Here is a 63,794-nt window from a genome sequence, read left to right on the forward strand (position 1 = left end):
ATCATGCTTTATGTATTCATCTGTAACTTGTTCTTCTTACTCAGTTCATCTGTGTTGATATAAGCAGTTCTGGGTCATAGATTCATGTCATTCCTATTATTGTTAGAGTATTCCCAAAGAATACATGTACCGCGATTTATTTGTCTGTTCTGTTGATGGACACTTAAGTTGCTCTACGTTTTGTTATTCTAAGCATTCTTAGACATATTTCTTGGCAAATGAATTGGAGTTCCTCTAAGCTGACTTAGAAGTGCAATCTCTGAGGTTTAGGGTAAGCTCATTTTCAAATTTACTTAACATTTGAAAAATTATTCCTTTAAGACACTCAGACAAAAATGCACATTATCATGTGCTAATTGCTACTTGAAGTCCTTTAGACAGATTAACTTACTCAACCCTCAGAACAGCGCTGTGAAGGAAGTTCTATTATTTCTCTCGCTTTATAGAAGAGAAGTTCAGTCATTTTCCTCAGAGCCACACCTGGAGACACAGTGGGTCCCAAGTTGTGCCAAATGCAAAACAGGGTATAATAAAAAGCCAAGGTATTCTGGCCAAAAGGTATCATAAGGCAAACAAAAAGGTAAGATCTCACATAATACAGTATCTCTTCATCTTAACTAATTGTATGTGCATAGACCTTATTTCCAAAGGGACTATTCTGAGGTTCCATGTCGACATGAATCTTAGGGGTGGGAGGGACACTCTTCAACCCGGTACAGGATCCCCTTTTACCATCTGTGGCCAAAGAAAGGAGTTGAATCTACTTTCCACGTGACAAGCCTTTGGATATTTGGAAAGAGCTCTACTATTCACAGATCTCCCTCCCTAACCCACCTGACGTGCCCAAGGAGTCTCTTTCCCTGGATACGCATGCCCAATTCAGCCAGGCCACACTGGCAAAGCCCGTAGTTCTCAGTTCCCAAGATATTCCCTCACTGTCCAAGCGGCCCTGCTCTGATTTGCCAGTGTCTTCTGCATCTGAAGGGGCATCCTCAACAGACACTCTTTTCCAGGTGTGGACAGACCAAGACAGAATACAGTGAACCCTCAGAGGTGCCAATAACCCTTATAATATTGTTTGGGCCATGACTGCATGAAGCCATGCATTCTAGGTCATTCAGAAGAGCTGAGTAACAGTTCTAGCTCTGTCCCTAACTCTGTAAAGAGAAAAAAATCAAAGTTTCTGCACTTATATTTCTTAACCTTTAGAAACAGTAATACTTGCCCTAACCTGTTTGACAATAATGTCGTGAGGAAAAAAAATATCAGATTGGTACAAAAGACTCCGATAAAATCTTCAGATAAAAATGGGTAGAAAGAATGTGGCTATACACCCAGAGCGCAATGGAATGTAACCTTGTCTTATGTCGTGGGGTCTTCTGATAATCCAGTGAAACCTAGGGTGCACTGCTTCAGAAACTGCACATAAGCATGGGCGCACACACATATATACGCTTCAAAAGAATCGGGGAGTAGGGTTACTCTGGAGTCCAGACATGGGTTCTCCCTGTTCTCTAGTTAAGATGTGAATTTGAGCCTGAGTATTAAATGACTACAGAAGATAGCATTCCTTCTTGATGCACACATGGCTGTTCTGGTTTACAACAGAGGCTGTTAGGCCAGCCCAGCCCAGCATGTGGCCAAAGTTGACGGAGAGTAGAAAGATTTTTGGATTGAATTCAGTGTCTGTGGACAGTGAGGCAGCTTCTCAGTAGGAGCAATAGAACTCCAAAGGGCAAGAGGTTGGTCTTCAGTCCCCCTTTTCTCAGTTTCTGTCTTTTCTCCCGTTTTAATATCCCCATCTCAGCAGAAATTTACTCATCTTTCTTTGAAAGGATGAAATTGATCCGTTAAAGTGATCCTCACTAACATGTTAGAAAATCAGGGTCCAGGACTATCCCACCGGAGAAGTCAACCTTAAGAAAGTTCCCCACAGCCAGAGGAACATAGCTACCTAACACATGATTTACTAGGCAGAATTTCCATTGGGAGTAGAAAAAATTTGGGACAAGAACAGCTTTCTAGTACTACTGTATTTTTTGCATAATTTTAACATCATTTGCAGTCATCATTTGGTCTCAAATTCTCCAAACTCTTCTCATTGAACATGATTTCCTTTGACTTCCACCAAAACCCAAAACACGAGCGGGAGACAGGGAAGGCCCATTTTATAGATAAGGAAATTGAGCCTTTGAGGAGTTAGGCCGGTTGCCCTAAGTCTTGCAGTCAGTAAAAGACACACCCAGAACTTTAAGCCAGATCTGATCCTAAATCCCACTTTCCTTCGCTGTATCGCAGACGTAAGCATTTACATGACATCCCGTCTCAGTTTTCCAGTGGTCCCTTGGAAGCCAAGATGTAGTATGACTTCAGGGGTAGTAGAGGGTCATCCTAGGAGTTGGAAGTCATCTAATTCTTCTCTCTTTCCGGTAACCTTAAGCTGGGTACAGAGTGGAGTTGACAATTGCCTCACCTGATCAAAGCAGGAAAAAAAATCTGTCCCTGTTCTTCCTGATGACTAAGATCTCTTTAACAATGAGCGGTGCCTTTCATGCCACAGTAAGACACGGGATTGGAAATGCAGTGCAAATGTCTGGGTATAGGTCAGTGTACACGGCTGATAGCAGATCTTTCTCAGAAAACAAGCCTTGACAGGGGAGGAGCAGGGAGAGAGTCACCACCAAAGCCAGGACACTGTCTGAAGCTGTCGAGAGCCAATGGGAGAGAGAAAAGCCAATGTCTAAAGACCAATGGCACCTGCCTCCTCTCATCCTAGCAGTTCTGCCCAATCCACTTAACTCTCATCACTCAGAGAAGGACAGAGTGAGTATGCTCTTGGTTGTGGGAGAGCTCAGTGTTTCTTAAAGTGTGGTACCCAGGACTATAGCATCTGAATCACCCAGAAGTGTGGGTAAGCACTCAGATTCCCAGGCACTTTGTGCCCCCTGCTGACCCACTCACATGCCTTTCCAGTCCAGGTCTCTGGGGCTGGGGCCAGGAATTAGCCCTTGTCGCAAGCTCCCAGAGTGTCTGCTGGGAACATCAATGTTGGAGAACTATTGTTCTCGAGGCCAGATGGGATCATGAGAACGCATGATGAATACTCAACTCACTTTTGAAAGATCTTGAGGAAAACACCTCAGTGAAAGCTATTTTTTTAATGTTTATTTGTTTTTGAGAGAGAGAGAGCAGGGGAATGGCAGAGAGAGAGAGTGGGGCAGAAGAGCCGAAGCGAGCTCCTCACTGATGGCAAGGAGCCCAATGTGGGGCTTGAACTCACGAACCACAAGATTGCTACTTGAGCAGAAGTCAGACTTTTAAATGACTGAGTGACCCAGGCACCCTGAAAGCTATTTTATGGATTTCTTTTATAACTCTTCTCCTTCTTTATCTTAAAATCATTTGGTGTATTTAAAAAAAAAAATTAGGCAAACCTGTGTATATACCATTTCACGTAGATGCACAAATGTGATCTCTATAGATCTGCATATAGGCTATTTTAATTTTTTTCCCTTTTTGCACAACTTATACCTCCTTCCTTCCCCTGTCTATTCTCATCTCCGTCAGGTCCCCAGTGACCTATAATGCAATCCAGTCTCTAGTCTCCCTTATAATCATACACACACACACACACACACACACAGATAGGTGTTGCTTTTTGTATTACTAAAACAGAAACATATTTTACATTTTTCTTTATCTTGTTTTTCTCACTCAACAATACCTAATAGAAATTCTTCCATATTACAAGGCTTAATTCCACAATTTATTCTTTTAAATGATTGCATATGATTTCACAGTGCAGATGAATCAGAACTGACTCAATCATTCCCCTATTGACAGACAAAATTTGTTCCCAGGTTCTTACTATGGACAATGCAGTGATTAACATCTCTGCTTTATTTCTAGGGATAGATTCTTATTCATAGGATGGAGAACTATTTAAGTGTTGGCTACAATAATAATTAATACTGGCATTTTGTAGGATTTTATGCATTTTTATTTTTAACAACTCTTTTCAAATTGCTTTCCAAAGAAGATGTTGTAACTGGTAGTTCATATGCGTATTCTTTTTCCCCTTTACAACTTCTCATTATAAAAGTTTATACTGGTAGTAAAATGTAATTAGTTATATGAATTTATCATATTGAATTTTTAAAGTCCTTCACTTTAAACATCCCAGCTTATCAAGTGCCATTTGAATTTTACTAGTCCTACACATCACAAGCAAATACCAAGCATTGTGTTCTGAGGTGCTATACATGTATAACCAAGAAAATAAATCAAAGCAACCAACCAAACCAAACAAAAACAGGTTGCCTTCAGTAAGACTGCCCTCCAGATATTTTAGATTTTAGTTAGATCAATGGATAGATAGATAGGTAGATAATAGGAAAGCCTCTAATATTTGTCATGCCTTGCCAACAGCCAAATCTGATAGGGTCAATTTTTCTGCATCTGTAAACACGCAGGATAAGTCAAGGTCAAAGAACATTTTCTGGGAACAATAGCTATTTTCTTCATTTTTTTATGACACGAGGAGGAAAAAGAAAAGACGTGACCTCACTAGATCCATAAACTTTAACCAGTCCTCGTTCGATTAGAACATCTGGAAGTGTCCAACAAGGCACCAAGGTGCTCGGACAGTTCACCTAGGATCAAATCCAAAGTGCCATTTCAGTTCATGGGAAATGGAAGGATTCAGAATGGGATGTTTAAGGGAGACAAGAGGAGTAGGGAGGGGGATAGAAGAAGGGAGAGAGAAAGCATTAGGTCTGCGAGCTAAAGGGGGAAAAACCAGCTTAATTATGGAAGAAAAGACACACACATAGGATAGCTTGCACAAGCAGAGTTGCTGTGGAAGCACATTCCAGGAAAATCTTAAGAGATTACTTTAATAATAAACCATGCATTCTTCAGCAAGCCATCACGGGATTAACTACCCCTTTCCTAGGCTGGGAACACAGTCGTCAGGTTTTTTTGTTTTTTTTTTTTTTTTCTTTTTTTTCTCCTCCCTCGAAGACGGGATTTGTGCAAGGGAAAGTCGTGCAAGGACCGTAGTTTTTCAAACATTGCATTAAATTTTCCTTACCTTAATTTTCTAAACATTAAATTTCAGGGGTGATAAGAAAAGACCGTTGAAGCAGGGTTAACATCTGGGTGGTCTTGGGTGTGATTCTCCAGCTGGAAGGGAGTTCATTTTAGACCTACTGAAAAGTGAACAGCTTTGATGGGGCAAGAGACTGTGTTCCATCAGAGATTAAAAGGGTTAAATTTATTTTCATCCTTCTTTTTTTTCTTCTTACTGTGAGCAAGACACTGAATTACTGCCAGAAGCAGTATCAGCACCCTAGAGATATAAAAGTACTCTTCAAATCAGAGTTCTCCACTGTGGACTCAAGATTTCTCTGTAAAATGACAGGGCCGTCTATTTTAAGCTGTATGTGTGAGCCCGCAGTTCATAAACGGACCGTTTTCATCAAAGTCTTCTCTTGAAATTCCAGCTCATTGCGGATGAAATCATTTTCTTCCTCTGGCTCCTTAGACATATCCCTTCCATTTGGTAGAGCAAACATAAGTTAATATTGCTTGATAAGAGTCTTGATTTAAAAAAAAAATAGGTTTGGGGCACCTGGGTGGCTCAGTGGGTTAAGCGTTCGACTTGGGCTCAGGTCATGATCTCACGGTTTGTGAGTTTGAGCCCCGCGTCGGGCTCTATGCTTACAGCTCAGAGCCTGGAGCTTGCTTGGGATTCTGTGTCTCCCTCTCTCTCCCTGCCTCTCCCCCGCTTATGGTCTGTGTCTCTCTCTCTCAAAAATAAACATTAAAAAAATAAAAAAAAAAATAGGTTTGGGTGGTCACTTCTGAGTTGAGAAAGTATTACCTATTGAGTGAAAAGGGAAACCCTTTTTTTCCCCCTGAATTGCTAATGTCTCTATTTGCCTGAAATCAGCCTCATTTTTTCAGCTACTTAGGCCTTGGAGGTGAAACTATCCTTCTGGACTTCTGGGTCTTAGAAATAAAGCACTACATCCTAAAATGTACCAAAATTTAAGTTCTCTGAATAAATGTTGTAAATACTATCCTAAGATTAAAGTCTACATACTTCTTATCATTCACAGGAAGTCCTTTTTTTTTAATAATAGCAAATCATCTCAGCAACATTGAAAACTGTCAGCACCACCTTCCCCACCCCTGCACCCTCAGGTGTGAGGGGATGAGACAGGTGGCAGAAATAGCAGAGGCCAGGAGAGGTGGTGTTCTCCTTGTGGCAGGGTGGCGCCGCTCGGTGCCCCTGGCTCCCTGGCGGTCCCAAGCCTGACCTACTTGAGAGCAGGAAGTGCCCATCACACTGCGGCTTTACAGCTGGGCTAGGCTTGGACCACAAAATACATCCTTGGTGTCCCATGAGCCCGATTTGAACCCTCGGTTTCCAGAGGTAAGATGCAAATCCACTGTGTGTTGCTTACTCGATGAAATCAATAACCCCTTCTCGTCCAACTCATAATTTGGCACTTTCACATTTAGTACACACCGTTTCCAACCTAAAAAACAAAACAAAACAAAACAGGAACACAGACATGCTTTTCACCGGAATAATTTCATATTTCTTAAAAAGTGACAGAGTTTCTGGGGATATTGTACAATTGCTCATGATTTTAAAATATGGAGAAAATGAATTCCCAGCTTGGTAAGTTTCACCAAGATGAGAATGCCTTGTGCTGAGCACCACATTTTCAAATACGTTTCTTACGTTTCATATTTTTCATAGAGGTATAGGGACCACTGGTGGAAATCAGTGCAGGAGAGTGTTCATCTTACGTGTCTGCACACAGATGCACACGCTAACGGAAATATATAATTTTTGTTGGTATCAGATGTTCAGCTTACTTGGGTTACATAGAGGTGAACGTTTTTGTTTATATCAATTTCATAGAGTATTGCTTTTATAGCTGTATATCGGGATGTCATGTCATACCTAAATACAGTATGTTCTACATGTACACACACAGATTCCCCACCAATTTAAGTGCCCCCACGGAGACCACGCCTGTAAAGGGGCTGATCACCCATTTCGCTGTAAACAGCAGATCCGCGCTGGGACCCACTGCCTCTCGCCAGGAAAGTCAGGAGTAAAGGCAGCCCTTTGTTCCAAGGTCCCCAACGGGTTAGGATGACTTCGGGTGCCACATCACTGGAAGTGGCAATCCGGCCAAGGAATTTGTGAAACGAAGGTCCGGTGGATCCCACCCCTTTCCTGCGGAGTTTCCCTTTCCTGTCCTTATTTGCCCCCTCCCCTGTCCCGCGGCCCCAGCTGGGGAGGCCGGGGCTCCGGCTGCACCCTCCCTCCTCTCTGCGGCGCGGGGCTTGGGGAGGGGGGGCGCGATCGCCCCCCGCTGGCGGGGCTCGCGCGCGAGGGGAGCCGGGCGCCGTGCGTGGCCGCGGCTCGAGTTAATAAACAGTTAAGTTTGGAAGACTCAGCAGACACGTTGAGGGGGAGTTACCAAGCCCAGGCAGCAAAAACATCCCGGCGCATTCCTGGGGAGTCCTCGGCTGCCAGCATCTGATTAGAACCATATCTCGCCGGGAGTGGCCGCGCGGCTCCGAGGCTCCCGGGCCGGCGGCTATTTAAGCGCGGCCCGCCGTGTCGGCTGCGCGGCAGCCTGGAGGCTCGGCACCCGGGAGTCATGCTCGCTTCGCGGAGGCGCTAGCTGGCCGTGAGTAGCTTGCCCGGCCTTCTTCCCCGTGGCTCCATTTTTGGCGACCTCCTTCCCCCCCTTTGCTTTTCCCCCTAGGGGTGCAGATCCGGGACAGTGTGTGTGTGTTGGGGGGGGGGGGGGATGAAGTGGAGGGGGGGGGAAGGATGGAGTGGAGATGGGGGGAATCTTAGAAATGAGACCGTACTTGGGGAAACGGCGGTTTTGTGGCCTGACAACCGAGGAATGCTTCCACGGAATGCATTTACCTTTGGGGTCGGGCTCCAGATGTCCAGCTTGTGACATTTAACAAGCACCTCCTTTTGTGTGTGCTTGTGTGTGCTTGTTTAAAAGCTCTGTGGGCAACCCTGGTAGGACGCTGGTGTGGCTGCTGACCGCCTAATTAACTCCTCCAAGGGTGTTTATTTTTGCCCTGTGACAAAGGCTGGGGACCTGGTTTGTACCCCCGAGAGAAGCTTTTTCCTGGTGACTGACAACGTTTGGCATGAAAATGTGAACTTTGTCTTACACCCGCGTTCTTAAGAAAGTATCTGCCCAAGAGACTGAACAAACTTGTTTTAAATCCCTGGAGCGTTTAAAAGGTGTTGGCCTGCTTGCTGTAAACTGGCTGGAAAGATTAAGTAAGAATTCTAGAAAAGGGGGGAAAAATGAATGGGTTAAAACCATGGAGCCCCAGTCAGCATAGCGGTTTTCATAGCATAGAGCTGACTCTGTTATTTGTTTCTGCTTCCTTTCCTCTCGACTCAATTCCTAGCCTGGAATTCAGGTCCACAGTCAGTTTCAGCAGGGAGCTGTTTGAGTCCAAAGGGAAATTTAACTGGATTAAAAGCACTTAAAGAATCTGGATGTTATCTCCACCGCATTCCCCCACCCCACCCCCACCCCACCTTTTCCTCTTTCTTTTTGGTTTGTGTTTGGAAGGAAGAGAGGCACACTTGTAAAGTGAGAAGAGCAGAAATAAGCTTCCAGACACATGGAAAGACTTAAAAATTATGGAGGGGAGACTTCATGAATAGTAAATGTTGTTATTACACTATAAAGTGACCTAATGAAAAAATTTCTGGCTCTAATCAGGCAAAGCAGAGGAGTGGGGGAGAAGGAGGTAAGACAAAAACTAACTCAAACAGAAGTAATGGCTGAAGGAAGAAGGCAGCTACAAAAATGCCTTCAAGATGTCTGATAAGGCTCTTGGAATGGCTTTGATGGGATATATAATTGATCTTCTTTGCGGGCTGGAGGTCGACACAGGAGCATCTAGTGGCTGGTGGGGAGGGAGGAACTAGCTGGGAATGGGGGAGCATTCTAGCTACCAAATGGCTCCTCTCCACGCTCCATGACATCTCCATGCTTGCTTCGGGCCCTGGCAGTCAGGCCACGATTAGGCCGCTTTTCTCTGGGCCTACTGCCCCGCCCACCCCAGGTTCTGTCCCTCACTGAAGGGAGACAGGCCTCGATGACATTGTAGGAAAGTTTATGGCCTTGAGAATTCAGAAGTTTTTGGGATTGAGCTCTCCTTAATCTTTGGGGAAGGACCTTTTTTTGTTGAAGCACTGCACATGTGGAAATAAACAGTACCACACTTAATACAACAAGGAGCGTGCAATGTAGACAGTGTCCTAGAAAAAGCGGGGAGAAGACCTAGTGGCCTTTTCCAACGTGTATTTCTGGGACTGATTACTTCTAAATTCCTAATCAGTTTCCCCCTGAGGCAGACGGGATTCTTTTTCCCATTGGTGAATAAGCTAACTTCCCCTTCCCCTTCCCACTCTCATCTCTATCCCTTCTTATCCAAATGACTGCTCTAGAAACCAGTTCTTCTTAAGCTATACCCTCCCACATTTTATTGGGCGGCTGGGACAAAGTGGTGGTAGTGGAATGTCCTCCAACTTTGAGCCAGGACACAAACGTCATTGCCGTTCTCGCCATCTTGGACACAATCGGATCTTCCCCTGAGGATGTGAGAGAGGGCAGGGAGCCATGTGTGGCCCTTGTTAAAAGCCTTGTCCAACTTGCTGAGGAAGAGTCCACATTTCCCCTCGAGACTTTTTACAGATTTTAGATTCAACTAAAAGTCCAAATGCCTATGGATTAGGTTTATTTGGTGCCTTGTTCCACGAGGTTGAGTGGATCTTTGTCTCCTTGTTTGAGTTGAAGAGAATTGCTCTTAAGACACTTGTTGGCATGAGGTGGTACCGGCACCTCTGGAAGCTTCTGGCCAGGTGGGCTGGGGGCGATATTTATTGGCCTGCTTGGTCATGCCTCAATTATCTGAAGATTAAGAGAGTAGGAAGATATAGGCCAGCAGGGGGCTTTGTGGATACGTGGGCTCTTGGTGGCACAGCAAACATATCCTGCTTTGTTTCTAATTCTACCCTAAGCCTAAGCTTGCTCCCACTGATATTTTTTTACCTGACTGGTTTTGAAGGCTCCATGTGTTTCTCTCCTTCAATCTCTCCTGCCCGGAGGATGTAACTAATGTCAAGGACAAGCGGAGGTGCTGAAATACTGGAGAAGCCTACTGAAGACTGAGCTCTCCAGCGTGCTCAGTTGCCCTAATGGTTATCACAGCACACCTCCCTAGGTGAAAAAGCTTGAAAACTCACTGGTTGGGGAGTTTCGGCTCACAGATCCAACGTATCAGGTTTTCTGTCCTCCAAACGGAATCAGAACGAGAACTACCCTGGAGATCTGAGACACCTGAGTCACAGGATGTGCTCTTTTAAAATTCTCTCTGGTGCTGTGTGTCATTCTCGACTTGAAGCCGTGCCACTGAGTGGCATGGAGGTAGGCCAGAGTCACCTTGTGGTGAACTAGCTGTACCGTTGGTTAGGTGTGGTTGGTGGGAACCTAACTCATGGGAACGGAGCCTGACGGGATTGCATGAATCAGGAGGCAAGCGGGCAGTCAAGTTTCCTCCTCTACAAAAAGCTGCTACTTTCTGATGAGGAGGGCAAGGCAGGCCGAGTATGGACACTGAGGACTAGAAGTCATGCCAATTTCTGCCTCCCACCCAGGACAGTCAGGTAGTGGGTTGAGAGCGTGGGTTCTGGGATCCTGGTGCCTTGGTTCAGATCCCAGCCACACCACTGTTGCTTAAGTGACCTTGGGCAAATTGCGTAACCTCTCTGTACTTAAGCTTTCTTATCTGGAGAGAATAAGAGTACCTACCCCAAGCTTGTTGGGAGGAGCGTGAGTCTAATATGCTCAGAATACTTTTTTTAAATGTTTATTTATTTATTTTTGAGAGAGAGAGAGAGAGAGAGAGCGCGCACGAGCAGGGAAGGGACAGAAAGAGAGGGAGACAGAGAATCCCAAGCAGGCTCCATGCTGTCAGCACAGTGCCTGACTCGGGGCTTGAACTCATGAGCCATGAGATCATGACCTAAGCCGAAATCAAGAGTCAGACGCTTAACCCACAGAGCCACCCAGATGCCCCTATGCATACAGAATACTTTATTCTGTTTGACTTAGAAATGTGTTTTATTTATTTATTTATTTATTTAGCCCACTGAACCACTGAATTATGTGTCTTTGTGAAAACTGAAGGCAGAGGGGAGAAATGTCTCCATCAAAATAGGGCGCTGCTCATCAACCTGGAAAACATGAATCATTCAAGCACTTCATATTAACAAAGCCGTGTGTTTGCTGTGCTCACGCGAGCCTAGAACAGACAGGGAGTTACTCTCCGTTCTTTGCCTGGAAGCCTGCAGTTTGGTTTGGTCAAGCTGACCTCCTCTGGTCTCGCTGAAGTCTCCACCCCCTCTCAGCCTCCCTGCGGAGAAAGAGCAGTTCTTCCCCAAGTCAGCATGAAACTAGAAGGAAGTGGGAAAGGAGGGACCACCCATACTACACTGAGTGACTAGGCTAGAAATAAAGTCTTCCAAGTGCGTGCGGCCCCATCCTATCCTTGCCCACATAGCTGGGCAGGTTGCCATGGTTACTCCCCTTCCTGCATCCTTCTCCTACCCTGGAAGGAAGCATGCCACTCCAGGGCAAGCAAAATCTGAACAAATTGCTTCCTGGTCTAAAAATGGAAGTTGCTTTTTTATTGGTAGCCTCCTGTCTACCTACCTCACCCTTTTCCTCTTCTAAACTTATTTTAATCTTACCACTTAATTGTCTAAGTCTCACTAATTCTTACGTCATCAAGGTGGCCAAACCTTAAGCTTTACGAAATCTCAGGAACATGGGAGCTATTGGCTCAGTATTGAAGAAGCCTGGCAATTTTTCTCTGCTACCATAATTTATACAAGCTAGCTGAGGCAAGTGACCTTTAACTGCCTTACGCCAGCGAGAATTCTGAATGACCTGAGCAAGCAGAGTGGTCGGCTATAAGGAAATTACCAGAAGGCAGAATGAGGAAGCGTGAGGGCTGTCACTTAGATTTTTAGGAAACCACAAAGTAAGGGAGCAGGTGGCATAGGGACTAGGAATCCTGGCAGAGTGAGATTTAAAACACTATTCAACCTGGAAGACTTTTGGGTGAGGGATATGTGCTTTAACAGTTTCTCTGAGTAAACAGCTGTCCTATCTCTCTCTAGCAATGTGATGCAAAGCGTCTGTTACTCTGAAATAGACTTCGGTCTCTGTGTGATAGAGGAAATGCATAAGCTCTCATTTAAAAAATAAAATGCATTCTGTCTTCCAAGATTGGACACTTAGTTGCCTTGGTGTGTATTTCACAGCTAGAGAGAATTCATCTAAGATAGTAGTTCTCAGAGTGTGGTCCCCAGACTGCAACATTGGCATCATCTGGGAACTTGTTAGACATGCAAATTCTTGGTCTCCATCCCAAATCCACTGAGCCAAATTCTAGCGGTAGGTTTCATCCGGTGGTATTTCAACCAGCCCTCTGTGTGAATCTAAGAGTAACTTTCACAATTCATTTGTTTTATAATCCAGTTGTTCAGTGGAAAGCATAACAAAGTATTTGGGTTCCTACAGTCATGGAAATAATAAGCAAAGCACTTAAACATAGCTCAGTTTAACCGAATCTTAGGATGCAAAAAGATGAAAAAGGACAGACCTTGACATTTTTCCTACTGTCTCAATTATTGTTGTCTTGATCCTAGGAAAACCGATATACTCCTTAGTTTTATATATCACCTCACTTCCAAATCCTTTCTCCACTTTTGGGTTTTTTTAAGGTCATAATTAGTCTCCATTTATTAGGAGACTGTCCCAGTTACTTCTTTTAAAAACGATTCTAGTAAACTAGATCATTACCCTTGAACCAGATGGTTTTCTCTAACCTATAAAACTTTTTATTTTGTTTTTTATGCAATGCCGAGAGTGCAGATGAAGGCCTCTCCAAATTGGTAAATGAATCTACTGCACTTAGTTTTTATAGAGCTTTATGGTTTATAAAGTACCATTCCATTCTCCCATTTAACTTTCACTTCAAATAACTTACCATAGAAAAAATGTCTCCATTTCTTAGCTCAGATCTGATCAGTGCAGATCAACTTGTCCTAGGTCCTACCATTAAAGGGGAAAGCCAGGATTCAAGCATGATTTGAATCTTGGTGTTTCTTTAGTAAGTACCTATTATGTTAATTATGTTGCTAGCCTGACAATGAAAGAACTCCTAGGGAGTGGAAATCTAGAAGAAAGTCTGTACCTCCTGAAGCAAAGGCCGCGGACTCTGGATCTGCATTGCGGTGGCAGCTGCACCATTTCTTAGGCACGCTGCTCACGTCTCTGACCCTTGGGTGTTGCCTCACCCACCCTGCAAAACAGTCCTAAGAATGCCTGATGTTAATCAGAGAGTGATGTTGAGCAGAGATCACACCTTAGACTGAAAAATACAAGGGTGTGATCTAAAATTAGAGAATTGGGGCGCCTGGGTGGCGCAGTCGGTTAAGCGTCCGACTTCAGCCAGGTCACGATCTCCCGGTCCGTGAGTTCGAGCCCCGCGTCAGGCTCTGGGCTGATGGCTCAGAGCCTGGAGCCTGTTTCCGATTCTGTGTCTCCCTCTCTCTCTGCCTCTTCCCCGTTCATGCTCTGTCTCTCGCTGTCCCAAAAATAAATAAACGTTGAAAAAAAAAAATTTAAAATTAGAGAATTGGAACCCTGGTTTCGAGAAGGTGGCACATGATTAGTGAGTAAGAGCTCGGATTATGAACGGCAAATGACTGGGACCACCAGTCGCTTTGCCATTGAAGACAAGAGATATCATGTCTGAGCTTTGTTTTCTCCATCAGTAGAATAGGTGGCCCCAAAGTTAAAGGTGAACCCATTAAAAAAAAAAAACAAACTTTCTCAGAGCCGTTGCATCCGCAGCACCCCTACTCTGGAACCAAAATTCTCAGTACAACAACTAAGCTGATATTTGGAAAATGTTCTTGCTTTCATTGTTTGTGAGCTTTAAGCAAGCTAAAATCTAGAGACGAATTTCTGTTGAAAATTAGGAGACCTTCCTTCTTGCACACCTTGAAACTATAAAATGTGAGGGTCAAGCAGGAGAATGTGGCAATGCTTCATAAACCAGTACAGGCACGCAAATATTAACTCTTAAGGTACCACTTAAATCTCATCTGGGCAGGACAATTCAGTCCTCCTAAGGTCTGGAGTTCATCCATACTCAGAGAACTGGACAGTGATGAACAGCTTCACTAAATGTGTCCATATTGGATATAGCTGCCCTCCTTGTTCTAAACATTTCACACAAATGACCTCACTGATTTTTCATATTTTATGTGTCCTATTAGGGGCCCAAGGCCTGTTTTAATCTTCTAGAATATGTCACACAGATGCTAAAGTGCTTTTTATTACCATTTCTTTATTTATCATATGCTTGAGCATTTGTCAGTGGTCTAGGATAGTTGTAGGAAGAATGCTGAGTTATATGAAGAATTGGGCTTCGGGGCGCAATGTTAATCCAGATGGGAAACATATAATTGACCTCTAGATCAGAGGGTCAGAGTGGGAATGGTACACATAGTAGTTGCTCAAATGTCTGTTCTTTAAAAGAAAGTCTCAGATGTGCTTTAATTACATTAACACTGGGCGGTGGTAGTGGTATTTTTGGTTGTGTGTGTGTGTGTGTGTGTGTGTGTGTGTTTTAACCTTTGCTTCTAAAGTTAAACATCTTAATTGCAATCTTATTTTTTAAGTAGAAGACAAATATGTAACTGATAGAATAGGCTCTTCTATCCGCATCTGGTTGATAATGAGATTTCATATCGATTTCTGCTTGGACCAAGGCTCAGCTATAACTGAAGATTTTGGAAAAACTCATAGACTTGAATTGAAAAGGTCATTTTATTCGGTGTCCAGGCTGCCTTCTGAAGGGTATCCTGATGCATGGATGCTTGCTTAACTGCCTGCTAACTTGTTCTTTGGGATTTCTGACTTATCCTGCTCGTCTAAAGTTCTCAGTGACTAAAAGTTGGCTGTAATTGAAAGTTGGATGGTAATATTTACCCGACACCTGCTAGCAGACATATAAGTGCCAACAATTGCTGCCTATAAGAAATTTAGAAAAAAAAAATGGCATCTACTTAACTAACCCATGGTTTTATTATAATTAAGTGACACAGGTAGGGTCCAGAGAAAGAAAAGGCCACCAGTGTGGTAATGGACTTGGCTTTTAAAGGAATGGTGGAAGTCAGAAGAAAAACGCATCTTTGGCAGAAGCACGTAAGCAAATTGTGCAGGTGTATGTCCAAAGATACAGACTGGCCAGTATGACCAAGAGAAAGTACAGATGGCAGAAAGAGATGCGATGGGTTTGGAAAGGAGAGTTGGATTGTGCTGAGACTTGGATGTAAGGACAAGAACTTAAATCTGTATTTGTTATGCAGTAGATCTCTTTGTTAAATCAGGAAAAGAAAATGCTGACTCAGATAAATTAACCTAGCTATATTGGTCGAATGAATTTGAGCAGAGATGGTTTAGCGGTTAAAGAAAAACCTGTATTTCATGAAAAACCAGTAAAGTAGAGAAAACGTCCAGCAAATCGAATATTAAGGAGCAAACGGAAGTTATGTATTACCCCTAATGTTTTAAGTGCCCTGCTCTTTACCACGCTGTGTGGGGCCTCAAAAAGTAGGAGCTGACCTCAAAATTTCATTGAGTTGGAGAAAGAGTTCTACATGAATCAGAGGGCAACAATAGGTCATGGCAAGTGTATAAAAGCGGTCCGCTGGTGAGAGGTCAGGGAAGACTCCCCTAAGGCGACACACCTTGAGTGGACTTTGAATGACAGGCAGAAATTCATGCAGGTGAAGGCAGTAAGTATTACAGATGAGGAAGGCAACACAGGAAGGCACAGTGTGTGTGTGTGTGTGTGTGTGTGTGTGTGTGTGTGTGTGTGTCCAGGGCAAATGGAAAAGATTAGCCTCTCTAGGGAACAGGTCTCTGTCTCTGTCTCTCTAAAGATACATTGATAGATAGATAGATGATAGATAGATAGATAGACAGATAGACGTGATTAGTACAAAAGCAGGAAGGCCATGAGGTCCGATAAAGTATTACCACAAGAATTCAGCCATAAAAGTAGGTCAGTTACAACTAGTGCCTTACAACTTAGATTTTCATGGGACCCTTTTGAGAAGGTGAAGGAAAAATTCATCCCACAAAGAGTTTCTTTATGCATTCTAAATATATTAAAAAGTACCTATGTTATGTGTACAGAAAATAGCAAAATAACACCGTGATATGAGTTGGCTAATTGTGAGGGACAAGATACGTGATAGAAGGAAGTATAGCTCTTTTGGAAACAGGAACTTGGGGGTGGCAATGAGGCAAGATTAGGGAGGAATACTGAAAATAATTTTTTGAAATTTTTTGATGGGGAGGGAGGGGGGTGTGGACATAAAGGGTAGTTATAGAAAATAGAGGGCCAAGAGTTTGCCTGATTTGGTAGACATGTGAACAGTCCAAGATAAATCTTAGCTTTGTTCTAAACTACAGACGGTACTGTGAATAGATCTTTTAGGTAAATCCAAGTACCAGATAAATTCTGTAGCTCTGTTTCCAGAGAGTGTATAGAGATACAAATGTTCAACTTTCTTTATGAAAACCCTTTAAGAGAAACAATGGAGGAAACTGTGTTCTGTTTTAGGATTTGGACCCTTATACTTTATGCAGCCAACACTTGTTTAAGGGCATACTATTTGCAGTGGTTATAAAGTCCAAATTTTTAAAGACTGACATTGACCAGGGGTTATCAGATACTCCCTTTGTAGTGCTCTTGTAACCAGACTATGCCGCTTAAATAACCAAAGCTATTTTGGGGGGTGGCCCTGGTTATATTTTCATAATACTGCTTCATTAAAATCTGTAAGTCAGTAGTGTTGCCTGATCTGAAAGTGACACCATTGAACTCAGAAAATCTGATAATTAGGAGTTTGCTTCTAGAATACAGAGGCTCATGTCATCTCTGAATCGCTTGCTTTTCTGAATGACAAAGCTGAATGCCAAGTGAGCGTAGCATTTCTTTCTGGTGTTTATGAAAATAATGTTGATTCAGAAATTTGGATAACTTTTTAGGAAACATCGCTGACATTCTTTTTTAAGTTTACTTATTTATTGAGAGAGAGAGGCTGCATGCACGAGTGGGGGAGGGGCAGAGAGAGAAGGAGAGAGAACCCCAAGCAGAATCTGCGCTGTCAACCCATGACTCAGGGCTTGAACCCATGAACCGTGAGATCATGACCTAAGCTGAAATCAAGAGTCAGATACTTAACAGACTGAGCCACCCAGGTGCCCCCTGACATTCTTTAATAACCTAGTGTATCACAAGATTCTTTCCTCCCACTGTTTCTGTCACACAGATGCGCTTCCAGATTGTAATATGGTTATAGGAGACTCTCAAACATTGAATGTAAATATCCTCTATCTAATTAGTGGTTTAAGTAAATGTCATAATTTGAAAACTGTGTGTCGAAGATGATAATTAAGCCCTTAAGATGAAATTTGCATCTTTCCATGGTTGATATGAAGAAAGCAGTTTATGTGGGATTCCTTGAAGTAGTATTAATTTTGCTCTTACAAAACATTATTAATGGCAGTGAGACTTTCTACCTTCATCAGAAGCATTTCCTCTAAAAAACTTACCACGAGATAGAGAGCAAACTGAGGACTGATGGGCAGAAGTGGGGATGAGGGTGACCTAAATGGGTGATGGATATTAAGGAGGGCACTTGTCCTATTGAGCACTCGGTGTTATATGTAAGTGATGGATCACTGAATTCTACTCCGGAAACCAATATTACGCTATATGTTCAATAACTAGAATTTAAAGAAAAAATTGAAGAATAAAAATAAATAAATAAATAAACAAATAAATAAAACAAATAAAATAAAAAATAAAAAACTTGGCACTAGTTGTTTACTAACACTTGCTTGTTCTCTGTATCGTAAGGCCCTTGAGAACAGAGACCACATCTGTTTCATCAGAGTCTGTATAGCACAGCACAGCGCTTGGCACCCAGTAGGTGTTCAATAACCAATAACCAGATGGCCAAGTGAATGAATGGCAGGTTACTCTCACTTGCATTACTGATTGTAAATTATTATAGAGTGAGCGAAATGAGAAATTTCAGCTCGCCTTACCATCTACTGGTATAAGTAAAACAGTTCTGAGTCTTTTTTTTTTTTTAACTTTAAGGTTATTTATAATGAGCAACACCCATGTATTCCTGTAGCTTATATCTGCTCAGGGCCTGAGAAAGGCAGACAAGCTGTTACTGAAATTCTCCAGATGGTATGGTCTTTTCAAGTCCTTGGGTTAACTTCTACCAATGGAGTATTCATCATGGCTCATACATGGATCTTACTCGATAGGTATTATCACCTGGCCAATAATTATTGTAGTGGTGAATAGTTTTCAACCTGAAAACTTCTCCCAAGGATGACTTCTTATTCTCCTTCTGTTTCTTCTTTTTAAAGTGGCTAGGAAACTGCTTCCTAAAAAAAACTAATAAAACTTGAGGAAATAGATGAAACCTTTGGCTCAGCGCTGGATAATTAACGTTATCCCTTTGACTTACACAATTTCTGCCAAAATCAAAAGAAGCCTGGTTTTTTAGTTGGCATATGCTGCTGTAATGTAGGTAAAGATGTGATATCCATTAGGCTCTTTAAACTGCTTAAATTGGGTTGCCAATTAATTACTGTTGCACAGACCCCACTGGGTCCAAGGAAAACCAGTCAAAAAACCGACAATAGACCATATACTGATCAAGTTTTAAAAATCCCACCATAAAAGAATTTTTTTAAGCCCTAGTGACTATTTGATTCAAACCTTACTGTTCATTTTTTAATACATCGGGAGTGTTTCTCGATAATTTTATATAACCAAGTATCAATGAATGACGTCTAAGTCAATAATGGCAGGCAGGATTCTATGTTTCAGATGTGCACATGTTCACTTTGTAGTTTCTCTTAGCTTTTGAGTTTAATTTCACATGACTTCTAGCAAGCGCTCACGATTCTGTCTCTAGCCCAAGGTAGACTATAGATTTATCTACATTATAAATATTGCTGTCTGACAAATTAGCTCATCTCTAAGGAATTTAATTTTAAAAATGCAGTAAGGCACTGTCACCCTGATATCACTATTCTAAATGCATAAGAAGCAATCTGTCTCTCATTCTACTTGCCCCTTCTTCACCAGCATTTCCTTAGTATTGACCTTTCTAGTCTTCTCAAGTTATGTGGAACGCATATATAAAATGGGAAAGTGCTGTATATTCTACTTCATACGAGGAGCTATAATGATGTGACTGTTAGTCAGTAGCTGCCTTTTCTAAAGGATGTTCCTTTAGGTGCTCACATTTCAAAGTACCAATTCACTTACATAAGCTTTTAGCAAACTGGCATTATGGGAATTCTATTTTTAGGTTAAAATGGATCTTAGAATGAAGGTTATAAGACAAAATGGCCTTTGATTCTTTTTTTAAAGCCACCTTTGGGACACTTGGTTCATATGAAGTTTGAGGGTCACTGTGCACGATAGCTTGGCAAGATGGGATAACCTTGGATCTGACATTTGAGATTGTTAGACCTTAACCTTTCAATTAAAAGGCTTTGTTTCCAAAAGATTAGCCAAGTATTTAAATGAAAAAAAAATGGCAGCGTTAAATCACTCAAAATGGCAAGTTCACGCAACTATCATACTACAAAGCTGTGTGACCCTTTGAAGCCATGGCTCCATATTCAGACTCGTCACCTCCCCAACCTCCACACCATTGCTCAAAACCTCAAAGCCTGTCCAGTACTGTCTAGACAAAATATACTCCTGAAAATTCATTCTAATCCAGTTTGACCCACCTTTTAACCTTTTTTCCTCCTATCACCCAGCACGGGTCTTGTATTCTAATGAAGCTGACGTAAATATCCTTTGCTCACTGCTATCAATTTCTCTTTCCCGAAAAGTGTTTTCTGGATCGTTCACATTCCTCCAATCTGAAGAACTAGCTTAATTCCTTTTCTTGTATAATTCTAAAACAAAAGAAGTTGAGAGCATACATATTAGACCTGTGTGGTTTTCAGTAGGTTCATGGACTTTTTTCAAGATTTTGTTTTAAATGTCTATTTATTTTTGAGAGAGAAAGAAAGAGAGCGTGCTAGTGGGGACAGGGCAGAGAGGGGCAGATGGAGGGACCCAGAGCAGGCTCTGCATGCTGACAGCAGAGAGCCCCATGCTGGGCTCCAACTCCAGGACCGGTGAGACCATGACCTGAGGTACCCAGGTGCCCTGTTGACTTTTGCACTTCACCTTCTCTTCTGTCAAGTAGGGATGATGATCCTTCCCCCATAGCACTAAACGACAGAGTCTTAGCATCACAGCTGGCGTGTAATATACATCCAATAAACTTAACTTAAAAATATGGCATTATACCTTCTGTGTCTCTAAGAAACCTGTTTAAGCCATCACTGATCCTGCACTTTCTATCCACTCTGCTCTCTCTTTTCCAGGACATTTATCACCTTCTGAAAGACTGTAATCCATTTATGTGTTTCCCTGCTAGAAGGTAAACCCTATAAAGGAATAGATTCTTATTTTGCTCACTGACATATCCCAAGCTGCAGAGGAGTACCTGGCACATAGTAGGGGCATAGATTTATTACATTAATTAGCTTCATTCAGGGGTAAACTTTGTTTTCAGTCTCTAAACTGCAGTGGTTTTGAGCAGAGATTAGTCGCCAAATCCCACATGCTTTGAAAAAAAAAAAAAGAAGAAGAATTAAAATTTTTAAAGCTGCCAGTATTTGAAAGCTTTTTTATTCCTTTTAAGGTAATTTTTTAATCCTTTTAAGGGCATTTCTTAAATGGAGGTGCAAACGTAGAATGAAACTTTGGGTAGGAAATCTCGACACTGGAGAGATCAACCCTCAGAAAGAAATTTTAATCACATCCGCTTCTGATAATTAGCCCTAAGAGTAGAACTTTGCTTATTTTAGTGGGACTAAGAAAACTTAATCCCTTAATGTTGTTTCTCTTACTATATTCTTTGGCAAAACTCATTATCTATGTGCTTCTATAGTTCGTTAAGGAGTACATCCTAGTTTAAAAAAAAACACACATTACAGCTATAAACATTCCTAATTTCAGCTTTTGCCACACTAGAAGGCACCTATGGGGTATAGAAGGGCTTGATCATTAGTTTTTTGAGGATTTGTTTTAACCTTCTTGTCTACAATATTGAGTCTTTTTAATAAAGATTGGATTAGGAACTTAATAGTGGCTTTCAAAGAAGACTTGTCTTTGCATAGGGCTATAGAGTTCAGCTAAGGAAACGAATGATCTAATTACATTCTGTGATGCTAAAAATGCCTACATTATAAGACTAGAAATTAGCAGATTCCACCGTGCATCTGTCTAAACTTCAAGGACCAGATCAAGTTACATTTATTTAATGACCGTAATAGGGACAATAAAGAGAGGGTACACAGGGAACACCTATCTAATCACCTATATCTATCCCATGTTTTCCGTAAGTATTCAAGTATCAGTTACTTAGCAAGCACAGAATTTTCCAGTAGGTCATTACTAGTTCAGGGACTAGACAAGATTGCTCTAAAAGCTATGAAACATGTTGCTTAAATGGTACATTTTTTATGAACCAGGAACACTTCCTTTATAGTGAGTCATTGATGTTGACGTTCCTGTGTAGGCTAACCAGAAGCCTTTTTGTAGTTCAATAAAAATATGAATGTATCATAATGGGCCAGGAGGTCTCAGTGGAAGCTCAGCAAAGTGGCACGTGATAAGCAACAATTGCTACTAGTACATCTTATGCTAAACTATAGACCCACACGGCACCATCATGTTTTATCATCTTCCAAAAACCCAATGGGGATGGTGTGCATTTAAGAGGCCGGGAGAAGAAAAAACTCTCATTCCATCCGCTTATTCTGGGAAAGGCTCCTGTGGTAAGTCAGATTTTGTTTTGTTTTGTTTTGTTTTTACCAATTTCTTATTTTAAAGCAAAGGCTTGCCATTAAAGGATACGTGTGTCCCTGAGTGCTAGGCAGGTTTACAAGTGATAACCTAATGCAAAGGAAGAACACGTGACACAATTTCGAGTCAAAGCTCTGATAAATAGAAAATAGAATATACTTCAAAAAATTGTAGCGCAACTGTTAGACAATTGTAATCTCGCTATTAACTTAAGTCGTATTTATTTAACATGAAATGAGTAAACAGTTACCCAGCATTAGATTCATACGAAAGCTGTCTGCAGCTGGAGATGATTTTGAATAACAGATTTTAAAGGGCACAGACATAGATCCAATAAGTGAGACTTTATAGTCTAGAAAACCAGAAAAACTACATTGTGGAGGTGTATAAATTTATCGTTTTAAGTTAAGCCCTTTTAGGGAAGTAACAGTTCCTTTGGAACCATATGAATTGATGATTTGTTTAGTTAATTCATGTATTTCCTTTTAAAATGTACAAACTGAGTTGCTTCTCAGACTAGCAGTATAGGTTTATAAGAAGCAGCATATTACATTCACTGTTACTTCACAAAAATATACAGTTAAGACACCAATTATTTCTTCAGTCTTATAGAATAATAACTAGATCAAAAGTAAAACAAACAAACAAAATTATATTGTGCTTGGGTTAAAAATAGCATTTTTCTAGGCTCCTCAAAGTCCATGGTTGATGCCACCTCAGGAGCTTATCTTAAAAAGAAAAAAAAAAAAAGTAAATGAAATATTTAAGACTTAAACCTTTGAAAGTGTTGTCTAATGACACAACCAGGATAATTTTCTTCAGTATCTTGCTTTTATGCGGCTGGTACAAATTTGATTTTTTTGTCCTCTCTCCCAGCCCTGGAATGATTTTAATGTCAGAAGAGATGATATAAGAAAACAACCCACTAGAATATGTATGTTAGAAAACCTTCGAAGTCACTTTTGAAATCCTAGAATAAACTTTTTAAAATCTATACAGATTAAGGTGCTACTTAAGGTCTTTCCTTGTGTTCTTTGATTATTTTAATCAAGAAAGATCAGGAGGCTGTATGTTCCTTTCGTAAGAATGCTTAGTTCTCTGAAACCTTACCATCCATTTTAATCTTATTGGTAGAGGTCAATTAAATGACTTACCAATGGTGGTATGGAAATTGACTCTAAAAGCTTCTTTAGATTAGGAACCTTGTTTAGTGTTTGGAATCCCATAGGAGTGGCTTTTTCCTGAAGGCTCTAGTAGATACAAGATTCTTTGAATTACTTTTCCAAACTTGCTGACTGTATTTCATGATTCCTAAGGTAGATGTCTAGATGTGTTTATGGAAGGGGGACCAGTGAATGGTGATGACTCATGATTCCAACAGGCGTAATTATGGTTAACATTTACTTGGATTTATATATATAATTCATGAAACAAAACCTTCCTCACCTGCTTAGACTTTATAAGCAAGAGTCTGATATTAAGTGGTCGGGTTTTTTTTTTTTTTTTTTTTTATTTAAAAAAAATTTTTTTTTCAACGTTTATTTATTTTTGGGACAGAGAGAGACGGAGCATGAACGGGGGAGGGGCAGAGAGAGAGGGAGACACAGAATCGGAAACAGGCTCCAGGCTCCGAGCCATCAGCCCAGAGCCTGATGCAGGGCTCGAACTCACGGACCGCGAGATCGTGACCTGGTTGAAGTCGGACGCTTAACCGACTGCGCCACCCAGGCGCCCCATTGGTCGGGTTTTTTTATTGCAATTGGAACTTATGTGCTCATCGATCTGTGCAGTGAATGGACCCCATACAGATACTTCCAATACATTAGAATCATTTATTGTTTGATGTATTTGTTTCAATTGTGCAGCAATTAAAATCCCAAATCTGTTTCATTTAGCATGACTTAATATGCTACCTAGAATATTTCCATCCTTCAGTTTAATTTTAAAATGCATTTATGTATTGTCACATACTTTTCCTCTTTCACTGAAGGTTTTCATTTCTTTTCATTTTCTTTTTTTTTTTTAAATATAATTTATTGTGAAAGTAGCTAACATACAGTGTATACTGTGTGCTCTTGGCTTCGGGAGTAGATTCCCATGATTCATCGCTTACATACAACACCCAGTGGTCATCCCAACAAGTGCCCTCCTGAATGCTTATTCGGTCTAGTATCATTTCCCAAAAGATGAGAGAGCAAGGAGAGTGTGAACTTTGGCTCAAGGATACTTGTGAATTTTTGTCATCTTTACTCACTCTGCAGCAGCTTCTTAGAGTTTTTGTATATAAACACACAGTTTCGAAGTCTAACTATTTCAGAACCTTTTTTTGGATCCTGCCTCCTAAATTTTCAGCACTTGAGTAGTACTCGTATATCACCTCAAGAAGCAAGAAAAACAGGGCGCCTGGGTGGCGCAGTCGGTTAAGCGTCCGACTTCAGCTCAGGTCACGATCTCGTGGTCCGTGAGTTCGAGCCCCGCGTCGGGCTCTGGGCTGATGGCTCAGAGCCTGTAGCCTGTTTCCGATTCTGTGTCTCCCTCTCTCTCTGCCCCTCCCCCGTTCATGCTGTCTCTCTCTGTCCCAAAAATAAATAAACGTTGGAAAAAAAAAATAATAAAAAAAAAAGAAGCAAGAAGAACAGTTGGTAGATTCCCCCTTCTCCCTGTATAACCTGAAATAACCTAGGCAATTCTTATCTGTTAACCTATCTGACTTGGTCAGCAACCAAAAAGTAGGAGAGTTCCCCTGGCTTTTTAGATAGCCTTCTGGAACTTTGTAACCTTTGGTGTGTAGAGCAATGGTATCAGGAGGGGAGAGGGCTAGTTATCAGGTTGCTAGTTCTATGTAAACCTGAGATTTGACAAATAAATAGAAAATCTCTTTATTTTTTTTTTTAATTTTTTTTTTCAATGTTTTTATTTATTTTTGGGACAGAGAGAGACAGAGCATGAACGGGGGAGGTGCAGAGAGAGAGGGAGACACAGAATCAGAAACAGGCTCCAGGCTCCGAGCCATCAGCCCCGAGCCTGACGCGGGGCTCGAACTCACGGACCGCGAGATCGTGACCTGGCTGAAGTCAGACGCTTAACCGACTGCGCCACCCAGGCGCCCCAAAAATCTCTTTATTTTTTAAGCGATTCTTTCTTCCTTCCTATTTAAAAGCAAACCAAGTCTTTTTCTTTTTTTTTTTTCAACGTTTATTTATTTTTGGGACAGAGAGAGACAGAGCATGAACGGGGGAGGGGCAGAGAGAGAGTGGGAGACACAGAATCGGAAACAGGCTCCAGGCTCTGAGCCATCAGCCCAGAGCCTGACGCGGGGCTCGAACTCACGGACCGTGAGATCGTGACCTGGCTGAAGTCGGACGCTTAACCGACTGCGCCACCCAGGCGCCCCCCAAGTCTTTTTTCTAAGAGAAATCAGCTAAGTTGTGAAGAACCATCCATAAAGTGATAATTGATACATCAAGCACACGGATAACAGTAAACAAAAAGTGGTTTCAAAATATATATACACATACATATATATATATGTATGTGTACATATATATATATGTATGTATATATATATATATATTCATTCTAGGGACGTCTGGGTGACTCAGTTAAGTATCCAACGTTGGCTCTAGGTCACGATCTCATGGTTTGTGGGTTCGAGCCCCACAACGGGCTCTGCACTGACAGCTCAGAGCCTGGAGCCTGCTTCAGATTCTGCGTCTCCTTCTCTCTCTCTCTGCTACTCCCCAGCTTGTGCTTTGTCTCTCTCTCTCTCTCAAAAAAATAACTAAACATTAAAAAAATTAAAAATATAAAAATATATATTCTTAACCATGAGGGTTAGCAGGGCCACCATCATTCTTAGAAATGAAGCTCAGCTGCCCTGTTGACTGTGGATATCTTGCCCAACTGGAGGAGATCATATCAGATGTGGAAATGTGAGCCATTCGCAAGTGTCTCATGGAAGGTTAATGCCAACTCTATGGGGAGACTGGACACTAAAACAAAGGACACATTCTACTGAAAAGACCACCTAGAACCCAGAGATAACATATTAGGTTAAGATAACTTAAACTGATCTTGTGTTGTGTCTACATAACTAGAAGGACTTTTTGTCATGGTTTTGGTCTCTGTGTAGACACAGAAAAAGAAGTTCTGCCTGTCCATATTCAATTCCTACACACACGGCAGTTTTACTCTTCTGTGCTGATGTTATAAGGCAGCTGGAGTCTCTCTCTTTTAAACTCTTCAAAACACAGCTTGTCTCTGAAACATGAGTTGCGGAAAGGTACAGAAACACTCAAGCAATGGCTTTGAGGATTATATAAATGTGGGCCTCTGCCTGGAAAGGAAAACCACATTGGGATTTAATATAATTCAGCCAGGCTATTAAAGAAGAAACCAAATATCAGGCAATGTTTCTTGCACTGGTTTTTGGAAGAGGAAAAGTTTAAGATTACCTGCTTGCTTTTAAAGTGCTCTGCTGTCATACAGCATAAAATAATTCTACTAGTGTATGTGGCTTTTCGTTCGTACTTGTGTTGAAAATGCAGATGGCTCTAAATAACATGCTTTCTTTAACTCTTCTAACAGCCACGTAGACTTTCAAGATGACTATTGCAATGGACTGGAGTAGAAAGTGGACTGTGTGTCACAATTAAGATTTATATGTACACGTATCATAGGGGAAGGGCCCAAATGAATACACTATTGTGGCCTAAAGTCCACATGCTAGATATATTGCACACCAACTTTGACTTAATTCAGGATTATTTCATATGGGAACAAGAAAGCACTACTTGATATTGTGTGTTCAAAGACGCAAACTAAGATTCTTTTATATGATTTAGTTTAAAACGAGTGTGGAGCTAGAAAGAGGAGTTCGTTTGGGGAGCTACCCTAGCCTGGGAAGAATAGGCATGAAAAGAGTGAAATATTTGCTGGTCAGTTTGGGTGAGTATATATATCTGAGGAGAGACTGTTGGAGAAAGTATGAATAGTGTCAGTGTATTGGCTTAGGAATCAAATGGTGCAATGACAGTCCTTTTCCCTCGCCCTGATTCATTAGCTTTTTGACTACCTTTTCCTGCAAGGGTCAAGCATAATATCCGTTATACATTTAAATGCCAAGTTCAAAGTAAAATCCATAGGTTTGCTGTGCTTTTGTACCAGTTCCATAATGCTTCTCCTCAAATCACCAGCCCAAAGGCCCTGCAATAGAAAATCTAGAGGCTTCCATGTTAGTAGTGCTATTTTTTTTTAATTGAAAACCCTAAAATTGTTCACGTAAATTGCTCATTCTTTAGAACACTCTCTTACCTTGGATTTAGGATGAGAGGAAAACAGAATGAAATACTGTATCCTACTTTACTATTTAATAGTACACAGTAGAATTCTCCTAAATTCAAATTTTAAAACTGACTTACTCTATTCGCCCATTCCAGTCATCTATCAACACTTCAGCTTTTAAAAACCTTATTCCTTCCACATGCTTTTTTTTTTTTGGCATACTTTCTGGTTACCGTCACTTCTTAACTAGAAAAGGCAAGCTGTGCAAAGCCCCTTTCTGTCACTGTCACTGTCACTGCAGCATGGCGCCCCCTACCTTACGACAGCGCCTTGGTGCAGGCTCCTGTGCCACCACTAAAAAATGCTGGGTTTTCTCCACTAAGGCAAGCGCTTGGTGACTGAAGCAGGTGCTGCCATCACTGGTCCTGCAGTAGTGTCTCAGCACGAGTGGGTGGGGGGAGTGCTCGCGAGAATCCCATCACGTGACACAAAGCTCTTTCTGCATTCCCACCAGCCACTGTACCAGTGAGGCTGCCCAAAGTACGAAAGTATCTTCTTGACTGGGTTAGATGGGAACCCGTACATTTCAGCCCAGGTCTTTAGTGTAGACCTCTTACTGAATACCCACTCCTCGGCCATAAAGAATTATCCCTTAATTCCTACCCCCTACCCTCCCCACACATACACATCTGCCCCGTGTTGACTACTTCAGTCCATTGGCCATTTCCCGGAAATGTCTTGGCTTGCCATACAAATTTACCCACCAGATTGCCAGTTACCTTCAAGCCTAAAGCACAGGTGTATGGCCCTCCCACCCCACAAAGAGCCATATTGTTCTCTCTCCCAAAACAATGAATTCCTAATAACCTTTCCTCAGAATTATTGGGAATCACTCATAGCTTATTCCATAGTGACTTGCTATCTTTCTAATAGAGCAGCAGCTAGTAAAGCAGTCCATGACGGTACTTAGTATTATAAACTGACTCAAGGATGCAGTCATCACCTTGCCAGTCTCTCTTCCCCACATGGCTCTTGAGGTATAAATACAAATGGAACAATAGAAGATAAGAAAACAAAAAGGGGGATCAGGTCCTAGTAACCTCCATATGCAGAGCTCTGATAAATCTGGGTTGAAGTACACTGTTGACTAGACTAGAAACCCCCCATTCTCTTTTCCATGTCAAGGTGCGTCTGCTGCATTGCACTGCCCAGCTCACCCGAGATATACAGAGCACACGTACCATGGCTGGTTGAGCCACATCCAGATAGTCACTGGTGTCAGGGGTACCATGGCAGAGCATACCCTAAATGATCCAATGCCACCAATGTAAACTAATTACAGAAATATGATCTTCAAACCTCCAAAGTTTCAATGTCACTTCGTCCCTTTGTAAAGTGAATTAAAGGATAAAATCGGATTCCCGTTTCTCTTCTCTGTTCGGTCTAAGCTAGAGGAGGTCATGTTCAAGAACTAGTGTGGAATGATCAGCTGGGATGTTAAAGTTGAGATGGGTATGCACTCTAATGTCAATTAATCCATCTCCAAGCTTCATTTGTCCAAGGGCACAAGAATTCCACATGGTCAAAAGGCCGCAAGGATATTCAACACCACATTCTTTCTTAGAGTCTGAACAAATGTAAAGAGAAGTTCTAGACTCAGTGGTCTGTGCGTGTCTTTGTTCATGCAAACATACTAACTTATGCCCAGCTTTTCCAAAGGCAAGAGTATCTTGATTATGAATTTACATTTTCTTCTTTTTCTAACTCTAGAGCGTTAAGCATTCAAACTGAATAGCCATTATGCTGAAATAACTGAGTAATATGATTGTAAAGTTGAGCATAAACTTAATACTTCAGTTCAGCCTGTGAACAATTTCAGACATTCCTAGTGAACTGTTTGCATTGCCCAGTCTAGAGAATGGGCCCTCATCTGGATAGCATTAAGCTGTGTCTTAAGCTTAAACTCTCCTAAACACTATTATAATGACTATTTTTTAGGCTCTAGTAGAAGATATTCCTAATAAAAACTTACTTTAAAAACAAAAAAGGGTGTGGTGGGTACAAAACTTAGGAGAGGTTATAATGAGTCAAAAGTCTTGAAAGTTGCCAACTTAAGAAATCAAACTTCCTATCATGCTTAAAAAAAAGAAAAACATGAAAAGGCCACACACTGAATAGTAGACAATGTACTGAAATAAATCTGAATCCTTTGATCTGTGAGTTGCATCTCAAACCTAGCCAAATACTTTCTTCTAAGCAGCCAAATCAACATTAATAAGCCAGTTTGACCAATTAGGACTCCAGCTACCTAGGTAAAAAAAAAAAAAAAAGAATCCAGTGATAATATATGGTTAGATCACATAGAATCCTTTTTTGGTTTTGGTTCAGAAAATGTATGTGAAAACTTATGTTCAAACTATTCTGCTAAGCTATCTTCCTGTTCTTTGCTTGATAAATCTAAGTGGAAGGTACTCTTGGTTCAATCTGTATGTAATGGGCTTTGCACAGTCTTCAAAAACAGTTGAAAAAAAAAACAAAAAAACAAAAAAACCTGACACGTATAATCTCTAGGAATAGGACAGTAGAGCCTCATACTAGGATCTAGATTTCTCCTGGTACCAGCTCTACCCCGACCAGCTGCTTAACAATAGACAAGTTATACATTCTTTCTTGACCTCAGTTCCCTAATTTTTAATAATGAAAGGGTATGACCAAATTATTCCCTAGGTTTCTTCCAGCTGAAAATCTAACCACCTGGTATTTCTTTAAGGAGACATAGGATCATGGAAGTAGATGATGGGACCTCAAGCTTGTCAGTACATTAGAATTATCTGGAAACCTTTAAAATTTATGGGTGCCTGTGTCCCCTTCCCCAGAGATTTGGATTTAATCAATCCGGGAACAGCATGGACGTCTTTTTAAGAGGTCCCCAGTAAACGTTCCCCAGGTGATGTGAGGGAGACCTTCTAAACTACTAATGGTAATGATGTAGGCTTGGATTTGACTCAGCACCTCTGGTGATATGGAGTAGATTCAAAAGCCAGAGTTGAACGGGGGTGGCCCTCCCACTGACAAACTCTCTCACCTTTTCACCTAAGCCTTGCTAGTGAAAGTACTGCATCCCTCTATGGGTGTCCTTGCTGGCTGTTTACTTGTCGATCCTAGTTGTCCCAAAATTGTTTAAACACTTGCTGTGGAAAATCAATGCTGGATACAACCGAAGACTCTGCAGGACATAGTATGTAAGATGTAGCTTTGATTTAAGCATGGCTACCATTTGCTGAGTGTGCTTTCTATACGGTAGGCACTGAGGTTTCTACATAAGTTCTTACTGATTTCTTGTAACAACTCTGCAAACAATATTCCCCTCATACCTAAGTGAGTATTATTAGATAAGTTGCCTCAAACCACAGAGCTAGAAATGGTGAAAGTGTATATAAAACCCCCAAGCTGAAAGCAGCTATGCCATCACACCTCCGCCCAAAGTTAACTGCATGGGGAACTCTTGGCCTGACTTGGTTCCAAAGAGAGGGAAAAGCTTCTCGTTTCAGTATTCTTAAGTCCTACAGCGTCCTTTCCAACGGTTAAAAGCAATGAAAAAATGGTCTCGGTAAATGCATACCTCGTGTATACTTCCTCGTGTTTGGTTACTGAGGCCTCTACAGCAGTGTCAGCACTTACAAGAAAATCTAAGGACTCCTTTTCACTGTGCATCGACATACTCTCATTTCCCCAATTACACAAGCTGCAAAAACCTTAGCGTCTATTATACTGGGCCTTTGCAGAGCAGTGTAAGCCTTCCTGAAAGCATAGGAATCCAAGCAGTTAAAGGAGAAAGGCTTTACATCAAGGATCAGAAACAGCCTGACTTTGCTGTGTGTTTCTGGCAACATACCTTATTCTCAAAAGGCTACTTTGAAAATAATGGTGAAGGCAGCCTGCTGCCCTCTTGGACCCCGAGATCTGCCTTAGAGGTTAATATTTCACATGTGCTGATTCAGTACCTCAGCTGAGACAGGCATAAAGTTCCAAAGGACACAGGAGCATATTTTCTGACAAGTACAAAGTACTGGATGGACACTCTAGCAAAGATGTTTATGTTTTTTTGCTCTTGACTCTTCTTAACTCTCTTTCCTGTGTCTATTTTATGTTACTGTTTCTGAAAATTTAACTGGCATGTGAAAGTCAGTGGGATTATGACTTTAAAAGCAGCTTAGGAAATACACATTAAAATCAGTATGATTTGTTTAAAAAAAAAACAAAAGATAAGAGCAACCAGCATCTATAGTAGAAAAGGGAACATAGATCATGGTTCATTTTGAGCCTAGCAACTTATTAGGGATTGATTTTGTTTTAATGAGTCCATTAACTTACCCATAAAATAGACACATTTTATTTCACAGAGCTGTCAGGCTAAATGTTTCAAGTGCTTGGTAGGTTAAATGTCCCATCCTCCTTATCACTAAAAACAGATTCTCAAACATTTGTGGAATGGGGCCATCATTAAGTAAGTCCTTAAATTACTCCTTTTACCAGCGTTTTGAGACTGACCCAAGCAAATTTCTCCCTGTCCTATATAATTAGGATAAGGTCACCCGGTGGGGGGCGGGGGGGAAGAGGCGGGGGGGAGGGGGGGGACACACTTGTGTCAGGATATTTGTGCGAACCCTGGAATCATTAAGTAGTGTCATTGCTGATACCCATGCAACCCTGCTGATGGAAAGGGTAAACAAGAATAAGGAGGCACCAGCCAGACTCCTCCCTACACAAATGTATCCCTGTACCGGGCATCCCAGGGTTCTAAATACTTGCCGTCTTGCATGAATCACTTGAAACGCTAAACAAACTAGCAGATTTTTTCTTGTGCAAGGGATATACTTGCCGTAAGATGACTCAGGCAGTCTTCTGGTATACATTTCTCAGAGCCTTCTCAGAAACTGAAAAAGATGTTGCAAGCTCCAAAAATCTCTCCTAGTCATGTGATTCTTGTGCCGTGGAAAGGGGAAGTTCTCGCATTCTCTCAGGGGGGTTTGTTTGTGTTAAGTCCAGAATCCAAGTTATGTATCTTTGCTCAAATGGAAGCTAGCACAGTTTCTTTTACGACTTTCTGTTGTATTTTAGGCCTTAACAAGGACTGAAGAATACATAATAGCTTTAGATCCTCCTCTCTTCCCAGCTGTATCTTTATTCCTCTCCTCCAGCTCCTAATAAAGGAAGCAGCCCCTCCCTGAGAATGAGAACCAGCTAGGTTTAGATGGAGAGCTGTTCATGTGGCTTTTTGTATATGTTTTTGAGCTTTAATTTTTAATCCTTGCTTTATGATAACACCCCTTGTGTGTGTTTCCTGATTAGTTTTGTGCTTTTTGGTCAGAAGACTTTCTGGGACTAAACCCAGTGAATCAGAAGACTATGGGCTTTCTCCGTGTCCTGTATCTGCTTGTTCCCCTTTATGAAAACCTTTTACTTTGCTAGAGCTCAAAACAGAACACACAGATTAATGCAATCTAGACAATTCTGTTTTAAACAATGCCCTAGCTTGGGAAAGTAATCAAAGAAAATACTAGGGCACCTTTTGGCCCTCAGATCCCTTTTCCAGCCCCAATCCTTTTCCAAAACCAATTCATTATAAAACCTGCTGGAGGTTTTATGAGAACAATGGGCAATTCTGTAACAACGTTAGAAGGATTATTATGCATTTGAGTTGAAAATGTTTAAGTTGCTTATTCTCTCCAGGGGGACCTGAGTCTAGAAGCAAGACTTCTTCCATCTACTGCTTGTCGAATGGTAGATTGGACATTCAGAAAGCCTGTAATGGGGGGTTTGCTCTTTAGACCTTGGGAGAAAGGTAAATGCTTATCACTCTGGTATATGTGATACTGGATGGATGCTTTTATGAAAATATTTTTAAAAACCTCTCACATTTCTTCATGAAGGAGTTTATCTGTGAATCTTGGGGCATTGGGGCAGAGTCTACTCGCTGATCATTTCAGGGAACATGGATACATTTTATTAATTTTTTTTTAAGTCTATTTATTTATTTTGAGAAAGAGAGAGAGCAAGCACACGTGAGTGGCGGAGAGGCAGAGAGAGAGAGGAACAGAGAGAATCCTGAGAAGACTCCGTGCTGACACGGGGCTCGATCTCACAAACCATGAAGTCATGACCTGAGCTTGTATCAAGAATCCAATGTTTAACCTATGGAACCACCCAGGCACCCAAACATGGATACATTTCAAAAATTGTTTTATGTTTATTTTTGAGAGAAAGAGAGAGACAGGGTGTGAATGGGGGAGGGGCAGAAAGGGAGGGAGACACAGAATCCGAAGCAGGCTCCAGCCTCCTGGAGCTGTCAGCACAGAGCCCCACATGGGATTCAAACCCACAAACCTCAAGATCATGACCTGAGGGGAAGTCAGATGCTTAACCGACTGAGCCACCCAGGCGCCCCCAAACATGGATACATTTTAAATGGCATGGCCTGCAATGCAGACCTATGTTTGCATTGCTATTGTAACATTATATACCTTTTCTTCAGGGAATTTATGCTAAAAAATTTTTTCCTCCCTATTATGTTTTTCTAACTTGCCCCTTGCTCATTCCTAAACAGTGGAAGGATATAATTAAAAGATACCAACTGCCTTTAAAACAATTCCAGTGCTGTGAGAAGTTGTATTTAAATGTCTGAAAAGAGAAGTTTTTGCTGTAAAACCAGGGTAGTACCATTCACTTTAGAACCCTCCCAGGGATATCCGGGTGGCTCAGTCGGTTAAGCATCTGACTTTGGCTCAGGACGTGATCTCGGTTTGTGGGTTCGAGCCCATCATCAGGCTCTGTGCAGACAGTTCAAAGCCTGGAGCCTGCTTCAGATTCTGTGTCTCCCTCTCTCTCTGCCCCTCCCCTGCTCACCCCTTGTCTCTCTCTCTCTCTCTCTTTCAAAATTAAATAAATATTAAAAAAAAATTTTTAGAACCCTTCCATTTTGGCCCAGTCTGCCAACACTAGATTGGCCCGTTCTTGAGCTGTGAGGTTGTGGCACAATCACCTTTGTGACTAAACTGCACACCACCATTCCCTCTCCCAAGCCCCTCAAAGTGTTTTGTCGCACTTCTCAAATTCCTTTAAAATATTCTCATTTTAGGGGCGCCTGGGTGGCTCAGTCGGTTGGGCGTCCGACTTCGGCTCCGGTCATGATCTCGCAGCTTGTGAGTTCAAGCCCCGCGTCGGGCTCTGTGCTGACAGCTCAGAGCCTGGAGCTTGTTTCAGAGGCTGTGTCTCCCTCTGTCTGCCCCTCCCAGCTCACTCTCTCTTTCTGTCTCCAAAGTAAATAAACATTAAAAATTTAAATATTCTCACTTTAGAATAAAATTTGCCAAATTTAATAACCTAAATGTTTTATTATCAGAAATAATATCTTACAGAAAAGTACAATATTGGGCTCCAAAGATGGCCAACGAACTCTTTTACCCAGATTATTTTAAGCTGAACTGGAGGGAAAGTGGGGAGGCTTCAGGAAGAGGTCTTACCTACTGTCTTCAGGGACAAATAGGTAACTGGGATGGGCTGGATGTGGGGGAGAGGGGCGTTTGGCATATTTGAAAAGGTAAGGGATCCAAAAGCAAATAATACTCTAAAAGAAATGAGACATATGGACTGCTATACAAAAATGAAAATAAAGGAGATTGAAGATAAGAAGGGGCAGAATATTTAAGAGTCTCACAAACAAAATAAAAGCATCTAAGTCTTTGTCCTAAATGCAAGGGGAACCACAAGACCAAGCAGGAAAGCTTCCAATGTTATTCTAAAATTTAGAACTTCATTACTTAAAAAAAAAAAACCAAATCCAGATCACCCCAATAGCCATGGGATGGAGCACCCCATGGTGCTAGCCATGGGCTGGAGCCATGGACTAGCCAAACACTAGCCATGGACTGGAGCACCAAGGTTGTCATGGGAGCGAAAAGTAGGGAGAGAAAAGGCTCAGAAAAAGGTAGAGGTATCTGATATATGCAATCAGATACCCCCAAAGGCTGAACAGCAAAGTGATTGGATTTGGTCAGGAGACCCATCAGCAGCTGAAGTTGAGTTTCTGAGAGTAGAGTTGAGATGAACAGTCCTTTGAGAGAAAGGGAAGAAAAAGAAGAGGGTAGGAGACTATCAAGTTGAAATGTTTAATCATGAAAGGGTCACGAGATGATGACTGGAGGACTTACAGGGTCCTTATTTCTAAGATAAGATCTGAGCAACTTATAAAGGAAAGGGCCTGTCCCTGTATCTCCTTAGGTCAGAGTGTAGTCTCACCTCCTGATGTAAATATCGGCAAATATCCTCTTGAATTGGAATAAATTCTCTGAAGTTAAGGAAATAACTATCAGTTTCCTGGAATTGGAAGAGTGTGTATATGACTAGGAGATTTATCGTGTCACCAGGAGACAAATCTTGGGAACCACTGAAACCAGTCAAGGCACACAAAATAGAGGTGTATTCATTTCGTAGGGCTGCCATAGCAAAACACCAAAAATGAGGTGGCTTCAAACCACGGAAACCCATTTCCTTACAGTCCTGAGACCAGAAGCCCCAAATCAAGATGTCAGCAGGGTTTGCTTGTTCTGGAAGCTCTGAGGGAGAACGCATTCCGTGTTTCTCTCCCGGCTTCTGGTGGACATTGGCAATCCTTGGCATTCCTGCTTTGTAGATGTGTCAATCCACTCTTTACCTCCGTACTCACATTACCTTCTCTTTTGTGTGTCTCTTTGTTTCAAATATCCCTTTGCCTTTCTCTTATAAGGACATCTGTTATGGGGTTTAGGGCCCTCCCTAAGTCCCGGATGATCCCAACTCAACTGCAAATACCTTTTCCCCGAATAAGGACAAACTCAAAGGTTCGAGGGTTAGAATTTGGAAATGTCTTTTTAGGGGTCACTACATGTATGTAACAGCGCATCTCAGTAGCTAGTAGGAGGCTTCTCAGAGGAAATCCATTAGTGTAACATGAGAGGAACTTGGGGCCAGACATCCTGGGTTAGACCCAGGTTCTACCTCTTAGCAGTCTATAGTTGTTTTATTTTTTAATGTTTTTATTTATTTTTGAGAGAGAGAGACAGAGTGTGAGTGGGGGAGGAGCAGAGAGAGAGAGAGAAGGAGACCCAGAATCTGAAACAGGCTCCAGGCTCCAAGCTGTCAGCACAGAGCCCGACCTGGGGCTAGAACTTGGGACCAGCGGGATCACGACGTAGGCCGAAGTCAGACGCCCAGTCGACTGAGCCACCCAGGCGCCCCAGCAGCTGTATAGTTTAAAAACCCCGTGCCTTGGCTTTTCCTATCAAAATACTCATAGGGTTACTCTGAGTAACCTACTAATACCTGGCCCCCGACTAAGTCTTGAGTAAACAGGGCTTTGGGTCCTCTGCTATGTAAGACTTTAACCTGTAAAGAGATTGTCTCCCTGACTGCTTACCAGTCAGGTACCTTGGAGCAAAATTAACAATGAAATCTCCAGTTTAAATCATTCAGGTAACATTAGTCATACATAGATTTCTGTATATATATGTTTTTAAAGACTATTAAGACTATAAAGACCATTTAAAGACTCATGGAGGGAGAGATGAAGAACTGACCTTGGGGAAAACATGTTGACATTTATGAAGCAAGCAAAGTGCAATTTAGGCTGATAGAGCCTCAAAAATGTTATCCTTTAGTTATCTATAAAATAGCACGTATTTCTTTGGGTGGACTTGGTCCTTGAATTTAAAAAGCTCAAATAAATGGATGCTTTAACAACAGAATTAAGCTTTTTTTTGGGTGGGAGGAATGTACTAGTCAGTGAATGGTCTTTTTCTTTTTTAATTTTTTTTTCTTTTATTTGTTTTTGAGAAAGAGCGTACAAGCAGGGAAGGGGCAGAGAGGGAGGGGGACAGAGGATCTGAAGAAGGCTCTGGGGCTAAAACTCACAAATCCCGAGATCATGACCTGAGTCGAAGTTGGATGCTCAACCAACTGAGCCACCCAGGCATCACAGTCCATGGGTGGTCTTAACACGATTACAAAACTATGAATGGCTCGGCTGTGCCTCTGGTCTTCAGTCCATGTAGAAGGTTAAACTTTCTCTAGCTCAGAAGCTGTGTAGAAACTTTGACTCCTGGGACGTGAAAAAACCTTTAGAAACATTAGTTCACTTCCGTGTGTTTACAGTGACTCTGAGTTTTTCTGTTTTACCTACCATGATACATAGAGAAGTTTTATAAGAGCACATACCACAACTTCCTTGAGGATAATAAGGCTAAATAGTAGCATAAAGTATTTATGCTCAATGAATTGCACAATAGACATCCCATAAATTCATTCATCCCCTGATACGTTTAAGTGTTAATGTCAAAAATGCTTGTCTTTTAAAGTATAGCAGTTAGATAGCCCTGGAAGCCATCTCCAGAATCCTAACACATAAAAAAATCTATATTTATCAATGGGAATAAGATAAAGTTTATAACGCTATTCCTGACACTGCCTTTGCAACTAAATGGGTTTTTGAAGAACCAGGATTCATTACTGTCCAATTTGAAATGCCAAAATATTTCTGTTTTGCTATGAAACCCTATTTCTGTATGTGTGACACATTTTGATCCCTACCTTTAATACTAGATTTTTATGCCAAAATTCCAATGCAAACTACTTAGGTAGGTAATCATTAAATGTTCCTAGATTGCTTTAAAAAAAAATCTAGGGGGCGCCTGGGTGGCTCAGTTGGTTAAGCGTCTGACTTCAGCTCAGGTCATGATCTCGCGGTCCATGAGTTCAGGCCCCACGTCGGGCTCTGTGCTGCCCGTTCAGAGCCTGGACCCTGCTTCAGATTCTGTGTCTCCCCCTCTCTCTGCCCCTCCCCTGCTCATGCTCTGTCTCTCTCTGTCTCAAAAAAAAATAAAAGCATTAAAAAAAAAAATTTAAAAAAAATCTAGTAAACACCCTCTTTCCATATTGGAAACTACAAAGGAAACAGTCCTACCCGCTCCTCTTCAGAATTCAGTCTGTTTGTTTATTCAGAAAGAACAAAATGAGTCTGAAGAAATACACTCCTAAGTCACTGGTTATAAGCCTTTTAGCACAAAGTCTGGATTTGCTGTCTTACGATCTCATTATGCCTCTAAACTCTGCCTACAGGTATCTGTAGCAGGTTATGTTCGTTTGAGACTGCGGGGATCGCCTGGTGTCACTAGCCTTCTGCTGGTGCTGGAGTTGGCTGTCTGCCTTCTTGCCATGTCTAACGAAGTAGAAACGAGCACAACTAATGGTCAGCCTGACCAACAGGCTGCACCAAAAGCACCGTCGAAGAAGGAAAAAAAGAAAGGTATGGAGCAATCCTCTTGAGGCCGCTGAGGGGAGTGCGGGTTGGCTACCTCTGAAGAAATGTGAGGCTCGGGGTAAATGAACCAAGAGCTGGCCCTTGGCTCACTTCAACCTCCACCTCATGTCAAGTTCTCCTCAGCAGGAAGGTTGGACTTTGGCAGAGATTAGTTTGCTCCACTTAGAATAAGACCTGTGTCTGGATGGGGTGATTGCACCAACTTGGATCTTGCTGGGGAACGTTCATAACAGCTTGTTTGGTTGATAAACACAACTATCATTTATTCTTTGATTATCTTTCAGGAACCTGTTCACCACTTTGCTTTACTGAAGTAGCTGTTTTTCAAAAACCAAGATCTTTATTGTATTAGACCTTGTTCTCTTGACCTGAAGTACCACCAGAAAGTGCCAGAATCCTTAATCATTCATAGTTTGAGAATGTGCCCTGGTTTGTTTGCCTTTTGCTAGTATATGTTAGCTATGGGAATGAGACTGAACAGTCTTTTCAAGAAAAGCAAAAGAAGTTATAAAGATGAGATAATAATCTTAATAATTTTCAAAGAAATTTACTCACAATTTTCTTCTGCTTTATTGACAGTTCAAAATGTTAACAAATAGAGAAATGGCTTACTTTTCTTTATTTAAAAAAAAGGCATTATCCTCCTTACTTCCTTTTAAAGATATTTTTTTTTAATTATGATGAAGGATATCCCCAAATCCCACCCCATATATTTCCATAAATTTCCCATAATTCAGTCCATTTTGTACCTTTAAGAGTTTATTTTTTCTCCACCCCAACACCATATACAGTATCACAGAACGTGCTTTTACTCAAAGGAAGTAAGAATAAAGATAGAACATTGCATAGTTGATCAACTGTAACATGACCAGTATTTATACTACTCAGATTTGGAGATTCTGGAACATACTTGGTCATACCCTGGGGATGATATTTAAAGACATTTATAAATTTTATCCTAGATAAATTTTATCCTTTTTCCCCCCCTCCTCAGGCTCTGAAAAGACAGATGAGTATCTTTTGGCCAGATTCAAAGGTGATGGTGTAAAATATAAGGCCAAGCTGATTGGCATTGATGATGTGCCCGATGCAAGAGGGGATAAAATGAGCCAAGATTCTATGATGAAACTAAAGGTAAAAGGGGAAAGCATGCTTTGTCTCCATCTTACACAAATATCCAACAGAGGGAATTATATCAGAATTTTGTGTTTACCTATATCTCAATTATTTGAAAAAAAAAAAAAACATTTCTAATCACATAATTGATCCTGTGGTACCTCATTTTATGAGGAAACATGACTTTGTTCACATATTTTGTCTGCTGTTCTAAAGACCTGGCTTAATCAAGTATTGCGGGACTCTAGATGCCTTTTCCTTTGGGCAAATCAAGTTTTAGGTCCTGGAAGTATTCGGATAAAATTCAGGTCTCTAGGGGCACCTGGGTGGCTCAGTCACTTAAGCATCCGACTTCGGCTCAGGTCATGATCTCGCAGTTTGTGAGTTTGAGCCCCACATCGGGCTCTGTGCTGACAGCTCAGAGCCCGGAGCCTGCTTCAGATTCTGTGTCTCCCTCTCTCGCTGCCCCTCCCCTGCTCACACTCTGCCTCTCTCTCTCTCAAAAATAAATAAAGATTTAAAAATTTTTTAAATATTCTAAAAATAAATAAAATTCAGGTCTCTATTTGGAAACTATGGCTCTTCAGTATTAGCCTTTTGGTTTTTTAAATTTTTAAATTCTAGTACTGTCACTATGTGGACCTAATAAATAATAATTGTTAAGTAAGACAAGACCTAGAAGGAACATCTTTGAAGGTCTAATTCAGTCTTGTGTTTACCCATGACTATTCTGAAGCCGAGAGAATTAGAAGGACTTATCCAAGTTCACGCAGCTAACTCACGATGTCCTGGCTCAGTGTCTTCTATTTCATTCTGCATCTATTCTGAAAGGTGCCTAATCCTTTCACAGATGGCAAACCAGGATGAAAATAAAACTATCTTTTAAATGATTTAGTATCCAAAGCATCATAGGGTAGTTTTAACTAGATTTTTCTTGTTTTCCCACTCTCATCAGGGAATGGCGGCAGCTGGTCGGTCTCAGGGACAACACAAACAAAGGATCTGGGTCAACATTTCCCTTTCTGGGATAAAAATAATCGATGAGAAAACTGGGGTAAGAATCCGCTTTCACTGACACCTTTCTGACCACCTTAGTCTCACAAACGATGTGACTTAACTCTCAGTTCTCTGTTTCCCTTTTCAAAATTCTGTGGGTTTGGAAAAAAAATAATAATACATGTTACTTTTCTAGAGAAAACAGGCAGAAAATAGGGTAGGAAGTGAGGAGTCAAGACACTTTATTTTGAAATTTATTCTCTGTAATGGATGTGAGCCTCCATAAACACAGATATAGCATAAACACAGATATGCTATAAATATCACTTCGGCATTTTTTAGACCTCAAGTACACAGAACTAGATTAACCCTACTTCCTGGTTTGTGAAGCTGTCATAGGTCTATGCCTGGGTCTCATTTTAATGCATTGATTACCTGCAAACTTACTGGCTAACCCGAAGCTAGAATATTATCCGTAACACATCTACCTTTTCTTTCTTCTCTCTTTTCCCTTCTTCCTCACCTGCAGTTATAATCTCTCATCCTGTAGGTATAAACTTGTTCATTTACTTGTGGTTGCTGTTGTTTGACCGCATATGAAAGGTATTACTTATTTTGTTTGTTTTTCTGCCACCGTATCAAAAAACTGTCATACTACAGGTTCTCTGGGACTTTTTTCTCTGCTCAACATAACATCATGAGATGTATTTACTTAAAATGTTATTTGTAGCTCATTTGCGTTTCTGTAAATCAAGGTACTCTGTTGTATTAAGGTACTATTGGGAGACCTCCAATTATCAACCATCCCTTTGTAGAGATGTCTGTTATCTATCATGCAAAATCCACTGGTCAAATACAGAGCCCTAGAACCCTGGCAGCCGCTCACTTACCCTGCTCATCCTTGTGCACTGCTGTTTCTCTTGTCCCTCATCTCTCAAGTGTTATCTTCCCAAGCCCATCAGAGAATGGTGGCAGGTTTCCCTCAAGCATTCCCTTGTTCCCCAAACCTTCTAAGATATCCAATGTATACACTCCAGTGGCCTTAGGCATCTAGACAAAAACTGAGGTATCTTATGACCACCTACAGATATCCCTGAAGGGTTGAGCCCTGCTGTGTGCTTGAAAGGATCAAGAAAAAGGGGAGTGGAGGGAATAGATGGGAAGGCACCACTAAACCAATAACCCCCTGCCCCAGGCAACTCGTGGATAGTGAGGTGGACATGGGAAAAACTTGACACGAGCATTTGGCAACTTGCAGAATGTTCTGGGGATGATCGTTCTAACAATACTTCAGATGCTTTTCTGGCCACTCAGAGCCGTTGTCGAAAGATCCCATAACGAACTTAGTTATGCTGTTCACCTAAGTTTGACTTTGAGTTGGGAAAGTCGACCCACATAGATGGTTTAGCAATGAAATGTGCCATCTTTGCTTTAGAAATTCTTGGTCTCCTAATACAGTCCTCAATCCTTTCTTGCTATGTGGCGTCATATCTTTGGGATGGAGACAATCAAGTATCAATATTCTAGGAAGTGTTTTTCCCACTTCTGTTTTCTCCTCTTTGTTCCTTTTGGAGCCCTTACTAACAAGAATAAATGTAGCTCTAACCTTCAACCAGAGGCAAAAATTTCTTTCTTCAAGTGTTTTGGCTTTTTTTATATACGCCCAAATATCTGATGCTTCATCGTGCTGCCATATAAATAGATTCTAGTTTGAGCAATAAAACATTTTTTATGTTTATTTTTCAGGTAATAGAGCATGAACACCCAGTAAATAAAATTTCTTTCATTGCCCGTGATGTGACAGACAACCGGGCATTTGGTTATGTGTGTGGAGGAGAAGGCCAGCATCAGTTTTTTGCCATAAAAACAGGACAACAGGTAAGCTCCAAGCCTTGAGATACACCTGGAGGGAGACTTGTCCTCAGTTCATCATAGAGTGTCTGTCACTCAACTAGAGAGCTTGCTAGAGACAGTTAGATGTAGGAGGACTAAACAGTGACTCGGAAGATGACTATCTTTATTGGTCTTAGGAATCATTTTTCATGCTTATTTATTTATTCTGAGAGAGAGAGACAGAGAGAGGCAGAGATAGAGAGAGACAGAGACAGAGAATCCCAAGCAGGTTCCGTGCTGCCAGTGCAGAGCCCAACGTGGGGCTCAAACCCACAAACTGTGAGATCATGACCTGAGCTGAAATCAAGAGTCTGTTGCTGAACCGACTGAGCCACCCAGGTGCCCCAGGAATCATTTTTAAATGTCATTGAGACCCATATTGTGTATGGACAAGGATTGTTAGAATGGACTTTCTCCTAAGGTGAATGTTGATTTTAGAACAATAGCGAATGATTCCCAAAAATCCTGAAGCAGTTGGAAAACTATCATGATCCTTCTTGTTTTGTTTAAATACTAATTAACTCTGCCGGCCTGTATGTATCTGGCAGTGGGGACTGAGGTAGTGGTGATTCCCTCTAAACCGGGGGAGGATAGTAAGGAACTTTAAGAGAAAGGAAGAAACAGTACTAATCAGAACTGATGGGGACAAAGAGAAGAAAATAGTAAGATTAAAATACTCATAAAGATGCTTTTTCTTGCTTTAGGCTGAGCCATTAGTTGTTGATCTTAAAGACCTCTTTCAAGTTATCTATAATGTAAAGAAAAAGGAAGAAGAAAAGAAAAAGGCAAGTATTACCCAATACTGGCTCTGTTACACTTAAGACTATATTCAGGACCATGTTTGAACATTATGTAAATAAATATATGGCATGTCTGCAGAGTTGACTTCTTTGTGGCTCTTCAAAGTATAGAAAGTATAGAAATGTATTGTCTATTTTTCCAATACAGTAATTGATGGATGTTATAGTTAGATACCTGATTTTCTGTTCCTGACTTTTGTTATCTGTCCCCACAAGCTTCACATTGGTTCTAAGGACTATACACGTCGACCAAATTTAAGTTCAGAAACTGTATTCAAATCTAGTATTGATATGAAAAGGGCAGGCCAGGAAATGTAGGGCAGAAATAATATGCAAGACTCTCTCTTGCCTTGTGCCAGTGAACCCATACGTGTGTGTGTGTGTGTGTGTGTGTGTGTATAACCATAGATATATATATATATATACTAATTTAACTCCCTTTAACTGTAATTACTAAGATCACTGAATTTGTGTCTTTCTTTTTAGATGGAAGAAGCCAACAAGGCAGTAGAGGTAAAACTGCGTCTTTATGTCTTATGAATTGCACATGTGATGTGTATAAGTCCTTGTTTGCTACCTGTCCAAGCATGCTCCCCCACCAGCTTATGACCATGTGTTCATGATTCCTCTAGCCATAGAAGATGTACAGTTGAATGACCAGTGCCAAAATCATAACTGCTTAGCAAACCAATACACTAAGAAATTAAATTCTATAAGAAAAGTCACCCTTAAACATTTGCCATCTTTTCAGAACGGGAGTGAGACCCTACTGACCCTTGATGACCAAGCTAACAAACTAAAATTGGTATGTATGTTATTTTTTATGATTCTTATTTGCCTGAACATAGGTTTACTTCCTATAGATGTTGCTTATGCCAAATCTGCATTGAATACGTATGGACGTCCTATTATGACAACTATTTCCCTAAACATTAGTATAACATTTATGTCAAGATACAAAGTAATCTTTTCAGTAGACACATTTGAATCTAATCCAAAGACTTTTTAAGAGTGTGGATCAGATGGATTTGTTTGGGAACATGTCTACACTTCCAGACCTAAATAGCCTAATATCAAATCTGTATTAGTTAAATAAAAATAAAATTGTGACAATGGTTTTCCTAAGTCTTAGTTTAGGAAACAATTACAACAATATACAAAGTACTATTTTTTAGTAGACACATCTGAATCTAATCCAAATACTTTTTCAAGGGTGTTGACCAGATGGATTTGTTTGGGGACATGTCTACACCTCCTGACCTAAATAGTCCAACAGTAAGTGTCTGTTTTTAAATTTGCAATGTAATGGAAATGGCATCTGTAACTCAAATTGGCAATTAACCAGAAATCTCGAGCATCTCGAAACTTGGAAGATGACTGCTGATTTTTCTGCATAATGTATAAATGGCTCCTAGAACCAATTTGCATCTTAAGTTACCATGGGAACATATCAACACTAACTCAGATATATTAATTTTGCTTGGAGATTAGATTTGCGCAATAAGATAGGCAATGCAATCCTTTCTGGTATTATTAGGATCAGAAGAAGAGCTGAAAAGTAATTCTTGGCAAAAGTCTACCTGAAGGAAGTATTTGCTAGATGATTAATTATAAAGCCACTTGGCTTCTTCAATATTTTTCTATTCTTTCTATTGTGATTTAGCGGCATAAGCTTGGTGTGAAGTAAGACTTAAAACAAATAAGATGTTCAGTTACGTTTAACCAAGGCCTGTTTTTGTTTAAAAACGTTGTTCATTCTGTGCAGGACGCTATAGTGTATCAAATCTTCTTAATATCGCCCTATCCGTGACAACTACGTGAGAATGGAGCACTATTTTCCTTTAGAGATAAGGAAAGGGTGATGCAGGAAAAACTCACTTGCCCAAGAAAGAGGTCCAGATTCAAGGCCTAAACACAAACCTCACATCTTCCAAAACAGTCCTCAAGTAAACTACCCATGTAATTTTGGATTACTTCTTACAACTATTGTTTTGTTTTGACAGTTTCTTGAGTACCTGAGATTTGCAGGGCACAGAAATGAGTGAGATGTACAATGCCAATGAGATCATGGAGTTTACTGTCAAGTGGGGAGCCCAACATTAAAACTAATCACAAAGCCTATTAGTTGATGTTAATCAGAGGGTATTTATCTAGTTTAGAGGTTCATATAATGCCTCAGAGTAAATGAGGTTCTGGACTTGAATGTAAAAGATGATAAGGCAGTAATCAGACAAAAAGAACACCAGTCTAGAATAATGAGAAGAATGTCTGTCTAGGAGTCTGTTACATCAGGGAATTACCAAGCAAGTCTACATGACCAAAAAGGTCATAGGAATTAAAGCAGCAGCAGGTCAAGGACTGGGTAAGTCTCACTTGCCAGAATATCTCCGGGAATGCCAGCCCCGAACTTTCACATAAAATGGCCAGGCCCACTGAGATGAAAGCAGCCGGGGCTGCATGGTCTCTCTTCTGTCCCCAACCCTGTGACATTCACAGTGCAAACCAGCATTTAAATGAAGACGTACAAAGCCTCCAATAGAGAAGAATCCTGTTTAATGTTCTTTTCAGCAGTGAGTTCTAATTCACTTGTCTGTGGAGACTTTATTCTTCACAAACTTTTTGAAATACAAGATTAGATGATCCTGAAATGTCCATCATAGCTCTGAGGTCCTTTTGATTCCTACACAACTTCGCCCCCTCCTCTATTGTAGCCCCTTCCCAAAGTAAATTGATATCTGAATGATCTACTTTCCAAGTGTAACAGACATTCAAACAAGTACCTTGACAGAGATCTAAGCACTCAGGCTATGAAGTAGAATTCCAGTGGGATAGGCAAGGAAGCAATGACTATTTAATCTGCTTCGGTAGACTTCTAGAAAGTTCTGAAAAAGGAAATGAAAAACAACATGATTAATCCTGAGTTTTGTTTATATTAGACTTAATGCCTTCAAAGAGTTTTTGGTTTAAAGAAATAACATGGAAGATTTAGATAAACTAACAATAAATTAAAGTGATAAATATCATGAAAGCAGATGATATCTGATTAAGAAAGAGAATGCTAACAGAACTAATTACGTGCCGATTGGATTTTGCCAACATGGTCTTACATATTGACTCCATATTCCTAGGTCACAAAATAGATTTATCTCTATTTGATAAAACCAGAATGTTTAAAAATGTTCATAATCTTACAACAGTTTCTCTGGAAGAGATGAAGAGAAGAAATCTAAATTACCTGGACTTTATTAGTGGTTCCCTGACCCATTTGCTCCACCCCCAACATTTTATACAGGATAGTTTTATGCATTGCAAACGAGACTCATGTTGCAAACTAAGTGGCATCCCTTAGAACATATTTTTATTGGCAATTAACTGAACGATATTCTTCCATACTGCCACTTAAAAGAAAAAGAAGAAAAAACAAAATGACATGCTCTCAAACTTTAAAAATCACCATTCAAAACAGTTATTATGAGAAGAGCATAAGGTAGGACCCACCCCGAAGGAGGTTAAGTCTGGTACAGGGATGGAATCAGGGCACAAAGCACAGTGTCTTGCATGCATAAGATGCCATGGGTGGGCACAGGTGATGATGAAATAGATCAACGAAAAAAGGTTTTGTAAAGAATCTGAACTTGAATTGGGTCTTTGAAGTGTGTAGGAAAATAGAGAGTAGTTAAGCTAAAAGTAAACTGGGTCCTATTGTAGGTCATTTTGAAAGGCTAGCTAATGAAGTTATTTTAACATAGGGGATAGAAAGAAGCCACTGAAAGCTTTGGGCAGAGAAGTCCAGGATTAGGCAGACTGGAATGGTTGGGAGAGATTAGCTACTTGGAGAAAGCTAGGCTGTGGAACTCAGTATGGAAGACGTTGCCTTTGTACAGAGACCTTTTTAATTTCCTGAGTTCTCCTCTTACTGAAACCCCATAAGAGCAGGGACTGATTGCATTTCACGTTCATGTTACCAGTGCTTGTTTCTCAGGTGCTCAGATGATGACCCAGTGGTTGCAATGTTGACAATGCAACAAAGAACTAATGAGGTTCTGACCTAGGAGGTGGATGAGGAGTCTTACATCATTCCACTGTGGCCTATGAACTAGACTCTTAATCCTGGGTTAACAACAAACCCAACCTGAGGAGAGCCTTATACATTTTACTTATAGGGTGACTATTCAGAAGTCTAACATTGTGGCTCCTGTTTGGTGTCCTAAGAACTTCTTCAGAAGTATTTGAAAAGGAGAACCCTACCAGCTGTGAACACCCAACTGTTCTAACCCAGAGGTGGCTCATCATAAATGAATAAATATTGAAATCACAAACTTTTGCAATATGTTTTGTCCTCTCTTGATTGTTACAGATCCCTACATTAAGAGATCTTCCAATCCATTTCTTTGATTAAAAAAAATTTTTTTTAATTACAAGCTCTTTCTTCTGACAAATTCTTATGGTTATGGAGAAAAACTGGCTTTGAAAAATAGTGTTTTTATACCTAACAGTAAAGGAAGCCAAAAAATAGATTACCAATTAGGCCTGATTGAGGACCTAGACTTTCTAAAAATATGTTCTTTTAGAGCCAAGGAGGCCTATTTTTATTTACTAATTTGAGAATTTCATATTCCCTTTAAGTTGTTTTTGTCCCAGTGATCAAAAATATCCAGCATTGGGGTGATGCTGGACCTCTAACTTCCATCTCAGCTAGGCATTGTTTATTGTTTATATTCTTCCGCAGCTAGCATAGATGAGTAGTTAATGGATCAAAGTTGGTCAGAAGAAGGTGTGTCAGTTTGACAGTCCTATCCCAGGGTGAACCTTAATTAGTTATGTCACTGACCTGAATAAAGACATGTCAGATTTTTCAAACTCGCTAATTTTATGTTAAAAAGCATATCTTATCTAACAATTGGGAACACGAGTAACTAATATACCAGAAAAACGATAGAGAGGGAATATAATTTGTAGAGTTAGGTATTTGGTATGTTTTTCAAATTAACTCTAAGCCCAAATCTCCATCCTATACATGAAGTAAAGATTAGATTGTACATAAATTAAAGATTGGTTGAATTTATTCACCAAATAGATGAGATTACTGTCACAACCTGGGCAACTCTAGGCTGTATTATAAAAAAGATGCACAAATGCGAGAGGTTAATGTGATATGTTGTTATATATCAGTAGTTGAGTAACACTTCCTTCTTTCTAGAAGGACACAGACAAAAGGATGTGTCCAGAGATTAGGATGATGAGAATGAGAGATCCAGCTTGACTAGCACCTTCAAAAGGATCCTTACATATTTAAAGAGGCGTACCTGCCATACCGTGTGATGTGATGGGAAAATCTGTTTTTGCCCCCTAGAGGAAAGACCAATTATAGGGAAATATATTTGACCTTAAATTTTATTACAACCGAAACTATAAAATATTAGGCAATGGATTTGGTCATTTAGAGAGACACTGTTACACGATTCTAGGGGTAGACACATGGGACGGGATGGGACCGTGCAGCAGGTGGGGAAGCAGAGTTAGGTGTCAGAGGTCTTGTCTTACTTTCAAGCTCAGTGTACTCAGATAATTGCTTAGAGTGACTTGCAATCGGTTTCCTTTAAGACTTGCAAAGGCAGGAATTGGAACAATGCTGATCATGAACTCAGCCAGTCTGTAAGGGTAAGAGACACATGACTAGAGCAAACAACAATATAATTTCACTTAATGAAGGGCCAGCAAAACTGAGACCTAAGTAAAAAGTCAAGGGGCAGGGAGGGCCAGGGAGGACCTTTTCACCACTAGTAAAGAATGCACTCAGGGAGGTGATGGGAGGAGAAAATGGTCAACCTGCCTGTCAAGACAAAACTTTAATGGGAATTTTGATAGTCCTGATCATCTTAGGTAGCTTTCTCATTTGAAGTCACGACATGGACTAACACTTTCTTTTCTCTCTTTTTTTTTTTCTTCCCAAATGTGATAGGAAAGCAAAGATATCCTGTTAGTGGATCTAAACTCTGAAATCGACACCAATCAGAATTCTTTAAGAGAAAATCCATTCTTAACAAATGGCATTACCTCCTGCTCTCTTCCTCGACCAAAGCCTCAGGCAGCTTTCTTGCCTGAAAATGCCTTTTCTGCCAATCTCAACTTCTTTCCCACCCCTAATCCTGATCCTTTCCGTGACGATCCTTTTGCACAGCCAGACCAATCGACACCCTCTTCGTTCGATTCTCTCAAATCTTCAGATCAGAAGAAAGAGAATTTGAGTAGTTTGTCTCCTCCACTGAGTAACGGGCCCCTGAATGGGGATGTTGATTACTTTGGTCAGCAGTTTGACCAAATCTCTAACCGGACTGGCAAACAGGAAGCTCAGGCAGGCCCGTGGCCCTTTTCAAGTACGCAAACACAGCCAGCAGTGAGAACTCAAAATGGGGTATCTGAAAGAGAACAGAACGGCTTCCATGTCAAATCCTCCCCGAACCCTTTTGTGGGAAGCCCTCCCAAAGGACTGTCCGTACCGAATGGCGTAAAGCAGGACTTGGAAAGCTCTGTCCAGTCCTCACCACATGACTCCATAGCCATTATCCCACCTCCACAAAGTACCAAACCAGGACGAGGCAGAAGGACTGCTAAGGTGAATTGTCTTCTCCACATATCCATTGGCAGAATGCATGTTCGGTACCAAAGGGTGGTGTGATGCAATCTCTCTTTCCTGCTGCTCTTGTAGTTTCCTGTGTGGCTGTAAAATAGACGGTGGGATAAGGCACATCTTTCTCCAGGAATACCTTCCTCCAGTCGCCACCCTTTCTGAGCTCGCTCACCAGTGTTTTCACGCCCTGCTTGCTGTTTGCATGTCTTGTCACTTATTATTAACTAAACACAAGTTTTTCCATTTTTAATGCTGCTATGCTTCTGTACCTCTGGTAAGTTTGATCGTCATGTTCTGGAAGGGGAGGGCAAGGGTTCTTGTGATTCCTTGTGTACCTTCCCCACACTAACACCCCCCCCCACCCCTCATGTTGCATTAATATCCAAGGTGGTGGTGGAAAATTCTGGAGTTTGCCTCCTCTATTCAATGCTGACTGAATAATCCATTGTTTTAAGAGAGATTTATATATTTACTATGATCACTTCATTCAAAAGCAATTTAAAATGTGGTTTCTGTAAGGATCTTTTTAAAAATCTCACTAGAATGTGCAGGCTGGCCTCATAGTTGAACTGCAGTATCATCTTTATGCAGACTTATTTAAATCCAATGGAATAATCAAAAAAATGTAGATTACTTATTTATTTATAGTTGTCCTTTCCTTCCCAGCTTTAAGCTTTTAGCTGACAAGGAGACCAGACAGATATAAATGTGTAAATGAGTAAAATAGATTTCACCTTGGCAGTCCTCTTTACATCAGTTACCAAGACCCAATATTCTGTCCACTGCAGGGATCTGTCTTTTTCGGAGGGGGGGGAGGGGGGGGAAGGGTTGGCTTTTTGTAGTTTATCAGTAAGAGGATAAGCTTTTGTTTGTGTGGTTCCCAAATTTGAGCTAACAGAATAAGAGACGGAATAAAGCTACATTTCAACTGTTACTAAGTAACTCTCGTATCTCCCTCTCTCCCTATCAGTCTCCAGCAAAAGACTTGCTTGCATCAGACATCTTTACCCCTCCTGTCTCCGAACCTCCCGGCCAGACATCACCTACAGGACAATCTGCAACCCTACAGACCAACCCTCTGGATCTCTTCAAAACAAATGCTTCTACCCCAGTGGGACCCCTTGCAGGTCTAGGTAGGTGCCAAAGATCGAGTTAGATTTGCTGTTGCTTTCACTCATAAGATTATAAGGCAAAGGAGGAAGGTACTTCAGATCCATTGAGGTGCCGGGGACATAAGAGCTGAGCATCCTGGGGAGACTTTCTCCCACTTTTACTTTTGTACACCCCGCCCTCATTTGGTACTCTTGACTTGTAACTGAAGTTTGGCTCCCGGAGTTGGCATGTGAGAAGAAATCCATGATCAATATTGCACTTACCTGAGCCAAGTGGCAATGGATTACAGAAGACAACTGTAAGGGATTCTGGAGCTCAGACCAGCTTCATTGGAGAAACGGGGTGGAGTTGGGAGAGTCTTATCTGTGATCTGCATTGGAAAAACTGGTGATCAGTTTACTAGATCAAAGCCCTATCTCCTATTAAGTTGATATGCTTCTTGGATAGGATATCGTATCCTATCCTTCCCCTGAGAGGGATAGAAGTTAAGTCCAATGCAAGTGTAAGTCATAGAATGAAAGTCTTAGGCTCTCAGCCCAGCTCTGTTCTGGACATACAGTGTGTATGAGACAGGCATATATTCTGAGCAGTCTCTGAATACTTCAGCCTTAGCTGTTCCTTGTCCATATTTTGGCCCACTGAGTGTCTTAGTAGAGTTGGAAGACAAGTGCCAGAAACCTGAAGTTGAGGAGAACACAGAGATAAGGGAAGAGATGGGATGTTATCAGATACCCAGGATGTGCTGGGGCTCATTCATAAATGTGTCTTCAGCTCACGTGAGCCACTGAGCCACTCGGAAGCAAGACACTGGGGAAGGCCACTTGGCTGAGGACTGGCGCTGCTGTTCTTTGCCCGCAGCCTCCAGTTCTTTTCTGCCTCCGTGGTACAGTCTTCAGAAACCCTGACAATAGTCCCTGCTGTCCTGCTGGGAATTCTCTTTGATTTTCTGCTTCTTGGCACCTCCATAAGCTCCAAACAGACTCTCTGTCTTGGGAGGGGTTTGGAGAACTATGGATGAAGAGGGACTCTCTTCCCCATTTTGTAATATTTGACCAGGGCTCTTGGTTTTCTCTGCCTCCTACAGAGTCAGTTATCAGGACCCTTTGTTTATTTGTTTGTTTGTTTGCTTGTTTCCCCTACTGCTTTCCTGCAAAGGAAAATATTTCCATTTTGTCATATTAAATCTGTTTAATCATATCTGGAGTATGGTGACAAGAGTGGGGTGTTACCCAACTGCTGAGTGACTGAAATCAATGTGAGTGTGAGAAACCAACTTATTTCAGGTCTCTGATTGCATTTACACCATCAAGACTCTCTCTAAAAACTTCATGTGTCTTGGGGGCTTCCCCTTTTTTGCGTCGCTCCTTTCCCTGTCCCCCAAGTGGAGCTGGAAGGTGCTTTTCCTTGTAGAAAGGTTGAGAGCTTGCGCGCACTGCCTGTGACTAGATCACATCACAGAGCTTTGCAGTCTAATATCAGTGCCCTGAAGAATTTTTACAGCCAATATTTAACAAGTCAGCTCGAAAATACAGCTGGACCCTATAACTGTTAATTTATTCAGACGAAGGGAAGCTTTTTGGCTAGGTGCCCCTGTTGAGGCCTTGGGGTATACAACTGCAGAATACTGATGATTCTTCCAAGTTTGGACATGGGACTCAAACTGAGCTCTACAGTATAGCCCCTGTCCACTAGCAGGGATCCTCAGCCAAACCATGGAAGGTTGTAGGTCTGGCTTCCGCTAGACCCAGCTGGGGGACTGTCTCTTTTGGAGAACTGGGGGTGGGGAGAGGGTAATGTAGAAAGCTGAGCCTTCAGATTTGGCTAGCTACCCTGTGTTTTAATCTAGCACCAGAAGGTAATAAAATTAACTTCTTATACTCACACTCTCTTTTTCCTTACCTCTTGCCTCTACTTTCTCCAGCAGAGCCTGGAGTGTCTTGGAAACACAGTGCATGGGATCTCCTAGATGGGAATGAAGGCTGACATTTACATATACTGGGAAAACCTTTAATTCCTGGCAAATACAATATTTGTCTCTTTAACCACCACCACTCCCACTAATAGCATCTATGACTAAAGCCATACGTTTTATTAAAGGCAAAAGTCATCCAGACATGAAAGATGATAAAATTCTACTCACTTTGCACATTCAGTTGACGTAAATTATTGATGAGTGACTCTGGCTTTGGTTAATAAAAGTTAAATAAATTTGCCTTAAAATGCTAGCAATAACTTCACTTAAACCCAACCCACTTTTAGAACCCCATGTTATGGAATGTAAAAGGACTTTTCCCTTGATTAGTTGTGAAAAAAAATACATATGTTCTTTAGTGTACATGAAGCCTGATTTCTGTAGCCACAAAATGAGTATTTGAATTAATTTCCACTAAAAAAAAGTAGTCCTGTCCCTCGATGCCAAGGATGCAGAACAGGAAAATAGGGTGATGGATTTGGAGCTGGTATTCCTGGGTTACCAGGATATTGTTACAGACTGTGAGCTTCCCAATTTTAATAATGAATATTCTTGTACCCATTTCCCTAACCTCAAAAAATAAACATGTTAATTTAGCTAGATGGCCTTTTCTGAAACCTACCACTGTCCATGAGCACATCACACAACGTCATGGCCAGATGACTAGCACACATGATGATACAGTTGAGTCAAATAACATGAATCTCCAATACTAAGAAAATTCAAGATAGAATATCTTGCTTGCTACATCAGCCCCTGAACATCATTTTTAAAATATTTCTCACTCTGGAAACAAAAACATTCCTAACCCAAGTTAGGAGTTTGGAGGCCCTTTCTTAGTTTAGTCAGAAAACTTTCATAACTAAAGAATACTCTACTCCAAAGCTCAAAGCAAGTAGATTTTGAGAGCAGTGCACCATTCGTGTACAGGTATGAGGCTGAATTTAGATTTTTTGTTTATGGTGGCAGTTTGTTTCTCAAGTAGAGGGAGAAGATATTGGAGAGACCTGTATTTTAATAATTTCACCAGTTCTTAATCCACATGGCAAAGACACTAGAGAAGGAGTCATTCCCCCCCACAAAGATTAGATGCCTAGACACAGGCAATTAGTTCCCTCAGAAGGTATAGTTTTTTGGCTTGGGGGGGGATATTTTTGTTTGTTTTTGTTTTGTTTTGTTTTGTTTTGTTTTGTTTTGCTTCATGTTGTCTTCTCTCCCTCCCTCATTCTTTGAAGTATTCTGTTCTGACTTCTGGCAAGGTTTAGTGAGTGACACATGGCAGGAAGCACTTTTATTTGAAACAGCTCTCCCAGGATAACCAGCCTTTCCTCCACATTTATATATATAAAAGTCTTAAACTATCTTGGCATCAACCAGATTTTATCATCCTTTTATATGGCTGTGTCAACCTTGGCAGCATTTAAAAGCAAGGAAACTGAAATGGTTTCTTCAGGATGCAAGCATGTTGAGGCCTAATATACATGCATGATAGCTGGTTTCCATAAGACTCCAGACGTGAGCCAACTGCCAAATGAAAAGATCAAGTCAATGACTCAGAGTACCCAATGGATTATCTTAATTAACTAGTTCATAATCAGCATGGTTTGTTTATATAAATGTATTCACTCAACAAATACATTCATGCTATTGACAGGCTGTGTCCTAGCTGTTTGAAATGTATCAGTATGATAAGCACTCATCTTTTCATGACTAGGTCCTTATGGATTGTATTCCTCTTATAATGAGAAAAGTTTAAAAAGCTGTGGTAGAAAGAAAGGGCTTCAAAATGCAACCAACATTTGAATGCCAGCTATCTTGCATTAGCTACTTAATCTTTAGAGTAATCTAATCTCTTGGGGCCTTTATTTCCATGTCAGCTTTAAGGCTTAAGGAAGGTGTTTACCTTGTAGATGCCCTGTAAATGCCCCCCAGAGAGTTGTGCTTTCTGAAACTCAAGAATTGTCTTCAAGCTTGTGTCCTAATAAGTCCTTTCTCTTGCTTTCTTCAGGTGGTATACCAGTTAGCCCCCCTCAGGCAGGACCATGGAACCCAACATCTTTAGTCTTCAATCAGTCTGCGTCAGTGGTCCCGGGAGCCATGATGAGTGGTCAGCCTTCAGGATTCAGTCAGCCAGTTGTTTTTACCACAAGCCCAGGTGTTCCAAGTTGGAAGCAGCCGTCATCCTTTGCAGCTTCAACTTCCCCTCCAGGCCCTGTTGTTTGGGGCCCGTCAGCCTCTGTGGCACCCAATACTTGGTCATCAACAAGCCCTTTGGGGAACCCTTTCCAGAGCAATATTTTTCCAACTTCTGCTATGTCTTCCCAGCCCCCTCCTATGCTCTCCTCTCTCCTGGTCACTCCTCCTCAACCACCTCCCAGAACTGGCCCTCCAAAGGACATCTCCAGTGATGCCTTCACTGCCTTGGACCCACTTGGGGATAAAGAAGTGAAAGAAGTGAAAGAAATGTTCAAGGACTTTCAACTTCGGCAGCCACCTGCTGTGCCTGCAAGGAAGGGAGAGCAGACTTCCTCTGGGACTTCAAGTGCCTTCTCCAGTTATTTCAACAGCAAAGTTGGCATTCCTCAGGAGAATGCAGACCATGATGACTTTGATGCTAATCAACTGTTGAAAAAGATCAATGGTAAGCTACCCACTGCTCTGCCTACTGTACCAACAAGTATTTCCACTGTCATATGGGTCCGCAGAGTCCCTTAGAAGAAACTTCCTCCACCCACCAAGAGCCTTAGTCTCGCTTTCTTTGGTAATCAGTGGTTATGGAGACACCTTGACCAGTTAGTTACTTATGGAACGAACTGTTTACCTTGGCTCTTTCTAAGGGCTGGCCCAATGCTGCCCTCTTGTGACAATCCCTAAAAGGGCTGCCAAGAACTATTGAAATTCAGTGGGTTGTGGTACCTGGAAGGCTGTAAAACAGAGCCTCAGCCATACTACACGGCCTTAAGTGAGGGAATTCTGAATCTCTTCCACTTCAGGTCAATACGCACAGCCTCCTCTTGTGATGAATTTGCCTGTAATAATCACTGGGAGTCCTAGTATTTGGTGGTGATTTTTGTTCCACGATGTAAATTTCAAAAGTATGGAACTTTAATTTCTGAGATAAGCCTGACTGGGGGACTTTTGCCTATATTTGGGGAGAGATTTTCTACTGACTACTTGGCATTTTTTCCCTTCTAGAACCACCAAAGCCGGTTCCCAGACAGGGTTCCCTGCCAGTTACCAAATCTGCTGACAATGCATTTGAGAACCCTTTCTCTAAAGATTCTTTCAGTTCATCACAAGCCTCTGTAAGTATCAATTACTAGAAGCTGTTGCTCCAAAGTACGTGCCACCTAGAGCTACTGTGTTGTAAATTAACCTTGTTTGAATAATAACTCTTTGATGGTAAAGGATATTTAAATAAGCTTTGCCATTGAGAACCATCACAGTGAAAACCTCGACTCAAACTGGGGAGAGATTATGTTTCCAGGGGCTACTATCCTGAGCTTGAGAAATGAGCATTATATAGAAAATGTCTTTTGTATCTCACTTAGCCTAGCTCATAAAAGCACTGTGGGAGAAAATTGAGCAACATAGTACTATCTTTAAAAATCTTTCAAAGATTTAAGTTCCTGATTTCCCACCCACAATCTTTATCTCATAACAACAGTACCTTTCATTTGGGAGAGGCAGACATAATTCATCTGAACTTTAACACCGGTATAAATAATAAATATGCGTCACCAGTTACGATCAGGCAAACACAAATCATTGTAGACCAATATAATATCTCATTTTTCTGGGACCCAAGTGATTTTTAAAGGAATTTGAGAAATCTTAATTGCAGGGTTTTTTTGTTTTTTGTTTTCCTTCATAACTGTAATTCAACCCTATTGACTGAATGGTTTTATCTTCATAGATGGCTTCTCAACCCACATCTCCTGATGTATATAGGGATCCTTTTGGAAATCCTTTTGCCTAACTTCTGTAAGTAGAAGATGTTATTAAGCTTAAGTTTGGTAAGAAAGCATGGCACAGGGGATGAGGGTGAAATTTTAATTTTAGAATTGGTTCCAGCTTAAATGTTTATAACTTAGAAGGAATAGACATGTAAATCTGTGCTTAACTAATTCAATAATGAATAAGCTGGGCACTTGAGAAAAGAATTCTTACACACATTAAAAAACAATAAGGGAGCGCCTGGGTGACTCAGTCGGTTGAGCGTCCAACTTCAGCTCAGGTCATGATCTCACAGTCCATGAGTTCGATCCCTGTGTTGGGCTCTGTGCTGACAGCTCTGTGCCCAGAGCCTGCTTCGGATTCTGCATATACCACATAATACCTTTCTAGTTGTTTTTTGTTTGGTTTGGTTTTGGTTTTTTTAACCTTCATACTGAAGTGATTGCAAAGGCATTACTTTATTTCCTATAGAAGTTTCGAAATCTGAAGACCTTTTAAATTTTTTTTTTTTCAACGTTTATTTATTTTTGGGACAGAGAGAGACAGAGCATGAACGGGGGAGGGGCAGAGAGAGAGGGAGACACAGAATCGGAAACAGGTTCCAGGCTCCGAGCCATCAGCCCAGAGCCCGACGCGGGGCTCGAACTCACGGACCGCGAGATGGTGACCTGGCTGAAGTCGGACGCTTAACCGACTGCGCCACCCAGGCGCCCCCTGAAGACCTTTTAAGCTACAGAACAGGTCAGCTAAACAGATGCTGATCACATTTTCTGCCTTCCAAATCAATTGCGAGAGGTCTCAAAGTTAGTCCAAAATAGTCTGAGGGTATCAAGTTCAAAGGTGGTGACAGCTGCCTGTATCTCCTTCAAAAGCAGCATGGGCGCAGATGAGTCTGCTGGTTGATTGTTCTCACTAGCGGACGTCATCTTAGGTAAGTTATTAGGTGTAACGACCTTAGCTGCCTTGCTGGCTCAGCGTGACCCTTTCTTTATCAAAAAGGTATGGAAGCAACTTTGTCTCATCTTAGAAGATCGAAGTCAGTGGAGGAAAGAAGGCTTGTCTGCATTTTCGAGGAGGGAGGGCATAGCTGGTAGGGGAGAACAATAAAAAAGAATGAAAGGAACCCAAACCCATTTTTTCTAGTCTTGCCCCATCCAGGTGGGACTCCTCAATTCTGTCTTGACCCATCTAGAATTTAATTATTTTAAATAGATAAATATCTTAAATCTGACACGGACAGTAAGATTGGCTTTATTTGCAATTTGGATTGTTGCCCCTCACTCACCTTCTATAATTACAGTGTTTCTTAAAGTGCTTTTCTATAAAATCTGCTTCAGAGAACGGGCTGAGATTATTGAAAAGGCAAGTTCTTGGGCCCCACTGCAGCCCAAGGAGTCTGGTGCTTGGTCCATTGGTGCTTGGTCCAAGGAAAGGTCCATTTTAACAAGCAGCCTGGTGATTTCTAATGCCAATAGAGCAGTGCAAGATACTGAAGGGCTAGAAGTCTTAACGGAAGCTCATTCTCACCCTCCTCTCCATGGGAGGCAAACCTGGACAAACAGAAAGGAATAAACTGTATCTGGAGTCTAGGAGGATCGTTTGCACTAAACTGAATTGGCTAGAGGTCTCCCTGAAGGCCCTTTCTTCCTTAGGTCATGAAAGAAGGATTATTTTGGTCAACTTGCTAAACTTACAGATTGGGTTTTGGGGTGGGCGAGCAGTTATGGGAGAAAAAAGTTAATATTAGTGAACACTTGCATTAATCACTTTAGTACAGGTTCCACACTTAGTATCTTATTTAAGCCTCTCACATCAGCCCTAGGAGATCCTATTACTGATGTTTTATTTTTTTATTTTTTTTTTCTATTACTGATGTTTTAAATGATGACTTCACATTTAATACATTGATATTAACCACAGGTTTTTTCTTCTCTACACTTCTCTAGGAACTTGATATGCTGACTATCCAGAGGAACAAAAAGGTTGGCCTTAGTCAAGGACAAAGCTAATATCCAGACGCCTTGACCTCTGTTCTTGTTCCAGCTTTGACATATTAGCTGTTGCCTTATTTCTTGTTGCCTCTTCCACTTGTAAAATGTCTTTCACTTTCTGTTTAGATTAAAGCTAAACTGAATCTATGGCTTTAAATAAATTAAGACTTTAAATTCTCTAGCTTAATGTAAATGAAGTAGTTTCCCTATTTGAACAGTTGCCTAGTGTGTTTCTAGAACCTTCTAGAACACTCTACCATGGACCCTCTGGTTGGGAGATGCAGCCATCACAGCTCCTCAAATGACACTGTTTTGAATACATTTTAAAATCCTTACTGTTCCAAGTTGTTTGGGGGTTCTATTTTACTGCAAAGAACCTAAAGGTTATAGCATAACAAGGCACCTTCTTAAGTCTTGCTTCATATCAACATTTAGAGAGAATTTTTAAAGTAAATTTGAAGCAAGTCCGACTTCTAGACACTTGGGAATCTGACACATTTAAGAACCTTTTTAAAAATATAGTTTCTCTTTCTGAAGATTATTTTCTCTCAAGGGTAAGACTGCTCTTGTTTTCCAATCTCTTGCTAGATACTGCAAATGAGGGAAAAGCATTATTTGTCTCTCCTCTCCTCTTCCCTGTGATTCTTTTTTCAGTCAGTTTTGCTCCTAGGTTCATATGGCATTACTTGCCTTTCACAAGCAACAGAGTTTTATGGGGAAAAAATACCTAATGATTCATGCATCTGAAATGTCTCTGCTTTCTCAGTAATTGCTAAGCCCAGTAACTAGAACTGCAAATGGGCACAACCTTTATCCTTTCTATGGAATAGGAGGCCATCCTCTTGAGCTGAAGTTCCAGAAGAGCAGTTAATGTTGAAGAAAAACTGAACTCAACTCAGCAATGAAGGACTGTATTCTGAAGAGTAACACATCACAAAGTTCAATGTGATTGTGCCAAACATATTAGGTGCTTATTTGGGGTCATGCTAGACCTTTATCAAGTAACTGGAAAACTTTCTTGAAGCCACAGTCTCATAGTTAGTAGGAAGATAAATGGTGGGGAAGGGGGAGAGAAGCTGTAAAACAAGTATTTGGTGTTATCATTGAAAATCTAATGTCTGCAGTACTTTTCTCCTCATAACCTTGGAAACTCTCCCAGTTCATTTCCAGTCATATTGTTAGCAAAGTTCTGAAGGATTTGTTCTTGCCAAAATGAGTTTCACTTTGTTATGTTTATGTTGGTTTTTTCAAGTTGTCTCTTGACCCCTAATGCTCAGGTTCTTGTGGGCGTTAATCAACCATACAATGTTACCTTTAAGTAGAAGAGGAGGATGACTGCTCAAGATCTAAACAAGATGGTGGCCTCATGGACCTTTATTGATCAGCCCCAAGTAGTCCAAGCGAAAGTCCTGTGGTTTTATTTTTAATGGTAATAGCTGATTATGTATGGCATAATTTTCCATCCGGCTCCCTACTCAGTCATTATAAACACAGACCTGAAATAGTATTTTATGTGTCCAAATACCTGAATGTGCTAAACTGGAGGCAATTATTTCTAGGTAGTTGAGTTTTTGAAAGTAGAAAAATTTTGAAAGTGATGATCAGCCACACAACTGTTTTGTACATACTTATTTTCTTGTGCACTTTTTTCTGTATGCAAACAAAGCTATAAATTTACTCATTTCAATAAACTGGAATGGCAGAATCTCATGTGTTACCATCAGTTTATTCTTCTATTTGACCCCTGCTTTGAGTTGATGTATTAGAGTCAAGGTATAAAATATATCGGTCTACAGTGAGCAAATGTTAGTATATTCTGGATTGTCAGGTGAAGAGAAAGTGGAAATCTGTGAAACAAGAGCATGAGTAAATTATTGTCTGCCAGCTTTCAATGCCTATTCTCCTCTTTTAGGCCTACACATATTCTTTTCCTGGGAGTTTAATGGGAGTCTAGTGGATAAGACCTGTATCAGAACAACTTCTACTGACATCCAATATAAAATCGTTTATTAATGAACCCTTGATTCACACCTACCCTTTGCCTCTCCTTGTTCTTTATTCAGCCATGTTTGACCTCACCAAGACACAACTGTGTGGACTGGTCCAGGCTGGTGTAGACCACTTGGGGAAACTTCTGTGTGTGTTGGGAAGATCCGTGATTAGACATTGCTTTGCCCTAGGACACTTTTAAACACTCTCCCCTAGTATAAAAGTTCAAGGCTCTAATTTTTTTCAAATGACCTAGATCTACTGGGAAGATGACCCCAAGGCAGGCCTTGCTCCAGTTTAGAGTCTTGATCTTAAACTTTTCTAAGGATTAAGACAAACTTGGTAGCCGATGGGTGTCATTGACGGGTTTTTGATTATAGGTTGTTTGACATTACTGCCTTACCTTTCCCTTTAATTGGAACATTTGTTGGCTTTCTGCCAATAATGAGTGGAATATCAAAAAACAGACTCCACGAAAAGCAGCTTCCAGTAAGCCACAGATGGGCCGGAGAAGACTGCCGATAAGAACATGTTGCACAAATTATCTGGCTTATCCAGATGCTCTGCAGTATGTCTAACCCACTGAGCCTTGTGTGCTGTTTCCATGTGGCTTAATCTGTAAGATCTTGCCAGCGGTTAACCCTTGGTCATGTACACAAGGGGAGGACATTCATTTCAATGCGGTAGGAACTACTGTCAGCCAAGCAGGGAGAGGTGCTCACTGAAGTGTCTTTGCAAAGTGGAAACAGACCTCTTCTTTGTACGTCTGTTTCGTAACAGTAGTATTCACACCTGTATGTCAGAAGTTCAGCTTTTACGGTGACCCTATTATACCTGGAAGAGTGTTTCTTTTAGGCGTCTAATAGATCTAAGCTAACAGCTGAACTGTAACAGCCAGCATGACCCCAAATTCATCACATAAATGTAGGCAATACAAAGGGAGAAGGTACTGGTTTTCTCAAGATAATCTTGCATCTATGAAGGGCTTTACCATTTACACAACATAATTTCATTCGTTTGATATCCTAATCCTGGCGGGGGGGAGGGGTCTGTCACTGTTCCATCTCATCTGAGGATGGCATCCATGCTTTAAAAGGGTTGCAATCTGGGGCGCCTGGGTGGCTCAGTCTGTTAAGCGTCCGACTTTGGCTCAGGTCATGATCTCACGGTCCATGAGTTCGAGCCCCGCATCGGGCTCTGTGCTGACAGCTCAGAGCGTGGAGCCTGCTTTGGATTCTGTGTCTCCCTCTCTCTCTGACCCTCCCCCGTTCATGCTCTGTCTCTGTCTCAAAAATAAATAAACATTAAAAAAAAAAAAGAAAATAAAAGGGTTGCAATCTGTTCTAACTCTTGAGTGGTTTCTGTGCTATTTTATTATAAAACTGTGCATGGCGGTAAGGATATCTTTTCAGTCCGTGACTTCAGACTCCTCCATCAAAATCTTCACGATGGTGTCTAAAGAGAGCCAAACACAGCACAGTTCTGTGTCTTCCCTGTGCTGAAAGCAGGGAGGGGGAAAGAACGGGCTAACTCAGGAGTTTGGTTGACCCTGCAATATGCTGATGGGTGAGGACTCTGACCCATGTTCCCGGAATAGGTTCAATATAAAGTCATCTAGTAAAAGACGGGAGCTCCCTAAAAGTCCCTGGTAAATATTTAAGCTATTACCATTGGGAAAAAATTGCTAAATAATAAGACGTCTAATTCTTGCTGGGAAATGTTGTTTTAACTAACTTTCTTCGGTTAAAATAGAAGACAGGCTCAGTTCTAAACTGATATGCCAAACTTGGGCACACCCCAGGCTGTAGGACAGCAGCAGCCCTGTTAACATGTCCTAATTACAGCCAGGCTGATGGCCAAGGGCCAGCCATGTGTCATCTCACCTAATGAGGGAACGAGCCCCTCATTTGCCCTTGCTTTTCTGGAATTATGTACTTAATTACTAAACCTCCACCGTGTGCTGAAATCACACGAGTGCCGGTCTCCAAGGAGATGACAGTGGAGGCTGCTCACTGGCAAAGAAACTGGGTTTCCGTCTTGACCAAAGATGAGGCGGTTATAAAAGAAGAAAGCAACCTGACAAAGTCTCCGTGACTAAGTTTTCTTCTGATGTTACTTATGGAGTGTTCTGTCAATCCTCTTTTCGCTTGGTTAACTTCGGTCACCATTATTTCACCTTAATTGTGAAATCATCGCCATTGTAAAAGTTACCTGGTGAGCTGACTGGGCTGGGGCTGAGCTGCACATGGTTCTGGGGTGTGTCTGAGGCTGCCTCTACCAGGTACCTGCTTCCACTGATCGATCGTCACAGAGCTTTTGCTTGGGGGCCGCTAAGAGGAGTTTGGGAACCCAGGAGCTAATGGAGAGGGAGGGGGAGGAGAGTGGATGGAGACGGAGGGGGAGAAGAACGGAAAGTTGATATGACAATTGCCTCCCCACCTCCCTCACTAGCCTAAGAGATTTGTCTAGGGCCTTGATGATGGAAATGATAGAGCTGGAGGCAGGAGGAGTTGGCTGGTTTTTTTTTTTTTATGTTTATTTATTTTGAGAGAGAGAGGGAAGGTCAGAG

General features: G+C 41.2%; 1 protein-coding gene across 1 annotated transcript; it reads left to right on the forward strand.

Moving 5' to 3' along the window:
• Positions 1–38,661: 38,661 nt before the first annotated feature.
• On the forward strand, positions 38,662–59,263 carry DAB2 (DAB adaptor protein 2). The gene is made up of 14 exons (XM_047073843.1): positions 38,662–38,752; positions 39,762–39,901; positions 40,839–40,937; positions 42,626–42,757; positions 43,477–43,557; positions 44,059–44,085; positions 44,324–44,377; positions 44,785–44,847; positions 49,535–50,188; positions 51,174–51,336; positions 55,297–55,929; positions 56,484–56,593; positions 57,205–57,272; positions 59,192–59,263. Exons 1-13 carry the CDS (start codon positions 38,662–38,664, stop codon positions 57,265–57,267), a joined length of 2,310 nt encoding a protein of 769 aa, XP_046929799.1. The 3' UTR covers positions 57,268–57,272; positions 59,192–59,263.
• Positions 59,264–63,794: the final 4,531 nt, after the last annotated feature.

Source organism: Lynx rufus, unplaced genomic scaffold (assembly GCF_022079265.1).
Source record: "Lynx rufus isolate CCGP_SWC_20201006 ecotype Redwood Valley unplaced genomic scaffold, mLynRuf1.p SCAF_1, whole genome shotgun sequence".
NCBI classification, from domain to species: domain Eukaryota; kingdom Metazoa; phylum Chordata; class Mammalia; order Carnivora; family Felidae; genus Lynx; species Lynx rufus.

Coding starts and splice junctions, on each gene's coding strand:
- DAB2 (XM_047073843.1), top strand. CDS start 38,662: ATGTCTAACGAAGTAGAAACGAGCACAACTAATGGTCAGCCTGACCAA. Junction 43,558..44,058: donor AGGAAGAAGAAAAGAAAAAG/GCAAGTATTACC, acceptor CTTTCTTTTTAG/ATGGAAGAAGCCAACAAGGC. Junction 55,930..56,483: donor ACTGTTGAAAAAGATCAATG/GTAAGCTACCCA, acceptor TTTCCCTTCTAG/AACCACCAAAGCCGGTTCCC.